This window comes from Equus przewalskii, chromosome 15, assembly GCF_037783145.1.
Source record: "Equus przewalskii isolate Varuska chromosome 15, EquPr2, whole genome shotgun sequence".
Taxonomy (NCBI): Eukaryota; Metazoa; Chordata; class Mammalia; order Perissodactyla; family Equidae; genus Equus; species Equus przewalskii.
In genome coordinates, this window is record NC_091845.1 from 47,376,740 (window position 1) to 47,448,828 (window position 72,089).

The following is a 72,089-nucleotide window of genomic DNA, read 5'->3' on the forward strand; positions in this document are numbered from 1 at the left end:
CCCGATTCTCTCTCCAATCTGCTTGCATCCTTTTCTATCAAATAAACCACATTTTGCAGAGATCTTTGGAACATTGATAATGTCCTATGATACCCCTTCTGGTTCCGTACAGGAAAGGTACACCTGTACTCCTACAGGTTCACCTCCTTATAGGAAAAAACAGCATCCTGTATTTTCAAACAGATGGTTATAAAAACTTCAGTGTGGGCCTCACATAATGTGTGTTAATCAATATACAGCCTTTTCAGTAAACAATTTCAGAAACCAGGTGTGCTTTTCAGGTAATTCTTTTTTATCTTCTCTTTTGCATCATTATGGATTTATGACTCTCTGATTCCCTAATGCAACCTTGCTTTCTCTCAACATCTGGAATTCACATACTAATCCTGATTTCTTGTCCCTGCCCAGAAACATGGAATCAACTCTCCTCCAAGGGCATTTGTTCCTTCCGCTGGAGGAGAGTTTCAGAAGACACAGGCGCTAGTTCTGCAAATAAACTTGCTCCACATTTTGACTGGAATTTGGCAGGATGGCAGCAAAAGCATCCGGCAGCATAAATCACTGTAGGGACAGAACAGATAATGCCTCCTTTAAAAAGTGTCCATGGGTTCTTATTGACATTTCCAATTCGCCTCTATTTTAATAAGTTCTTCTTGCCTTACTCTAACAGAAGAGTTTATTAATCCATTTTTTTCCGTTTTTGAACAACTAATTTTTCTTGTCCATTAATGTTAATAACAAAAAGCTATATATTATCATATCAAACCACGGCTCTAAATTTCAGCATTGCCTCCCCAAAATTCAGAAGCCTCCATATCTTTTCTTCTTTCTGGACCCTCAGCTCAGCCATCCTGAAACCGGCTTCAGAGGGTGCAGGTCCCATTGATTCTTTGGTCAGCGTTGGCTTAGCACCAATATCCAAAAGGAAAGAAGCCCCAGCCTCTGTCTAGGGGAAAACCAAAGAATCTAAGAGTTCAGAACACTCACTGTGGTACATAGATATCTTGTTGGCTTAATAAAAAGTAATAATAAAGTACAGATTATAGACAAATACCATTTCTCAAAGTTTAAAAGAAATCTGTCAATTTTCTCCACTTGAGCTCCCCAGTTTGAATTCATTTTATTTTCCCTTTATATTTTTCCTTTCACTAGTGCCTTTGTATATTTATGGAGCAGAATTTTTAGTAAAAAATTGCAGTTTCACAGAAGCCCATAGGTACGTGCAGTGGTTTGTATCGACTCAGAAGAGTCGCCTGTCAACATCTCTTCCCACTTCTGCATTCAGCGACATCACGTTTATCGCTTGCACTCAGCTGTAGTGGAAGTATTTACACCATGGAAATTGGCAAACACCATAAATCAGGACTTTTCACCCAGATAGCCGGTTGTTAAGCATTTACAGAACAACTCTGGGTACACACATCAGTTTTCCCCAAACCAGTGAAAATGTCAGAATATAAAATCAATTAACTTCCAGAATTATCAAAGTAATATACCAAACATTATGGTTGGGAATTCACACTCAAGAAATTTACATAGAATAGCTTTTGGAGCTTTATATAACTTCTGCAATATTTACTGCATAGTGCTCCCCAGAAACAACCCTTAAAAGACAAAAAATACAATCGAATTATAGCACATTTTAGTAAGAATATCCAAGGCACATTAATTTATTTGTACATCAGTTTCAAGTAATTTCCATACATGTTTTTATCTATCCCCAGAGGGTTTTATTTCCACAACAGACGAACATAAAGAATTCAGGGATTTCTGTTTATTAACATTTCTGTGCTAATGTCCAATTTTTCATGTGAATTAATGCACTCGGTGCTCTCTCCTCCCCAGCTGCTCACTCTGTAGTAACTGTGTATCTCCTGGATGATATGGAGGATAGAGCCTAGCAAGCTCTGAGTGTGGGGTCTGGCTTTGCCAAAATCTAAAACGGGCTGAAGAAATATTAAGCTTCCTTATTGGGTCTGAGTGGGGCTGGCCCACTAATTTGTTCTTTCTAGTAGTCTGTCATGGCACCCCTGGTGTTATTCCCAGGAATGTAATGGCCTCGGATATCTCATTGTTGGAAACTGTTCATAGTAGAGGTCTTCATTTTGTTGTTCATTTAGCACCTGAATTGAGGCAGGAGAAATATTTCTACCTGAAAGCTCTGTGGAGTTCAATTCCCCTGCCTTTTTATTGCCACTTCCACAGAGAAGTGGCCTCCCCAAGTGAGGAAGCCAGGACACTCTGGCCTTGCCCTCCAGCTGCCCTGGGACAGTACTCGGCCTGATTTCTCTTTCTGGGGGTGTGGCATTCTGAGCTAAATCTCATCTGAGTCTACCACTCTTCCTCCCTACTCTCTGGCATTCCCTCTCATCCCAGCCCTACACCTTGAACAGATCTCTCTCTGGCATTGCCCCCATATTTTTGCTTGCCCCTTAAACTTGGCAGGGTCTGGCTGTGCTCACTCGAGGGCACAGGGTCATTCCTTGTTGGAGCATCTGCCTGTGCTTGGCCATGCCAGCTCCCAGCACCAGACTGTTCCAGATGCCCCCTCTCTCCCTCACTGAGTTCCCTCTACCTAACACCGCCCATTTTACATCCCTCCACATTCTACAACATTCTATTATCTTCTACTGTGTTTTCCTACCTATTAATAAGGAAGTTTGTGAGGGACGGGTGAATTCTAACTCTTCCCCCTTTTCTCCGTGTCAGAAAGCTGCAGAAGCCACAGTACAACCCAGATCCAAAATTGACTCAGAACCAGAGTTTTTGTTTTCTAAGACTTGTAACCTTGGAGAGACCCCAGGCTTATCATCAGCCTCCCACTTATCTCTCCAAAAACATTTGTGTCTGGCTAATAGTGTTGACCATTTCTATAGCACTTTTAATTTCTGTTATTTCTTCAAGCCAGGAATTATTTCAAATATTTTTGATTTCCAAGAGGACAGATATTTCTTGGATAGCCTTTTATTTTGTTGTCTTTTTAAATTCTATTGCAGTATTCAGAGAGTGTGAGATCTTACAGTTTCTGCTTATTGGGCAATTATACTTTTGTGGGTTATTAAAATCTACGCATAGGGCATCATATTGCATTTACCATCTACTATTTGCTTTTTGTATTCCTAATTTTTTCCCCCAAATGTATCTCCCTCATCTGGGTGTATCTGATTCATTTATTTTAACTGCTGTTTAGGATTTTGTTTATGAATGTGCATTTATTGATTCACTCGTTCTCCTATTGGTGGACATTTTGATTAATTTCTTTCTCTTTCTCTCTTTTTTTCAATGAGATACAGTGCTTCACTGAACATATGTATATGTATCTCCTTTTTCAATGAATGCCAGTTTTCTCTCAGGTGGGTGCCTGAAATCGTAATTGCTTGATCATAGGTTATACAATATCCTGCTTTGCACATATCCCTCAATTTCACCCCAAAGGTGTTGTAATAGTTTACAAATTTCTATCGGTAGCTTATGAGACTTTTCCCCATATCCTTGCCAACACTTGATAATTTTTAATTTTTGCCATGATGATGGTTGTACAACGATATCTTTTTTTGGCACATCCCTGAAGAAAGATATATGTCTTCAGACTGAAGAAACTTGAATCCTGAGCAAAATAAATAAAAATAAAACCATGCTTAGTGACATCACAGTGAAACTTCAAAACACCAAAGACAAAGAAAAATCTTAAAAGCAACTAAAGGGAAAATATAATTTACTTACAATGGAAGGACAAGTACACTGACAGCAGATTTTTCACTGGCAACTATAGAGGTCAGCAGACAATAGGATGATACCTTCAAAATGCTGTTGGGGGGAGAAAAATAGCTGTCAACCAGAAGTCTGTATTACTCTCCCAGTGGCTAGATCTGTGCAGCCTTGATTGGCCTCCCCCATCTTCTTCAGAAATAGACACTGCTCCTTGACCAAAGGGGTGGGTAGGTGTCTGAAGCTGGGAAAATCCTAGAACCTCATACCCTCTGGTCACATGAATGATCCAAAGAGTAGGCATATAAACAAAGAAATACAGAAAGAGCTGTGGACACAGCCCTGCCTTCTCCAAGCTTTGGAGATGCATCCTCTTTGTTTTGGTCACTTGCATCTGAGAGTCCTGAGAGGAAGCATTTTGAGGAAGAGAGAGAGAGAGGCAATTTAAGGGGTCCTAATCAGAGCTCATTTTTTAACTACCTGGAGGTATAAGTGGTAGGGGGCAGGTGAGATGTGTGGACTGGAAAGCTGTACCCAACCACTGTGCAAAATGGGAGACAGAGGCAACCAACAAAGCACTAGATAAAAGCATTGCCCACCAGGAGATGAACTTTGATAGGCCCCTCCTTTCAGCAACTTTCCAGCTCAGAAAATAGAGCAACTCCATTTGTGTACACTCCCACCACAATCACAGAAACCACGTGGATCTGAATGTCCTTGTGTAGTATGTCTATATTCAAACTAAAGACAACATAATCCATCTAAATCACAGAATTTCAGGACTGTAGGAGAAAGTTACCATATAACATTGTTCTAAATCAGTTACATCCCAATGGGGGTCTAAAATGTTCAGAAAACTGAGCTGCCTTAAGAAACAACATTATAAAGCTTTGTTGGGTGATATGTATACACTAATGCTTTCTCATTTCCCCAGCAATTTGAGTTTCACAAGTCGGAAGAGAGAGGAAGTTGGAATGACATGCCAACCAAACCTCCTTCCGTATGGGTAAAGAGCATCAAAGGTTTGCCCCTACCAGGAGCCCTGTACCTCCCACTGCTTATGGTTTTGAACAAGAGAAAGACTAGGAATGGAAGGGAGGGACCCACTTCTCCCACAGCACATGAAGCAGCAGAAGGAAAAAGCCACAAAAAGGGAAAGAATCATTCTCTCTCTCTTTCTTTGTCTCTGTCTATTTCTCTCTCTCTCTCTCTCTCTCTCTCTCACACACACACACACACACACGCTCACACACAAACACACATGTTTTGAACTCCAGAGATTCTTTTATTAGGACCCCAAGAGCTCACCGAAAGGAAACTTATACCAGAAGAAAAGGAAGGTATCGCAGGAGAAGGGGGTTCAAGTATTTGGCTGAGGACTCTTGGAGACTTGAGACAATGCAAGTAACAGCACATTAAAACTGCAGGTGAAAGCAAATTAAGGAAGTAGATTCACCAATGACATAACCATCCTAATTCAGGAGAGCATATCTGTAGGGCATGTGACATCTTGGCATCAGGCCATTTGGGGAAGAGAAGAAAACTGGGATGGGGAGATCTGGAGTCAGAATTCACCTACCTGTGAGTGAGCACCCCTCTCAGAGGCCATTCTTGGTCACCTAACAGTGGGAACCTGCATGAGTCAAAGTGCTTCTGGTTTGGTGAGAATCTCAGGTAGCACCTGGTAACAAGATCCGGAGAAGGCAGCGAAGACGATGTGAAGCCCAAGCAATAAAAATGTAGGAAGGTTGTAGGTAGCTCTGCCAGAAATCTAAAAACCAAGATCTTTTGCCAATTTAAGTTGTAGAAAAACAGATAAGTGAGGGAAAGAGAGGAAAGGAAGACAGGAGCTGAAAGACAAGGAAGGAGTGGCAATTGGAGGGGGCGCATGGGAGCCTGGAGTGGGGAGGAAGCTGTGGTTTCCTGTCTCTCGATGTTTCCGCCCTCCCATCCCTACCTGCTGAGATTGGTGAGCAAATCAGATAAGATTGCCAGTCTCAGAAAGAAGCTGTGGCTTAGAAAAAAGAATGGGCTTGAAGTTCTGAATAAATATGTTATGCAGCTGAAACACTTGATCTTGATCTTTGCATCGGAGGAGAAAAATCATAAGGAAGGAAATGGACAGGATCACTTTAAAAAGAAAGAGTTGGTTGGCAGACTAATACAGTAAGAAGACGAAAAATCAGGGAATTCAGATGGTACCAAAATCCACATTAACAAGAGTTAAGAAAACAGACATCGTTTACATTCCAAGCCCAATAACGAGGTGTCAGCAAGGCTGGACTGGAAGAAAAAAGTTGGAAAATGATTCTTTTTTTACTGCTTGCAACCAAAGCTCTAGTCGAAAATAAATGCAAAACCTTGCAGCTGGCAGTAGCGATCCTTAACGATCTCCATCAGCAGAAAACTATGATTCTATTAAAGGGTCTGACTCAGAAATTCTGCTTCCAGAAGCTTCTCTCTTCTAGAAGAGAAAGAACAGAAGCTGTCAGCTGCAGAAGGGGATATTACAGAGAATTTAAGAAATGGAGGGTGAATTATAGTGAAAACAGATTATGTAAAAATCTGTTGGATGACTATGCAGGGGGAGGAAAAAAAAAAGAGAACATCAGCCTTTTTCTTTTTGGTGCATCAGATTTCTTCCAATACAGAAGAGAGATGCTGCCTTCCTGAGACAGAAATTGCAGATAACAAACCCAAAAATTTGTGTACTTCAGAGATCTCAGAAATAAAACCAAATGCAGGGAGATTTACTAAGTAACTCCCATCAACAAGAGGTCCTGGAGGCCAGGCGGGCTCCCACAGGACCCTCCCCATGACTGAGGGACACTCTGCCCCCCAGTGTACCAAACACCTTTCTCCTGATATGCCTAGAAGTGAATTAATTAGCTGTGAATGGGCTTGCACCTAGGTAGAGGGACATATGAGGTGTCAGGAAAAACTTTGCTCTCTGGGCCAGCGTGGCGGCATGGTAGTAAAGTTCATGCCCTCCACTTCAGAGGCCCGGGGTTCTCCAGTTCAGATCCCGGGTACAGACCTCAGCATTGCTTATCAAGCCATGCTGTGGCAGGCGTCCCACACATAAAGTAGAGGAAGAAGGGCACAGATGTTAGCTCAGAGCCAGTCTTTCTCAGCAAAAAGAAGAGGATTGGAGGCGGGTGTTAGCTCAGAGTTAATCTTCCTCAAAGAAAAATTTAAAAAATTTTTTTAACTTTACCCTCTGATCTGTGTGCAAACATGATCTAATGGATGCAAAGTTGCCTGAATGTCTATTGGGTCCCACACTCTCTGAATGACAGACTACCCAACCCTCTTCGATGATGATATCACAACAGTGATAACTCCATGTCATCATTAATCAAATAGATTTGCCTGGAGGTCAACACAGGGCTGTGCATGGGCCACCACCTGAGCCAAGGGACTATTTTCAATATCTGATAAAACATCTGCATCTAATATTGGCCCAGTGTGGCTTCATTAATAAAGAATGGCCCAAAAAGCTCTCACTTTCTTCATGCAGCAAGGGCTGGTTTGGCTAATGCTGATGCAAATAACTTCCTATCTTTATCAAGAATATCTGTCATTAATTCACCACAGAAAAGACTTTCACCCTATCAGCCACCTTCTCAAACACGGACCCAGACGCTCTTCCCCGCCCTTTCTTCCTGGGGAGCTTACATCTTCTGCACAAAGGGACCTTTAGAAACTTAGACCCTCTTGCCACAAGAAAGTACCTTCTTTCTGGACTCTAATTACTTGAGATTATCTACCTCTCTCTCTACAAAATACTTACAGCCTTTTGGTTCTAGAGGGGCATCCACTAGCCTCTCCAGATACACCACAGGGTCCCACAGACTTCTGGCCTCAGATTATGAATGGACTCTCAGGACCGTTCATATGCTTCAAAATCCAATGAGAATGTTACTCTAGTAATGAGATTTACTACTTTTTTAGAACTTAGTTTTGTTGTTAAGAGATCTTTTTGAGCCAAATGATTCGAATCTGATAGATATTTGATTTGCTATGAAGTAAGGCCACCACTTAAGCTGTAACTTACCATGTTCTCCACTCTCCTCAAGCCTATTTTATGTATTATGAAAGTAGTTTATATAGTTAAGGTAGCATATGCAACAGAAATAGATTTGTAGTACCATGTTGAATGTAACACGTTTACGTAAATTCATTTAAAAGTAAAAGTATAGGTATAATTATTAGGACAATATGTTAATCTATGCTCTTTTGCTCATCTGTACTTTGGGTAAACCTATCCAGTTGATCAAAAGTCAAAACAATCAACTTGGTGGTAGGTGAATTGTTGCCTAAGAGGAAATAAGTAGTCACTGAAATACCAGTCAACTCAACCCAGCCCTATGATGTAATGCCAAAGAGTACATTCTTCAATTCAATAAATTATTTAGAGAATCACTAACATAAGTATTCTGTCAATATTTTCTTACAGTTATGAAAGTGAAGGTTGTCAGACTCTGTTATCCCAGTGGAATCCTTTATATATAAAAAATCAGAAGTCAGCATAGACCCTAAAACTGCCTTAGTCGATGTGGAGGTGTAACCAGGAGCCCTATTGGCTCCACCTCCTTCTGATCTCATAAGGTGCATCTCCAAGTACCTCAGGGCTCCACCAAGCTCAAATTGGAAACTTCTAGGCTGCAGTATGATGGCAATAAGGTCAAGGTCATGGTTCCAGTGGCCATGGGGGCCAGGACCAACCTCTCTCATTTACACATGTAAAACATCCTGTGGTATAGGATGGATGCATAGTTGATACTCAATAAAAAGAAGTTATTTTTATCTTTATCTGTATAAACCAACATTCCTGCAAGTATGTACCTGTGCTACAAATAACGGTGAGTATGCAAAATCTCTCCAAATTACAGCTGCACATCCTAAAGTTGGATCAACAGAATCATCTTTGTCCATTAAGAACACTTCATTTTATCAAAGCAGTGATAGTAAGTGCCTGAGACATGCGCAGAGGAGTCAGGCAAGAAGCCCTCCCAAGATCCTTCCAGGCTTGAGTTTCCACATTTCTCTGGTGTTAGAACAGCAGCCCAGACAGACATTGACAGCACAGCCCCATCTCGCTGAGATCTGTCAGAATTTTTGCATATTCCCGTGGTGAAAACTTCCTCATGATTCTTTATTCCTTGGGAAGATTAGACTCTGCCTTTCTTTCTCCAACTCATTCATCTTCCATCTGAGACCCTGTGGGTCTCAAGTTTAGATCTAGGATTTACAACTAAATATGAGGTTGTAGGCAATGACTTAGTGGAAAAATAGCACCTTGAATTGTAAATTAATTAATTAAATTCACCTGGAGAAAGGGTTTTTTTTTTACAAGATTTCCAAGACCTGGGATGAAGCGATTTCTTTATAATCCTCTTCACCATCCTTATATCTCTCACGCCCAACACCACCACTACCCATTGTGAACACATCACTTCACATCCTACTTCAAGAAAAAAATCAAAGCTACAGGCAGGAATTGCCTCAAGATCCTGCCACTGACCCTGCAAACCCACTGAAACCTATACTCTCCTTTTCTCCTTCCTTTTTTCCAATAAACAGGGACCGCTGCTCTGTGCCTGATCCCCTCACCTGTACCCTGGATTCCCACCCCCCACCTCCTAAGTTCTTGACTCCATCAATTGTCTTCTCCTCCTTCTTCATACGCCCATTCTGCTGCCTTCTTCCCAGCAGCAGTCACCATGCTCAAGTGTCTCCTGAGTTCATGGAATGTTCCAGCTATTGCCCTATCCTCTGCTTCCCTTCACGGTTAAGCTTACTTGAGGGAGTTGCATCTCCCTCCATGAATTCCTCTTCCTCACCTCCCATTTACTCCATGCAGAGTGTGCCCCACAAGGTCACCAACAGTTCCTTATTGTTAAATATGATAGACACCTTTGACTTCCCAAAAATATCTACACTTTTGAGAAATTCTTCCTATAAAAAAACAACAAACAAGCATCCATTCAGTCAACAAGTGTTTATTGATTTCTTACTAGTGCTAGGAGCTGAGAATGTAGCAGTAAACATGTGTTGGCAATCTTGGAGTTTAGATTAGAAGGGGAAGAGCCAAGCAATAAACAAGTAAATAAATGAACCAGGTAATTCCAGAGGGTGATAAGTGCTGTAAAGACAAACAAACTAGAGTGATGGGCTAAACAGTAACTATGGAAACCACACTGCGTTTCCAAGGGAAGCATCTCTGAGATGATATTTGAGCTAAAGACACCAATACAGAGCTCTTGGGCCAGAGCATCACAGGCAGGATGAACAAGAACAGACCCTGAGATGGGCCCAAGACCAGAGTAAATACAACAAGATCCTGTTTACATGTACAAAGGAGAGAACAGAAAGAAGGCAAGAAAGTGTAGTACAAAAAAAAAGAGGAAGATTGGCAGCAGATGTTAGCTCAGGGCGAATCTTCACCCCCCAAGAGAAAACGAAAAACAACAGCAAAAAAAACCTGGGATGGCTTTTGGAGTGGATCCTGCTGGATCCTAAAGAGAGATGGATCCACTCCAGTTCCTTTCCTTTCATCCCCCAACTCTGAGCTGAGTAGGAAAAGTAGCCCAAGAAGGGCTCATACAAGGCCACTGCTGGGCATACAGGGGAAACCTAAGTCAAGGGCAGGCCCCAGAAGGGAGTGTGTTAGAGTGTAGTCTCATGATCAGCTTCAGTGATCAGGGTCTCAGCGGGCATGGGACCAACATGGGACTTGGAGGGGCTCTCCAGTATTTGTGCCTGGGAGAGAAAATGAGAACCCAAAGACATCTTCCCAAAGCCAAGTTCCAAAACACACACACACCCCAATCCACAAGAGCACAAGATGATTTGAGGGTCTTCTACTTAAGCCAGAGGCAATCCCCCTCCATCATGTGTGTATGTGTAGGGCGTGGTGGAACCAGGGTGAAATAGGGGTGTTAGTTCCTGTGGCCCTGATCAAGAGCACATACTCAAGATCAAAGTTCTTCCCAAGAGTCTAAGGCTACAGATAGTGGGAGCAAAATAGAGAGACGAGAGGAAAAGTCAACCCCTAACCCTGCTTCCTTACAATTGGGATCAGACTCCTGCACTCCTGAATGGCCTCCTACACAGGCAGGAGTCTTAAGACTGCTTAATCTCCCCTCATGTGCGTCTCCTCCACTTAGTTCCCCTCACTCCCCAAGGCAAAGCTCCTTTCCTATTTTTCCTGATCCTACTACAGTGTCAGATGGAAATGTGGAGGAACCCAGCCAGAGAGAGCACAAAGGGACAAGGCCTCAGCCCTTCTCAGGAATTGGGGTGCAGCCCTGTCTCCAGGACCCCTTCAAGAGAGGGGCTGGGTGGAGGGCATCTGATTGAGGCCAGACAACTTGCCCAAAGCAACACAGTTTGCAAAACAATGAATTCTAGAGTAGGGACTATCCAAATGGAAAGCAAATGGCACAGGGGAAGAGAGGAACCCAGACAGAGGATTAATTACAAAGAAGAGGGTCAAGGATCAAAAAAGTCAGACTCCGCAACAGGATGCCAGGGACAGAGAGGAACAGAGGCTGGAGGACAACACATGGGCTGGCACTTGAGCCATCCTGATCCAAAGACCCTGGCAGCCTGTGCACGTCCTGGGGGAGAAAGGACTGCAGGTGAGACCAAAGAGCTGTGCACCGAGTTCTGGAGCCTGAGGGGCACTGCTGGGACCCACTGACTGGAGCAAAACACACAGAGATGCCCCTCTCACCTCCAGGCAGGCTGCCCAGCAGGCCCCCCACTCCGTGGGGACCATGGGCATTGGCAGCTGCCACCTCCGCAGGTGTCTGCCCCTGGGTCATATTCGAAGCTGGATGACTCGCCCAAGGGCATGTTGGTCGAGAAGCAGTGAGCCCAGGAGCTGAGGCCATCCATTCACTTGATATTCCTTACTGGTCACTTCTTCTTCGGAGTTGGCTTGGTTTTCCTTTTCAATCTGGTTTATAAAAAGAAACATAAAAATCCACAACACTGTTAAGTGATAGACTTTTTCTCCATGCTCGGTTAATATAACTATGAATTTGTAAACTACCTTTGAAGTTATTATTATTCTAGGAAATCCAGCCTTAGAATCCCTCTCTTTAATTTCTCAATTCTGGTTGTATCTGGGCAAAATAAAATGATAATTTATTTTCCTGGCCTGAGCCTAGGAAAGATATTCATAAAAAGTCCTTCTATTTTTATGTACAATAATTATTGCTTTTATATTTAATCATTGCAGATAATTTTGAAACACAGAAAAACACAAAGGAAGTCAAAGTACCACCCCACTCTTAGAAAACAACTAGTTTTACTATCCATAGACTTAAAGACATGAACATACACACATATACACACAGGGTATATGCACTCACTCTACAAAATTGTGACCATATTGACATGTTCCTATTTTGATGGGGAACAGACGGTATTCAAGAAAGAGATAAACGATACCCAGTAAAGATATTATGAACACGTGGCCCCAGACAAGCATTGCCTGCAAGCTTATTCTCCAACTGAGAGATTATATTCTATCAACTGCAGCCTCTTTAGACAGCAGAATCTATGTGATCACCTTCAAAATGAGACCATGTCAAATAGTTTCAGAACACCATCAAAGTTCTTAATTTAAAATACAAACAAGAAAAAAAAAGAAGACCAAGATGTGTATATCAGAAATGTGCCATGCTTTTACACTAAAGACTAAATTTATGGGAATCACAGCTTTTCTGATAATTTGAGAAGTTTTTAAAATAAGAAATAAAATACATATTCAAGTATTAACAATAGCATCTTCCCAAACCCCAAATTATATATCGAGCTAACAGTGCTAACCCTCTTCAGACAGGATGGAGGATACCAGGAAAAATAAATGAAGAAATACTTTATTGAAACTTGTAGAGTGAATTGTAGCCTGGAAGTTTGGAACACATCCCTTGAGATTTGGGGAGGAAATCTTTACATCTTCTGGATCACCTCTATGACTCCAGACATGTGGCAGCCTGAATGGATTAGAACTCCTCATGGATCCTGCTGAATACAAAATCCTGGGTGCTGATACTAGCACGGAAGCCCACAGATCCCAGGCATCACCCTGTGCAGATACCACTGCAACAAGCCACTGCGGCATCTTAAATCATATAAACACTTAATTAACTAATTAGCATTTCAATGGCAATGGCAGCCACATTGATGCCACTGGGGCATCAAACTGTGCAGCAACAGCTCCTGAACTCCAGTTCAACCAGTGGAAGCAAGTGAGTTGGGGAGAATCTGTGAGTTAGAATTCAATGACACAGTGTCTCCGTTAAGGAAGTTCTAATAATATCCACTTACCTAGTACTATAAGATGATAAACTAAGCACTTTACAATAACTAATGAGGTAAATAATATCCTCATTCTACAGATGGGGAAATGTGGTTTTGAGAGAATAAGTAACTTGGATGGGCAGCAAAGCTCAGACCCAAACCTGATGCCAGAGTCCTTAACCTTCCCACTGTGGCAGACTGACTGCTAGGCGTATTTATAGATCTCATTCAGACGATAACATCAGCTAAGCCCTGAGTCAGGCCCTGGAGACACGAGTTTAAGATAGAGCCCCTGCTCGTGACTCATGCATACGCCAGCAAGAGAGGTGGACACGGGTGTCAGAAATGTAGCAGGTGAGGTACCAGTCAAGCCCATGGAGGGGGTGGCCATCTGCCAGCAAGAAACGTGAAGGCTCTTAAGTCAAAGAGCTATCCTAAATCTCCTTACCACTGACGTTAGTGATGATTCTGCAGACACAGGAGGGAGGTTCTTGGCCTGCACGAAATACTTGTCACATCATCCCCATTGACCAACTCAAAACAGGAAAATAAGTCACCATGACACAAAAATCAAACACGATATAAAATGACCTACTCATCTTGTAGCACAGCTTTGAAGGGTGAAAATTATAAAGACTGCCCACATAGCAGAGCAGAAGAAAGAAACACCTCGGACCCATGTAGCGTTAGGGAAGGAAGCGACATGAGTCTTTGGCTCACATGTGGGCAACCATCACATGAGTGCTCGTCAGCAGTAAATTCCCTCCAAGAAGAGCTTGGCCCTAACTGTGGATTGGAAATAAATCCACACGTAAATCCAATCCCCACAGCTTCGGTAACCATCTCCCATAAGCATCGAGGTGACATCAGTGCCTGGTGATCTTGGGCAATTACCATGATAACAATTCTAGGAGTAGTTATGACCTCTTTGATTCTTTAAATCCAAAGCACATCATGCTCATTCTCTAGATGGCAATAGAGTAAGTCAATGGATGAACGGGGGGAAAGATGACCCATGTCTTGAAATGAGGATTTGAAGAAAGAACAGATATAAACCAACAACCCAACCTGAGCGCCTTATCTGGTTGGGCTCAGGCCTCTGAGCTCTAACCTCTTTTAACAACCTCGAAAGCCAATTTGGCAAGGACTTAAGCTTATTAAAATATTTCTGTAAGAAGCAAATATTCTAAGTGAAATAGCACTTTAAACCATATGCCAAAACTAGGCATACAGATTGAAAAGTAAAAAATAAAACTCTCTCTATTCACAGGCAATACGACTGCCAACATAGAAAATCCCAGAGTCTACCATAAAAAAGCTAGCATAAGTGAGTTTAGCAAGATCACAGAATACATGATCAATATACAAAAATCAATTGCTTTGATATACTAGCAATGAACAATTGAAAATTGACATTGAAAAGAGTACTATTTTAATAACACCTAAAAAGTATGAAATACTTAGTTATAAAGCAAACAAAATATGTGCAAGATCTGCATGCTGGAAACTAGATAACAAAAAAGACCTAAATGATTGAAGAGATGTACCACATTGATAGACTCAATATTGTTATAGTTCTCCTCAAACTGATTATAAACTTAACACAGTCCCATTCAACATCCCATCAGGATGTATTGCAGAAATTGACGCACTGACACTAACATTTATATGGAAAAATAAAGGAATTAGAATAGCCAAAAACAATTTCAAAAATGAAAAACAATGTCGGGGAGAAGTCACATGAACTAATTTCAATACTTACTATAAAGCTACAGTAATCAAGTGTTATACTGGAGAAAGGAAAGACAAATAAATTAGCGGAACAGGACAGAAAGTCCAGAAATAAACTCACACATTATGGTCAACTGATTTTTCAATAAAATTGCAAAAGTGAGTCAGTGGAGAATATTTTCAACAAATGATGCTGGAACAGGTAAATACGCATATGCAGAAAACTTTAACCTCAATCCATACCTCACACTACTTAGAAAAAATTAACTCAAAATGGGTAATAATGTAAAGGTAAAACCTACAATTTAAAATTCCTAGAAGAAAACATAGAAGGAAATTTTTGTGACCTTGGATTACATACAATACAAAAAGCATGATCTTTGAAAGCAATTGGAAGAAAAGGAAGGACTCACAAAGGAGACTGAGAAAGTTCATGCAGAGAATTAGGAAAGAGGAAGCTCCTGGAAGCCAAGAGAATAGAGAATTTAATGACTGAGTGAGGGAGTGGTCAACCAGATCGACAGACAGGACCTGATGTCAAGACTGGATTCAGCATTCATTAGGCAAAGCAACACGAAGGCCATAGGTAAGCTGTTAGAGCAGATGCTGTGTGTGCTTTTCCTATGGCCCCTCACCCTTACCACTTCTGTGCACACTGGGCCAACATCCAGATGCGTTTCTTTGCCCGTGGGCTTTTTTCTGCTGCCACAGCCCACTTTGCCATCACTTGGCAGGCCAGAAGTATGAAGGAATTAATGCCCCCACCTTCAAAGCAGCATTGGTTGACCACTGACTGACAGGAACTGGTGTATAAGTGTCCCATCTCCTTTACCCCGTGGGTGGGACAACTCTGAGATGCATGTCCTACACTGGCTCATGGGGTTCCTCAACAGGATTAAGCCCCAGGGGCCACAGTGCAGGCTGGATGGATAATACACTTTTTGTGGGCTGCTTCCCTTCCCATCTCACTTCCTCCATTTCTCCAGCGTTCCCTTCCCCTCCCAAATAAACTGCTTGCCCTTTCATCGTTGCTTCTGGAGGAACCTGCACAGGAGGAATTCCAGCGAGGTGCTATGCGAAGAATCAGAGCACGGTCAGTTGAAGAGTGAATGGGATTTGGAGAAGTAAAGGTGACGAGTTCACACTATTCTTAAATTTCGCCTGAGAAGGGAAGAAAAGAGATAGGACAGGGCCGGAGGTGAACACACAGTCACCAGGAGACAGCCGAACATGTTTAAAAGCTATTGAGCTTTCTCTTTAGAGAATGTCTACTTAGACAACAGAAAAAGACAGTTTCTTTTTATACAGTAGAAAAATGTTGAAGCTGTTAGAGAGGTAAATAAACAGTGGAGCAAGACCCTGGAGGAGCAGGAGTGGAGGGAGGAAGAGCATGGTGTGAGCAGCGGGGGAAGGGACAGGTCAGGAAAAACGACTTCATCCTGGAGGCTGAGGTCAAGGATTCAGAGACAGACACACATCCTGACAAGCATGTCAGGGTGGGTGGAAGCAGGCTGGTCTGGAGAGGACCTGGGGCGCATCCATTTGTGGTCACCAACTGTTAAGGCTAGAAGGCTTTTCCTAGCCATGCTCAGTCTCCACGACTGGGCTCAGCAGCTGGGAAGCTGCGGCAGTGCTGGTGCGTCAGCAGCTTGATCTAGGATTGGGATGTGTGGGGATGAGCATAGCAGGAGGATGGGCGACAACAGGATTAAGGCTATTAGAGAGAGAGTGGTCACTGTGTGGTCTAGACTGAGGACATGTGGCCAGGGCAGAGCTGTCAGACTGAGAGAACACACACAGCTCATAGAACTAGAGGCCTCTTGGGCTCACCCAGGCCTCTGCATAAGCGACTGCTCTGCATAGGCACTGCACTATAGAGACCACGATGTGTAAAGGCCTGCTCCCAGTGGGAAGGAATTTATGACTTAGGTAGAGCAAGATTCAAGAGTTCTGTTGCAAAAGCAATAATGCAATCTGAGAGGCAGGCAGGGCAGGAGCCTCATCTAAGAGCAAAGTGCTTGGGTCCTTTTCCCAACTGCTGTTACCTGGAAAATGATAGATGAATTCCTGATTTTGTTTGTCTGTTGAGACCAAAGATAGATTGCCAGAGAATAACCACTGGCGTGAAATCAAGCATAACATGTGCCTGGATGGAATTTTTCCACAGACACGTAAGAAAGAAGTTCTTTCTAAGACATGACTACAAAGTCAGTGTTTGTTGCGTGGGGAGGTAGAGGGAGCGCTCAGAAAAGGGACTGGAAGGGCTAGTTTACCCCCTCATGGGTCAGCACTCTTCTGAAGTAAATTGTAGCTTGTCAGGTATATAATTGCATTGTTCTTTGGCAGTCCTGATAATTCCAAACAAACCCAAAACAATATACCACTATGGATCTTCCACAGCTACAAGGGAAAGTGGGGTGGTTTCTACTCTGTGACCAATGTATCCAGCATGTAGTCATTCAGTTGGTGTGCTTGTCCTAAACTTTAGAAGCAATGCCCTGCCATGCCTAGCCCAGGATGGTGGGTGGTCAATAAAACACCAAAGCTGGCTTGCTTCAGTTTGAAACTCAAAGTTAGAGTATTCTCTGTCCTCAAAAGGCCAAATTCTGTGGAGAACCAGAAGCCATGTAGAACCTTTCCCCTCTAACAATCAGTTCTCTTTCCTGGGCTTTGATTTTATTATCTGCTGAAGTGAGAGAAGGGAATCAATAAGGGGCTGGAGAAGCAGAGGGATCCACGAGGTGGGACCATGAATGTGGGCTGAGGGTGGAGGCAGCCGAGCTCAGAGGTGCTCCTGGAGGGAACAGCAGCATCACCATGGGATGGGCCCCCATAAATACCATCTGAGCAGCTGGACCAGGAATGTGCATCATTTCCCTTGATTGCCCAGAGCTTGTGCAGTGCTGTGCATGCGGTCTTGATGAACAGGCTTGAAAACACACGCAGAAGTAAATTGGTGCTCCAGGCTTCTGCGGTGCAGGGCTCGATTTGGTACAACAAGATGTTCTGTGAAAGAATGAGTCAAAGACACACAGCACTGCCCAAATATGTGTGACTGACCCCAAACCAGTCACTCATAGCCACAGTGGTTTCAGAAGACCACAGATCCGCAGCTCCCAAAAGTGGAGCACTGAGAAATCAAAAGCAGCTCAGCCCAGGAAAAATGTGTTAACCCTAAAGGCAAGGATGACCTATGGAATCCTAAATTCTTGAAGAATTGAGAGAATAGTATAAACTAAGAGGGAGATGCCAGGGTTTTCTCCCATCAAATATGAGAATACTCCATGTTCAATCAGGATGCAGGGAATCACACCATTTGGATCGTAAGACGTAAATATTCTCGGGATTATTGAGAAGATCCATCCAAGTGAGTGACTAAGGACCCAAAAGACCTTTGTCAAAATTATTTGACCTCTAAAGGTCAGGCCTCAGGAATGGCACCATTTCAGAAAGCAAGCCTACTTCAGAAAACCTTTTCGGATCCTTTCTTCATGTGCCATTTAGTAGCTCTACTTAAGAGTGAAATTTTTCCCATAATCTTCCTCTCACCCCTTTGATTGAGGATAGTCAATCAGTATCAAAAGAGAGAATAGATAGTATGGCTAAGCAATGGCTCTGAGGCATTCCCTTAGGATCTTTGGGAATCTGAGAAGGAAAAGTGTGTATCTCAGAAGGGCTCAGATGGTGCATCCGCAAAGTCGTGGGACATTATTAACAGAGCCTGTCAGGTCCCCTGGTCTCAGGTAAAGGACAATGGCTAAGGAGGCAGTGACAGCCTATTGGAGGCACCTCCTCTGATACCCACTGAGAAGAGTTAACTGAGGGAGTCAACATATGCCAACACTAGGATGTCTCTTGAGTTTAAGCGAAAAAAACCAGCAAGGCTGGGTCCAGACAAATTTGTGGCTCAAGCGAAGTCTGCTTTCATTGTCTTCCATCTCCTTTCCATGTCCTGCTTGAACTCTAGCCACCCAAACAGCCATCACGCAACTCACTGTAGATGGTGGCCTGAAGTCACCACCACAGATGACACGTCTCATGTACAGTTAAGTCCCTCTGCTCTGCACATTTCCTACCACTTCCATATCAAAGTTTACAGAAGTCCTGTGCTAGGCCCCTTTCACTCAGGCCCCTTGGAAGGGCCTACATTAATGACTAGGTCACCTGGCGTACAACTTCCTATTACGGTTTTAGCAACTGGTAGCCTGTTACTTCCTTCACAAATCAACCTTACCTGATCTTGCACTCTTAAATACTTCCACTTTTAGTACCATAAATGTGGCACATTTCTTTACTACAAATCACAGATAATGTAGATCATTTATTTTTGGATGATGTAGGTCAACGTTTCTCAAAGTGTGGTCTGTATACCACCTGTCACTATGCTGGGGGACAGGAGTTGCTTCCTGAAAATGCAGATCCCCAGGCCTCACCAGTGATCCAAGCAATTAGGTTCTCTGGCAGCATCTTTAACAAGCTCCCCAGTTGATTCTTCTGCTAATTAAATCTGCAAATATCATATGACATGCATACGCAGCATTGTGCTATGCAGGTGCTGCATATCAGAGTAGATATGAGAACCTCAAACACAATTAATGCCCACTATTAACTTATAAAACAGGGTCATTTCTAAATATTAAAAGGACTAAAAAGTTGACCTGCCATGTGTGTGGGCAGGGAGTATATGGAAACCTCTGTACCTTCTGCTCAATTTTGCTGTGGACCTAGAACTGCTCTAAAAATTGAAGTTTATTTTTAAAAAAACAAATTGACTTGCCTAAGATGGAGCAGATGGACATGTGCCTCCTTGGCTCACTTTTTCTGTCTATATGGATCATCCTCCTTTTAGCCTCTGCCATCCTAGCCTAACCTCCTCTCTGAAGCCCCAAACTCCTGAGAAAGAGCCCAGCTCCAGGCTCCCATAGCCCAATGTACATACTGATTATGACAATATTAGAGCGTTGACACCCTACACTGTGACCAACCATTCTCTTTTCTGATCCTGGTGAAGCACAAACCATCTGGTTTCTTCACTGCCATATTCCCACCCTCTAGTGTGGTATATGGAACTCTATAGGTATGTGATCAAGTTTGCTGAATGACTGACTGAGCAAATGAATGAATGATCTTGCCACTGAAATTAACATTAGGTGAAGTGTGTTGGAAGGATGGACGGACAAACTGGCTAAACCTCTCCTTTTACACACACAAAGATATTCCTTAGAGTCATCGTTCCTCGTCTCCCTGAGGCACAGGAATTGAGGGCCTCATTTCTTCAATCTATTACTATAGTCAATGCTCTGATAAATTAATCACTTCCAGTCCTAGTAGACAAAGGACTCAGTGATACTGCCATCTGAAGTATTATACCAACAGCGGCTATGAGGAAAACAGAAGCCACACTAGATATTTCAAACAAGGGGATTTAATGCAGGGAATTGATTACACAGGCTTGGTAAGGCTGAAAGAGGGCCATTGAAATAACCCAGATGTTAGTAAACACAGGAAGCAGCTACTAACCTTAGGGCTGGGGGAACGAAAGGGAAGAGATGGTGTTACCAGAACCTAGAAGCTTTGTTGGGGGACCCCCCACGGCTGGTGCCTGGCCCTCTCTGGGGGCTGCTGCGCGGCTGCTGCTTGGGCTTCTGAGGGGGGCGCTGCTTGGCTGGTGGTGGTCGGGCCTCTGGGCGGGGGCGTGGCTGACGCTCAGACCTCGGAGGGGACCGTGGCTTGGCTGGTGCTCTGACCACCGCGGGGGGTGCCGCTGGCTGTTTCTTGGGCTTCTTAGGGGACGTTGCACGGCGGCTGGGGCTGAGAGGGCCAAAAGAAGCTGGAGGCTGGAGCCATGGCTCTCCTCTGCTGCTTAAGGGATGCTGACAGGTGCTGGAAACAGGAAGGCAGGCCCTGCTCCCCCTCCCACCTTCCAATCTCCCTCCAGTACCTTCCAATGCCACAACCTACTGGGGAGCTGTCTGTCAGGGGATCGGGAGAAGAGCAGTTTGCAGAGCCCCAGCCCCAGCATCACAGAGTAAAGCAGGAAGGGGGGCCTCGGAGCTGAGAGACAAGAGGCCAACATCCAGCTGAGGTGCTGGGTGGGCAGTGCAGACCACTTACCTGGTCTTTTGGCAGGCACAGCAGATCCAGTCCTCTTCCTTCTTCTGGTAGAAGCAGCCACTTCGACAGATGCTGTATTTCCGATCCACGATCTCACGTTTGGAGTTGAGGAAGGTGAATGGTGGGCAGCAACGTATGACGAAGTGCTCGGAAAACTTCTGGTTCTTGGAGAGTCTGGGACCCTCCTTACCCGTTTTCTGACTCATCTCACTGGAAATCATCCATGAAACAGCACATGAGATGAGGGAGCTGTGTGCTCCAAGAACCCACTCCCTGCTGCTCCCATAGTCCAGGTTAGCATTCAAGGTAGTCCTAAATCCTGAAGCTAGAAGATAAATTTCCTGCCCAACTCTATTGAAAGGACCTAAATTAAGGGCTTATTAATTTTTATTTGTGTATTTTTAATCATGTTTTCTTAAAATTAGCTCTTTTTTCTCTTATGTTTTAGTGACCCATTTAGAACAGGAAAAATATTACAAAACCAAACATATCCCTGGTAAAATAATATTCTAGATTTAGGAAAGGGCTTGTCTCTAAAAAACAAAAGAATAGACTTTATTAAAACCATATCACTGTTAATATCATAAATACTACACAATGGTGAAAAAGAACAACCTACTGATACACACATCACCATGTTTGAATCTCACAAACATAATGTTCAACAAACGAAGCCAGACACAAAGGAACACAAGCTGTATGATTCAGTTTGTACAATGTTCAAAAATAGGCAAAATTAATCTACTCTAGGCTGCGGGAAATCACAACATAGTTGTACATGGAGAAGATGAGCTCTGACTGAGAAGGGGCATGAGAGAGCCTGTTGGGGGCTGAGAATGTTCTGGATCTTGACCTGAGAGGTGATTACACAGGTGCGTGCATATGTAAAAATTTAGTGAACTGTACACTTAGTTTTTGTGCGCTTTACTGTTTACTTCAGTTAAAAAGAAAGAGGAGGAGGAGGAGAATGGACTAAAGAGAATTTGAGTCTTGAAAAATTTCCAGAAGGGGGTTTAAAACTAAATTATTCCAATATCCTTGCTGTGAACGTGACAAGTGCAGAAATAGCCCTAACCTAATACTCTCAGACACTGGTGCACATGGGGACATAAATGACCATTAATCAACAAGAGTCAACAAATATATATGGGTGGTGGGCGTGTCCTGGACGCTGAGAAGGTCCCTGCTCTCAACAGGCTCAAGGTCAAGTTGGAGACACAGACGTGCAGTGTGTGTCACAAAACAGTGTGATGTTGACCAATAGAAGCATGCACCAAGTTCAAGGAAAGCGTGGAGAAGGGGTGGATTCTTTGACGACAGAACTTATGATCTTATTTTTTAAGGATGAATACATTAAAAACAACTAAGTTACTCTCAGGGGATATTTGAAAACTTTTTTCTGATGTGACTGTCTTCTGCTACAGACAGAAATGTGGGCTGAGGAGTACGTTGAGTGGAGTTAACGAAAAATACATATTTTTTTCACCTCAGTTTGTGGTAGTCCGAATTATGTGCTGCACCCGTTATGCACGCTGCAAGTGTTCTTTCCCAGTATTTCACCTGCTTTTATCATGCAAAAATAATTAATTTTTATGTGATTAAGTTTCTTAGTTCTCATTCAGAGTTTTACATTTTGGTTGAGAAGGTCTTCCCCACTCCATCTGCTTTTAGACATACTCAAGTGCTGTACATCTCATTGTAAAAGAAAATCCTCTCTGGATCACACTTCCACATCTATTTTCCTCCCTATGGCTCTTCTCTCTATGGGGAAAGTTCTTGTAAAATTATCAATGCTTCTTTTCTCCATTTCTCCATCCCCTCCCCCTCAACACACTCCAACCTGGCTTCTGTTCCTTTTCTCCCAAAGAAAAACAGTCTTCCATTGCTCCCCAAAGATCTGCATGCTGCTAACCCAATTGTCTTCCTACTTGATCCCTCTCTCCGTCTAAATTTTTCCCTTTCCTGTCATACGACATTCTCCTAGATTCTCTCCTCCATCTCTATCCCTTCCTTCTCAGCTTTTCTTATAGGGTCATTTGCTTTATCCAACACTTTTAGGGTTAGAGCTCCTCAAGGTACAATAAATACTAAATGGTTATTGGGGTTACTTTCACCCATTCAATTCAGCATATCTTATACACTTAGGTTGTACCAGGCACAGTGCTCAGCTGCTGTAGTAGTCGCAAGCTGAATCATGCTTAGTCCAGTCCTTAGGAAACTTATGCACTAGCTGGGGAGACAATCAAGGATGCATATAGTGTATAAATAGCCACAAAACCCATTTATTGAACCCAAATATGAACAAGTCCCTGAGGGAGTTGAAGGGATGGATCAGATAAACATCTTGCTGACAGCTCACAGTATGGATGGAGAAATGTTACACAGATGTCAGTAAGCACAGTACTAGAAATGCTCTGGAACATGAGAACGTGCTGGTAAAACAGCACAGAAAATCCACAAGAAAGGAGGCAATATGTTGGGCTGGGGAAGCAGGGGAAACTTCATGGGTAGAAACATTTCATCTGGCCCTAAGATTTGGACAGTCAGAAGTAAGGAATTGTTGATACCTAAGCAAAGATACAGAGAGGTGAATTACAGTCCCCCTGAGAGCCCGCCCTGTCTGCAGTGCAGTGTGGAAGAACAGATAGTGCTCATCATACAGGTGCTGAGGGAGGACAGGAGTTACCAGTCACTGTGAAGGATCTAGTCCTGGTGACTGGAGGCATGGTCATGACATCAGCAGATCAAAAGACTAAATAGATGAGAGGGAGGGAGATCATCTCATTGGTCTAGAATGCCGTGAGTTTAAGGTGCTCAGGGCATCCATGTGGACATGGGCACCCAAAACTCAGGAGCTAGAGCTGTCATCTTGAGAGTTCTTCACTTCGTGGAAGAAGCACAACCTTGGGAATGGATGCAATGAGTACGAACTGAATGAAGAGCCAGACGAGGGAGTGCTCCCAGGAGGAATAGTGGGCCTACCTTCAAGCTTCAGGTAGAGGGGCCAGGGAAGAAGGAGCAGCAGGGGCAGTCAGAGAGGCAGGAGGAGAAGCAGCCTCTTAGAAGAGAAATTTCCAAATTTGCAGGAGGAGATGGTCAGCAGTATCCAAAGAAACCCTTGGTGCAAACAGATATTTTTAGACCAATGAGAAACTAAATCTGATTTTTAGGGTCTGATTCATTATAGGACCTTAAAGATCTGCCAAACCCCTACCCAAGTCCTACATATGTGGTAAAGTTCAGCTCAAGTTTCTCCTCGCAGGGGAAATAATGAAATAAAACACTCCAGGATCAACCCGCAGGAGTCATTTCTTTAGGCCCCCAACACCTGGAGACTATGTTACTCAACTTTTCACAGACAACCCAGACATCCCCAGTGCCTCCAGCCTTCTGAGGTCATCTTTTCCCAAATGGCTCAGGCACTCGCCACAAATAAAAGAAAATCTATCACTCACCTCAGATTTTTAAGAATGACTAGCATGGGGTAAAAGGGAGATTTTAAGCCTCTTATGACTGAATTCCTGCTCTGACTGAATTCTCAATTCCCATCCACCTGCTGTGATGCGTGGGCCCACTCTATGCCCATCCAGACCCGCCCCCCATCCCGTCCCCCACCCAGCCATCTCTTCCTCCGGCACGTCAGGGGAAAGTTCTCAAATTCTTATGCTATGACAACTTTTTTCACTCTCTGCGTTCCCCCACAATGTCCAGCAGGGGACAGCCCCACCTCATGTAATCCATCATGTGTGGTCCTGAAGGAAAAAAATTCTCTTCCCTGGAAACTCGACATTATTCTAGGGCAACCAGCTGAAAATTCATCGAGCTTTAAAACAACATTTTCCCCTTCCTCTTAGTAAAATGTTTATAGTCTGTGGAAAGGCTCTGGCCGCTAACCATTTCCCCTGGTAGCGTTCAGTTGGTTATAGTCACTGCCTCTCCAACTCTTTGCCCCACATCATGCTCCAGTTTAGGAATTCGAAGCTCCAAATTCTTAACAAGAGCAATATACCCACGAGTCATCTTTTCCCAACACTTCAGGCTTACTAGTAAATTAGTTATAGCTACAGGCAGATGACCAACAGCAGAGGAAAGAATTCACATTTACTAAGCACCTAGTGTAAGGTGGTTGCTTTATATACTTTACCTAGTTTTTATAATATGATATTATCATCAACAAATTAAAGATGAGAGAGACTGAGAAACATGACCAAGTTCATAAAGCCAGTAAGAGGCAGACAGGGGATTTGAATCCATGTCTCTATAACTACAACATCCTGCACCCTTTGAGCAGGTCCAACACTATCTGTGGCTCCTGTGCTCAGCCCTCCTCTCTGAGGAGCAGGAGTCCAGGCCCTGGGTCCAGACATCGGGGGACTGGAGATGGGCCCAGGAATGGGATAAGGCTGCATAGATGCATGGGTCTATGTCCTAGGGTGAAAAAGATGGAAAGTTGGGGAAACAGTGTACTGAAGAAGGAAAGGTAGAGAAAGGAATTTGGAGACATGACACAGTGTGGTGGCCAGGACTTCTCAGCAGAGCAAGAAGGCACATAGTGGGATTCTAGAATGTAAACTCGGAGAGGGTCCTGAGGGGAGTGTGACCCCCAGGTGCTTCCTCCACTCCCACCTCCAACTCATTAGTTCGTTTTAAAATCTGTATTCACTGCTGAAAATTAGAAAACTTGGATTAATTAAAATAATAAAAATCCCAAAATTTTTATCCCATAACCACTTATAAAATATTTGAACATTTTTTATTTGAGAATATTTACATGTAAATATATAGTCAATAAAAAGTAAGACCGTACTTCACATATTGTTCAAATTTATACACTTGGACAATCATTCATTTTTTTAACTTTTATGGCTATAGACATGTTATATCTCTTATGGCTTTTATAATCAATGATAAATTTATAGTTACAGCTCCTTTGGTACTTTATATTACATATCTGCACCCTCTCTCATTTTTCTTGATTAATCTTGCCAGAATTTATCTACTTTGTTATTCTTTTCAAAAACAAGCTTTTGGTTTTCTTGCTTGTACTTGCTCTTTGTTTTCTAGTTCATTAATTTCATATTATGCATTTATTATTTCCTTAATTTTCTTGAGGTTTATGTTCTTGTTCTTTTTCTCTTTTCTTGAGTCAAGTGCTTCTCCATGTGCATTTATGGCTATAGTTTTTCCGTTAGGTACAACTTTAGCTAAGTAACAAAAGCATTAACATAAGTTTTTCATTTCACTTGATTCTAAATATGGATGAGTTCTTTGATCAATTATTTTTTAAAATCCATTGTAAAATTTCCAAGTCTTTAGAGTTATTTTTGTTACATTGACTTCCAATTCTAATGCATTCTAGTCAGAGACCGTGGTCTATGTGATAATGATTCTGATATTTGTTGAGATTTGCTTTATGGCATGGTTCATAGCCAATATTTCCATATGTTCCATGGGTGCTTGGAAAGATTATGTATTTCTGGAAACAATTTGGAATTATCTAGTGAAGACAAAAATGTGCACAAACTGCAATCTAGCAACCTATTCTTGGGCACGGCAGCCATCTTGGATCATGGCTCAATCTTGTAGATGAAGCCACGTGGTGGAGCACAAAGCCTGGAGGAGCCTGAATCCTTGATGACTGTGGAGCTGCTGTTCCAGGTCTGGACTCTTGAACCAAGAGCACCTTTTACATGAGAGGCAATCTCATGGAAAAAAGCTTCCACCTTATTTAAACCATTATTATTTCAGTTACAAGCAATCAAATACAATTCGAAATTAATATACTCAGTTTCCTCATCTAAATGAAGGTGTTTTATTCAGTTTGGGCTACTATAAAAAAATACCATAAACTGGGTGACTTATAAACAACAGAAACTTTTTCTCATAGTTCTGGAGGCATGGAAGGCCAAGATCAAGGTGCCAGCAGATTCGATGTTTGGTGAGGGCACACTTCCTGGTTCACAGAAGTCATTCCTCTTCCTGTGTCCTCAAATGACAGAAGGTACATGAGAGTTCTCTGTAGCCTCTTTTTAAGAGCACTAATCCCATTCATGAGGGCTCCACTCTCATGACCTAATCACCTCCCAAAGGTCAGCCTCCTAATACTATCACATAGAAGATTAGATTTCAACATATGAATTTTGGAGGACACAAACATTCAGTCCATAACGGAGGGGAATAGTGAATAATAATACTTAACTCAGAGGACTTTTGAAAGTATTAAGTAAAATAAAGTAGGTAAAGAACTTGGCACTGTACCTAATGCAAATAACTTGCCTAATAAATTCCAATTCCCCTTCACTGACTAAGAATTCATTCAAGTGGCTTGTCTAACTTTACTGCATTCTTCGGACATATTCTCTGTGTGTCTCACTGTGTATCTCTGATGACACTTAACTCAAGCATTAATTACATTTTTATTTACTTTAGTGGGTAAAAACAAATCACTATAAACAACTACATGATTTTTTCACAAAAGATACCACCTAATTGCAGAGCAAAGATGATTATGAACTGTCTGGCGGGATGAAGAGAAAAATAACTGAATTTGAAACTGTAATAGAATCATCTCCAGACTTTCCAGATGTTCTCATACACTCTTAACTAGAGAGGAGGGAAAGTGAGGCAGGTTTTTAAAGAAGGAGGAAAAGGAAGCAAAGGAGAAGAAGCAAAGGGAGGAGAACAAGAACCTCCCCCCACTATTTAGCAGGCACCAACCATGTTACAGATGTTTCATATCTATTATTTCCAATTCCCAAAATAACCCTTCGAGGTTGTCCCTACTGTCCCCATTTTAGAGATGAGGAAATTGAGGCCTGAAGAAGTTAAGCAAACTCTCCAAGATCATTTAATAATAATAAAAGAGCAAACTCATAATGGTCAATACAACTAGTCGACTAGGCGCCATCCACTCTCCCCTTCTTCCATAACAAAGCTTGATTTTGTTTGGCACCATGATATGCCCAGTTCAGTACATACAACTCCCCATGTGGCCATGTTCTAGCCAATGAGCACTAGGCAAAAGTACTGGAAGGGTGACTTTTCTTCAATAATAAGGCTGTTATTCAAGAAAAGAACCTCCCTTAGTGAGTGCATCCAGCCCAATTCAGCTGCCCCCAGGCCCCAAGAGCTGGGATTATTTCAAGCCTTTGGACTTTGTCCCATAGGGCATCTTCCCACCCAACAATTGAACAATTGATGATTAAACTCCTGCCTCCACCGCCTTGAGGCTCAGCCCAAAGCCAAGTTACCTCTTCGGGAGAATTTCCAGAGCCTTCTCTCTCCCAAGGAGAAATGATCACTCCTCCCTCTTCTGTGCCCTGACCTTGTGTGCTGTTCATAATTCTAGGAGAGTTTCTGCAACCTTTAGTGTTACACTTACTGCTTCACTGCCTTCTAAGATTTTTCTGGCCTCAGAGCCTTGTTGAATGGCTGATTCAGAACAGGCATTCAGTAGATGCTTGATTATAATGAGAGAGAGAACAAAGAGTGTCTCTCACAACCGCTGCAGGGGCCCTCAGCCTGTCGCTGCCTGTCCCCAGATGTTCCCTAGCAGTCCCATGTTCCCTCAGGGACCTTTGCTTTGGCTCAGGCAACAGAGCCTGTTCAATGAAAAGGGCAACACAAGAAGAGACCTTTCTAACTGATCTTGAAAGTTATAAAGCTGGCCTTTTTAGGAAAAAAAAAGACTTCATGAACGCATTATGCCTTTTCCTAACTCATGTAAATTAACTAGCAAGCTTTAATCAATACACACATTTGATTACACATTCTGGAGATGGCACTAGCATCTCTATATAACCACCAGTGTCACGGGTATCTTTAAACACAGGTCACTATTCCCTAAGGAGATTGCAGGTGGAAATTAGAGACCTGAATACAAAATGGATTTTCTTCCTTCCAGCCATCTTTTCTTCCTTTCTACCATCCTTTTTAAAAGGCAGTTGGGATGTGGGGTAATTATTTAATAGAAACGGCATGTGGCCCTTAGTCCTGGGCAGGCCTCTGGAAAGGAAAGACAACACAAGTAGTAAGTAGACAGGCTGCAGCCCGTGCACTCCTTCGCATCTACCTGGGACCACAGGAAGCCAAATGTGGAAATGGGTGGACACTCTGCAAAGCGAAGGGAGGGTGCAGGCCAATATTTGGGAAACAGAATAGTTCTTCAATTCTTGTCAGTCAGTTCCCTCAGAGTCATGAGCAAGGCCTTGCCCTTGTCTTATTGTAAAGAACTCAACATGGGAAGGACGAGAGGCAAGTCTTCACCCTGACTATCCAGGCCCTGAACTCTATGTGAGAACGCTATTCTGGCCTCAGATATCAAAACTCCAAGGGAAGACAACGACCAGTCTCAAGACTTCTTAATAAGCCACATGGATTAAGGAATGGGGTGTTTAATACATACTTGGGGAAAAAGAAATTTAAGTTGACAAGCAAAGCAACAAGTTTCAAATTTATTCAAACCCAACTCAGTTGTACCAAAAAAAAAGTACAACTTTTTCATTTCTGTATAATTGTATAATTGATACAATATACAATTTCTTTCCCTTTCTGGGAGAGAAAGGGGAAGGGACAAAGTAACCAAATCTCCGAATTTATACTGCCTGGATCACTTCTGGCGTAAACTGTCTCTTCCTAATAAGCAGTCAGTTAAAGTTCAGTTCCCTAACAGAACTATTCCTTACCTCCCTCTATTCCATCTCCAGGTGAGCATAATATGGAAAATCTGAGAGTCCTCACGGCAATGAGGGAAGGGATGGCTGGTCTGGGTGTTGTCCTCCGCTGCTGGACTCAGCCATAAGATGCCTCATCTGCTCTCACCGGGCCCTTTGGCATGAATGACACATGTTACTGCAGACCACTTGATCCCACCGAAGCCACTGGTCTTTAGGGTCCCTACTCAGAAGCCTCCTACTCTGATCTAGCTGTCCTCTCACCTCCTCCACATCCACTCTAGGTAACCTCTGGTTCCCATGCATGCCATGCACTACATGTGGGGAATCAAGAGCCCTACCTTGAGGCCATTGGCCTAGACAGCTCCCCAACCAAAACTGTGCACCCAACCCTGGGCCACATTGGATGTGGCTGAGGGCTGGCCTCTCCCAGGGGCTTGCAGCCTGTCTCCACTCTTCCTATTGAAGTGTGTCACAAACATCCACCACCCCTCATACCTACACCCACAATTTCAAACCTATCCGAATGTTTCTACCACACCATACCACGTCCCCACCATGATTTTATGGTTTCATCCAGAGGAAAGAGAGAACATGGATGTCTGCCTCCTTAGTTTTCCCTCTCTCTTTCCACTTCGAATGTACTCGTTGGACAAAGAGTTCCCCCATAAATTCACAAAGTGGAGAAGCTTGAATAAATAAGGACATGCTCTTCCTAGGGCTTTCCTTTCCTTTTCTCAACTCCTTCCTATACATGGCTATAATTTCTCATTAAAACCTGCCCTGCCACCCTCTCTGCCTTCATATGATTAGGAATAATTGTAAGGAAGAGATGGAAGTAACCAGAAATTGTAGTTTTCATAGATTTGTTTCAAGAACAAGATGAAATGTCTAGCATTTAAAATCCTGAATTATTTCAAAGCAGGGAGAAGTAACTTCAAGTGCTTAAAATACTTGTAAATCTTGAATGAATTTCTGTTAGATCTTGCCTCCATTTCACAATTTAATATTTACTCTCCAGAAATCAAAGTCCTCGAGAGCAATAAAATCTTTTAACCTATGAGAGGAGACAGAAATAAAATATATTTTCAGTAATAATGTAAGAATATGGATGAAAAATAGTAAATGAAATTTTAATTACTGGGAGGAACAGGGAGTGAGAATGTTAAAAATACCCAAACTTAATTTCTGCATATTCCCTAGAATTGGGGGATGGTCTTTCAAAACATTGCCAGAACAGAAAAAGTGAAGCATTCATTATTCTATACATTTCTTAAAATCAGGCTAGCTTATTAAAAGAGAGAAGATGGGTGAGGAAATTTTGGTGTTTTTGTGAAAATACAATTTAAACAGTACGGCTTTGATTTCTATTGAGTTATTAATATATTTATAATTGATTAACCATGGAAATATTAGGTAGCTATTTGAAGACCAGCTGAATATAAGGTAGCAGTTTTATTTTTTTATTTTTATAAAGAGATTTTATTTTTCCTTTTTCTCCCCAAAGCCCGCCGGTACATAGTTGTGTATTTTTAGTTTAGTTGCGTATTTTAGATCCTTCTAGTGGTGGCATGTGGGATGCTACCCCAGCATGGCTTGATGAGCGGCACCATGTCCGCGCCCAGGATCCAAACCAGCGAAACCCTAAGCTGCCATAGCAGAGCGCACGAACTTAACCACTCCGCCACCGGGCCAGCCCCAAGGCAGCTGTTTTAAAAGATGCTTATGAAGAGGTTGTACTGACATAAGAAAATTCTTCTGTAATATCAAATGAAAGCAGCAAGAAGCTAGATTATTTATTGTATGGCACCAACACCGGGGAGCCAGGCATCCCAGCTGAAGCCAGCTGAGAGTCAATGCCGCAGGCCACATCAAGAGAGCTCCTAGCTCCCTCAGGTACCCTCAGACACCTCCAGAGGTAGCACCCTGAGCAGGGGGCTGGGGCAGAGCCAGGGGGACCTCGCAGGGGGAGCGCCGCAAGCTCAGATCCTGTCTTGAATAGATGAGATACCGGCACTCTGGAGACTTCAAGCAATCTTAGGGCTTATCTTCAGGCTGGTGAAGGCCTTCTGAACTGTCAATGGGAGCTATTGGGACAGTTTGTGACCACAATGACCCCGCTGACAGAGAAGGCCAGGTGGTATCAGACTACTTGTATAAAAAATATACACAGAAAAAGACTGAAAGAAAATATAGCCAAATACAACACTAACACTTGGCCATTCATTTGAACACTTTTTCTGTGCCTCCTAAGTGCCAGTGGTGAACAAGACAAAGAAGGTTCCTCAACTCACAGAGTTTAGGGTCCAGTGAAGGGACTTTAACAGATCATCCCATGAACAATGCATAAAGGAGAGTGATTAGGCTCCCGGGTGCTAGAAGAGAATATAACAGTGAGATAAATTTAGATTGAGAGGCTAAGGAATGATTCTGAAGGAAGTAATATTTAATTTGAGATCTGAAGGATAAGTGGGAGCCTTCCATGCATAAGGGAGGAGAGAGTTCCAGAAAGAAGTCCTTGACGTGCTCAAAAACCAGAGAAGGGGGTGTGACTGGAGCATGATGAGGCTGGAGGGTGAGATGTGGGCAAAACAATGCAGGGCCTTGAAGGTGACCTAAAGATAGAAAGAACAGGAAGGCAGTGAAGATCTTGACTAGAAGAGATAAGACTTCCTATTTATGTTTCATGAAGATCACTCAGGCATCATTTTTTTAAAGATTGGCACCTGAGCTAATATCTGTTGCCAATCTTCTTTTTTTCTTTCTTCTTCTCCCCAAAGTCCCCCGGTATATAGTTGCATATTTCAGTTGTGAGTGCCTCTGGTTGTGCTCATTCAGGCTTCTTGCAGTGTAGATTGGAGTGAAGCAGGAGTGGAGGCAAGGACACCAGTGAGAGAACACAGGGCCTTCACTAGGGCAGTGGTGGTGGAGGGGATTCTGGAAGCAAAATTAATAGGACTTAAGGATAGAATGGATAAAGGATTCACTGGAAAGGATAAAGCAAGGATGACTGCCAGATTCATGGATTAAGCAAATACACAATGGAGCGATTTACTGAGGTGGAGAAGGCTGGGGGACAGGGGAGTAAGGGTACATACAGTTTTGGACATTCATTTATTCACTAAATATCAATTGAGCACCAACCGTGTGCCAGACATGCTAAATCTGAGATGCTTGTGAGGATCTAGTCCTGATGATGCCACACAGTAGACTGCTCTGTACTGGAAGCATTAGCATATGGCTCAAAATTGCAAAGGATCAGAGTATAGGGTGAGCAATAGAGGAAGCAATTTCTCCCAGAGAAATTAGGTTAGGTGATGGATCATTTTATTAGGAAGAGAATAAGTTTAGAGACGGGGCAAGGGAAGAATCGAGAGTTCAGTCTTAGGCATGTTCAGTTTAAGAAACTTGTGGAGCCTCCAAGCAACTGTGAAAGGACGTGATTGGCCACAAGGGTCAGGAGATAGCAAGAGAGAGAAAGAGGGTGATAAATAAATCTTAGTGTATTTGACAGGGAGATGAGATTTGCTGCCAAGGGAATGCAGAACACCCAGGAGAGAGGGAATATGGAAAAGAATAACTGGAAAAATTTATTCACAGTAGCAACAAGAATCCCAAGATACCTAGAAAAAAAGAGAAAATTAAAATGTGTAAATTAAAATGCGTAAATCTTCATGGGGAAAAATTTCAAAACTTCAGTGAAAGTATAAAAGAACATGTGAATAAATAAAAAGAAAAATGGTTCATAGATAGAACAGATTTATATCACAAAGATGCAATCTTTTCCAAAACTAATTCATAAATTATATGTCTTTCTTACTAAAATCACCAAAAGTCTTTTGGAACATGACAATCTGATCTGAGGAAAGAGCAAAGGACCAAGAATCACCAAGAAAATTTTTTAAAGAATGACAAGACTTTTCCTACCACATATCAAAACATATTACTAAGAGATAGTAATTAAAATAGTTGGCACGGGCCCAGAAATAGACAAGTAGACCACAGAGAAAGAAAACAGAACCCAAAAACAAACCCAAGAGAACTTGATGTATGATAGAGATGTTCTTACAAACCAGTAGAGATAAGGCAGATTTGTCAACAAATAGTGTTGATATAATTAACTTTCCAGGTGATATAATTGACTACATCAAATTAACAACTACTGGACATCAAAAGACAGCATAAACGTGGCCACAAGATAACCAACACTAGGAAAATACAACACATATAACATACAAAGAATCACTATCCGGAATCTTTAAAGAACTCCTACAAATCAATATGAAAAAGAAAACCCAATAGAAAATTGGACAAATGATTTGAAGAGGTAATTTACAGAAGAGAAAGCAGTAGATGACCCGTAGGTATATAAAAATGCATCCAAACTCATCAATTATCAGAAAGATACAGATCAAAACAGTAATTAGATATCATTCCACAAGCATCATACTGGTTAAAGTGAAATAGCCAAACATCAAATGAAGCAAGGAGGTAGGCAAACAGGACCGCTCACACACAGCGGGTGGACATGCGACTCAGAAGAGCCACTTGGGAGGGCAAATCAACAGTCTGTAGTAAAAATGACAGTGTGTGTGTAAAGGCCCAGGAATTCCACTCCTCAGTGTACTTCTTATAGAAATCACAGTGCACGTGCACAGAGAGGCACATACAACAGTGCTGACTGCAGCTTCACTTGAAAAATCAACGAAAAACACAAAACATAAACCAAAGTTCGTTAGAGAAACAGAGAAAGTGCGATAAATTCATGCAATGGAATTCTGTGCAGCCATTTAAAAGAATTAACTAGATCTCTATATGTGGACGTGAACCCTCTCTCAAAAAACCACACTTTTGAATTTTAAAAAGTTGAAGAAATGATGAACAGATAGAATAGAGACTCTGTGTAGGTACATCTTTGACAGTATCTATCTTATCACTAGGAACTCTGTTATGCATTTGTTATTTTGCTTGTTTTTGTCTCCCTCATGAAAATAGAGGCTTCATGAGAGCAGGCACTTTCTTTCCAGTTTATCCTCAGTGCCTTCTAGCGCTGAAGACATCGCAGAGAAAACCTTCAACAAATGAGTTATTGCCGTGTTTTTGTTTGCAGATACATATGTTTGCGTGTGTCATTTTTGCCATGATTTTTATGCAAAAGAGTAATGTGGACGCCTTATTTTTCTCACTTGACGATATATCTTTCCGAGGAGAACACAGAGAGTGTCCTCGTTACTTTTCATCTGTCTGAGACTCCAGTGGAAGGTGGCATCGTGGTTTACTTATCTAGTCTCCTATAAGTGAAAAGTTTGGTTGTTTCCCATCTGTTATCATTACAAACGAATAGTGAATAAAGTTGTGCACCCATCATTTCACAGGTGCAAATATCTGAGAGATAAATCTCTAAAAGTGGGCTCACTGGGTCAAAGAAGTTATTCATTTGTAATTTTGTAGATTTTGATAGATTTTTCAAACTTGCTCTTCCTGGGGTTTATACAAATTATCATTCTACAAGCAATTTATGATAATGCTCATTTTCTCATCACCTCAACAATAAAGTGGGTCATTAAGTCCTCAGGTTTTTGCCAATCTGATAGGTAAAATGTTTCATAATACAAAGTAAAGATGGTCAATCCAATAATGGTTTAGATTTGGAAAGTCTGGAAGAATTATTTACCATATTAACAAATTAAGGGAAAAAATATGATCAGTAATAGATGCTAGGAAAGCATTCAATAAAATGCAATACCTATTCATGATAAATACTCTTAGCATAATGGGAAGGGAAGGGAATGTTCTTGACATTATCAAAAGCCAGCTACCAAAATATACATAGTAACAGCTTACTGCTGGTGAAATCTTAGAAACATTTTCCTCCCAATCAGACACCCAAAAAGATGCTATCATTACTACTTTTCAACAGTGCACTTGAAATCCTAACCAATACAAAAAACAAGATAAAACAAAAAACTATGAGGCTCTACAAGATCATAGAACTAAAAAGAAAGTCCAACAAGATTTCTGGACCCAATATCAATACATCAGAATCAAAATTACTTTTATAGATCAGGAAGATCCAATTAGAAAACGTAAAATAAAAGAAGCCATTCACTGACCACAAAACGATAGGACACCTACGGGTAAAAATATATACGATGAAAGAAACGCAAGGCCTTCATAAAGAAATTTGCAAAGCCTTTCTGACGGCAGCAAAAGGAATAGTCAATATCATAAGTTTGCTGAATATCTCCTAATAAATCTATAAATGTAATGCAATTCCAATAAATATTAGATTTTCATGTATTGACAAGATGATCCAATAGTTCTTATGGAAGTATAAAGGCCCAAGACGGTTTTGAATAAGAATACAGTCTTGCCCTACGAGGTTCAACGCTCATCATAAACAACTAATTAAAACAATGGCATATTGGCTTGGAAATAGACCAATAAATCAAAGGGACAGAATAGAAAGCCCAGAAACAGACCCACATATGTACAGTAGCATAGTTCATAACAGAGATAGCATTGTTTTAATGGATGAAGTACTCAAAAGAGAGACAAAATGAAAGTAGACCAAAGACCCCAATGAGAATAACAGCAAACCTATGTGAGTAGATACAAGCCGGCCATTCTTCAAGGGCTTTATGCATTTAACTCGTTTAATCCTCGCAATAGCCCCGTTTTGTAAGCGAGAAAGCTGAAATACAGAGAAGTCAGATAACCCACCCTAGGACACAGAGCTAGTGAATGAGGGCCCCAAAATCCCAACCAAGGTGGGCTAGTCTGTATTCCTGACACCTGTGGCTTCCATCACGGCAGACGTCGAAGAGAAGGGAAGCAAACCAAAGGGCTTAATTTTACAGAATAAAAGATACCACGAGGATGCAGGTTAAAAGACCTGTGTCAATATAGAAGAAAATACACGAACATATAAAAGTATAAAATTTTAATAATCGGAATGTTTAAAAAAAACTATAAATTTTTAAAAAATAGGAAAATAGAAAAAGAATAATCTTTAAAAGCCAGTAATCATATACAAATATGCTTAACTCCGCAGGACTCAAGGAAGGGGAAATGACAGCAAGAAAATATTAATTCACGCCCATTTGATTGGCCCAAAAAAGAAAAGAATTTATGTTGCTAAGGCAGCCAATCAGAATGCCGGGGAGGGGCGCAGGGGCAGAACCATTCAGCAAGTTGGCCTCTGGAGCTCAGCTGTCCCAGGCTGAGAGCCCCAGGCTGTCAAAAGGATGCCCACGACTTCCTGCAAGTGAGGAATGCACACCGGTGCTTTGTCAACGAACTGTTTCTGAATAAAAACTGGGAGTTCAAATGTTCCACTCCAGGCCGGGGCTTCTTTCACCTAGCGATACCACGTCCTTCCGAAGGCTGCTCAGCCCCAACTCCGCTGCTATGAAAAACGTTATCACTGCAGAGCAAACTCATTCCACATTCACCACCTCCCTTAGAAACCTTTAATAGCTTCTAAAATCTTGCTAATTCTCTCTCAGGCCAAAAGCTAATGCTTTCCTCTGACTGTAGATTTACACCGTAAAAGACGGTGGCTTGTGTGTTGTTCAGTCCACAGCAGCAAAAACCTAAGGAGGAAATCAACTTCGGTTGTAACTACTACATGCTGTCTCTAAGGATATCTTTATCCATTTGTCTCCTTAGCAACCAAAATGTTTACAAATTAACACAGTGAATGTTGAACAGTAGAGTGTTGTTGGGAAACTAGTTCCGGGCAATGGAAAACTTCACACCGAGATTTATTTTGAATCAGGGTGCTTTTCCACAGAGAGCAGCATCTTTCCAAAATCCTGATTTGCGGACCTGCCGAGGCCATCAAAAAGTAACAGCATAAGAGGGTGCTGATTGTCTTGGAGCTGACAGCCTATATGGGGAGATGAAAAAGCCCTCGCTGTTTTCCTTGGTTCCAGGCAACAAGGATAAACTCAAGCGGTCCAAGAACCACATTGCCCACATAACTATTTCACAGACTTGTGCAAAGGCCCTTTGCGACTGAACAAACTCTACCCAACTCCAGCTATTCTAGGGGAGGGAACAAGTGTCACCCAAGGTCGGTATCCTTAGCACACAGGCCATATATTTAGCAAATGTTTTAGGAGTAAAAACCTTGCTTATTATAGTGGAGCCAGCTAAACATGTAAGAAATACAGTAATTTTCAGAATGTAATTTTAATAACATGACATTCTTCATTTCCTTACGTGTAAAATTACACAATACATAGTTTTCTCTTCTGGACACATGAACTTACACAAGAATTGTATGTGGATGAATAATTCCATAGTTTTCTACAGATGGGAGCAAGAGGGTCCAGGAAAAGGAACCAAAGGCCTGAGTTTGTCGCCTGTTTATCCATTCCCCTTCTCAAAAACTTCAGAGGCTCTCTTCAGCTACAGAACAACGCCCTTGCTTCTTAGTTTACACGGCACACAAGACTCCTCAGAATTTGGTCCCCGTCCACCTTTCCCCTCTATCTCCCACCACTACCCCTCACTGCTATAGGTCAGAAACATCCTATGATCAAAAGATGAGCTTTTGAACATACTGTTCTCTTTTCCTGGAATGCCTTTCCCCCATCATGTTTGTATGGTGAACTCCTATTCATCCTAAACAACCCAGCTAAGGTCTCACCTTGTCCCCTTCTCTGGACTATCTCTGTAATTTATACATACTTCTATTGGGGGACATATGACACTCCGTGAAAAGAGTGTGGCTGTATGTCTGTGATCTCAGCTTGAACTCCTTGAGGAAAGGGTTCTGTCTGAATTTGAAGAGCTCTGCTGTGCGCTCCATTCAACGAATGAGTGTTAACTATGACTGAACTGAAAAGTGTCTTTAAAATCCCCAGGTGCTTCTGCTCCCTGGGGTGTTATGTAGGACTCAGGCTGCTTGTGTTAGATTCCCAGCAGGGCTATTTTAAGAATTAAGGTTTTAACATAAAGTGGTCTCTCCATAGAAAGTATTATTTTTTTCAAGTTATGCTAAGTTTTCTTATTTGTCTTTCTTAATCTGGTTGTGATGTAAGAAATAAGGATTGTGTCTTTCTCCTCTATGAAAATGGTGGGATTTTCAATGTATACGTATGTAGATTAAACACATCCTCTCTTGTGTAATTCTTCCTGAATTACGAAGAAGGCAATCAATCTTCCAGGTTTGCGTTGTCTTATAGAAAAACCTAAATGTTAATTTGGCCTATGGTCATAGCAGGGGGCTAAAGGAGAGTACCTAGATTACCTGATGGGGCTGACTTATTGCTCTTCCGACAGCTAGAGGAAGGTGAGAGCTGCTAAGCTGCCTTGGGTTCCCCAAAGGTGTGAATCTTGGGGAGACAAAGAGACCAGGCTACCAAGCTGAAATAAGCACTGGATTGTTGACCACCCTTTTTCCTGAATTTTGTGTCTAAGACCACCCTCTGAGTCACCCAATAGCAGTTACACTGGTAGACTCCCTCAACTGGATGAAATGCCACTTATCTTTGTTCCATTTTGCAATTCATATGGCTCCATTTTTATATTTGCCATTTCACATTGAAATCATTCATCTGTTCAAAAAAAGAACAGGAGAAATAGTAAAGGGTGACTTCAAGGCATATAGTTTGAGCAACTAAGTAGGTGGTGGAAGCATCTACTGGAGGAAAAGCTTTGGGGGAAGAGGCAGAATCATGAGTTTGGTTTTAGATGCATTTGAGGTGAGGTGTTAGAGGTGCATCTAGATGGAGGGGTCAACTGGAAACTTCAGAGGAGAAGTCTGGGCAGGAGATAGAATTTGAAATTTGTTGGAGTATAGGTGGCAATTGAAGCCATGGGGATGGGCAGGATTGCCTTGGTGGCAGAATGTAGAATGAGAAGAGGGTATGACTTTGCCTTGGGCACTCCCACATTTACATGTTAGGTGGAGGAGGAGTGAAGGGCCAAGAATATAGTAGAAGAGTTGGAGAGGTAGGAGGGAAACTAGGAGTATTCAGTATCATGTATCAGTATCATGGAAGTATTCAGTATCATGGAAGCCAAAGGAAAGGAGTGTTTCAAAACAGGGAGTGGTCAACTTTGAGGAATGACTCTTTGAGGTGGTATGATATGAGGAGATAAAGGTATATTAGATTAAGTGATATGGAAATAATCGATGACTTTAACAAGAATTCTGTCCAAGGAATGGTTGAAACAGGAATCAGATTGGAGGGTTTGCGGAGGAAATAGGGGTTGAGGATTTGGAGAAAGAAACTATAAGCAACTCAGGCCAGAAGTTTGAGAACGAAGGGGAGGAGAGTGGTGGTAGCTAGAGAATCATGTAGTTTCCAGCGGTTTTGGTTTTTGTTTTTGAGAGGGGGTTAGATTGATTGACTCATTTTTTGTTGTGATGGAAGCATGCATACATGCTGATGGGAAGAGTCTAGTAGAGAGGAAGAGATTGAAATAAAATCATGAAGAAAGGAAATAATTAGTATTCTTGAGGAGAACCTGAGGAGATGGAAAGCAGAGCACATGCAGAAGGGCTGGCCTTTGTCGGAAGAGGAAATTCCCATCTAATAGCTTTCATTTTTCCAGTGAAATGGGAGATAAGGTTATCAGCTGAAAATGAGAGAGTTGAAGATTTGAAAAGAATAGAATGGATTCAAAAGAGATTTTGCAGAAATTTGGAGACCAAGCTGCCAAGTAGTTTTGACTGCCTGCTTGAGGTCATTGCCCATTAATTTTTAGTAATACCAATCTCCCCCATTGTGTTTTTCTCCAGTTGTTCTCAGCAGCCTGGGTGCAGATATGGAGAAGCAGATAGTTTGAACCAGGGTTGAGGTTTGCCAGAGAATTTACAAGAGAATAATTGAAATGATGGATCCTAGAATCTATCCATAATAGGGAAAAAATAGGAGGTAGAAAATGGTGATGATGAATGGATAGGTGAATGGATTCATAAACGGATAGAGAGATGGAGGGGCAAGTCAACTACAAGTACATAATGGGAGAACAGCTGTAGTGGGATACTTAACAAAGAAAGTTGCACGAAAGGAAGGTTGTGAATGAGATCCTAGATGTTTGCACTATTTGAGTCAGAGATGGAGTAGTTTCAAGTGTTGACAAGTTTCACAGCATGACACTAGATGGATGAAGCAGAATGCGTAGTATATGGGTTTGCCAAAGGTGGACAAATGGGGTGCAGGTCATATTCCCTCTGATGCAGAGAATTTTTCTTTTCAAATTTCTGCTCCAAAAACCTAGAAAACTGTGAAACACCTGGAATAGTTTTTAAAATTATTTAACTTTTATTGAAAGTTTGATTGGTCAGTCTTCTGCTGATTCTGCATTCTACTTTGACTTTCATTGGTGTAGTGAATAGTTCATTCACGTGGCCATTAAAGTCATCTAAGTTGATGGATGGAGTTGGAATGGAGAGGGAATAGGAGCCTGGTAACAAAATCATCATTGAAGGAGAGGAGTGACTGGGATGTCAGGTGAAGACGGACACAAGGAATGGAGCACAAGTTTCGAAACGTAGAGGAATAACTACAGAGGGAAGAAGTAGTGGCCTGAAAGTGTCACCGGGCGGGACGCTGACCTTACTCTCAAATCTCGAGCTACTTGGAGTGTAAAATGGCCCCCATTTGACATGCTGACAGGTGAAGACTTGTGAAGACTGGCTGGATTCAGTTAAGACAAAGAGATGGAAAGAATCTCCTGAGTAGAATTTCAGGATGAAAGGGAAGGAAATTTCTTTTTCATGAAATGGCTGTTCCACTGTGCATAGGACATGGGTTAGCCAAAGGTGGACAAATGGTGGCTTACATCATAGCCCCTCTGGTGCAGAGAAATTTTTTTTTTCAAATTTCTACTCCCCAAACTTAGAATACTCGGAAACACCTGGAACAGTTTTTAAAAGAGTTTAACCCTTATTGAAAGGTTGATTGCTCAGTCTTTTGCTGATTCTGCATTCTACTTTGACATTCTAAATACAAGTAATCGTTATACTATAATTTAGATGCAGATCCAAAAGAGTATAAGAGATTCATTTGTACCTGTATTTTCATCCGCACACATCTGGTGATTAGATCCCTGTTAGGAGCTTGTCTTGGTATCATTTGCTTCTTTTTTTCCTAAAAGTAAAGCAGTAGAATGTGTTCTGGTTAATTTACTGGTTTGGTTAATTCAAGTGTTTTGTACACAGAAGTGCACTCTCACAGTCCTAGGAAGGATCAGGATGCTTGATTTAGATGCTGTCTGTCTGTTGGAGGCTAAGAGGAGGATATAATCACAAAATCACATGCAGATTTTTTAAAGCCATTTTATCATTATAGAGGAAAAATGCTATACATCCAGTTAATTCACTGTCATTAAGTAAAAGATCTTTAGTAATTTCTCCTAGTAAATCTGATCTCTACAAACCTGACTTTTGCTTATAACACCAATGAATGAAATTCCTGAAATGAATGAAATTTCAGAATCTGGCTCTAAAAATGCAAGTCTTCACAATTAAGTCAAGCATCTCAAGAAAGGAGTTGAAGGAATGTCTTCCTCCCTTACAGCTCTAAAACAGAGCTGTGGTTTTTGCACTGCAAACTCGATGAAGGAATCCAATTTGATAAGGCATTAAACGGAGAACTTCTTCAAAATATCAATCTTGTTTTCCCATACACTATGGAGATTTACATGGCTATTCATAACCATTTATCCCATTCTTTCTTAATACATATCGGATCTCAGAAGTCTTACTTGAACAAAGGGGTCATATAAGGTTATGAAGATTCTAGATACAAAAATAACCTCCAAAAGAAACCTGTAATTCCAATTGGTTGTCTTACTTGATAATTTGTTTTTGTAGTAATAATGATGCAATTGACAACTCTATAACTTACTGTGTAAATCTTTGTAAGATTTCTCTGTCAAATCAGATGAGCATGTTCCTCTTCTACCTGCTTGACAGAATAAGTGAAATCCTATGATTCTACAAGCTCTCTTATTTAAAAAAAAATTGATCAGTCCTGGTGTAGTAGCAAGTATTGAACTTACAACTCCCACTGAAAACCACAAAAGCTGAAGAGAATATACAAAGTTATTGTTTGCAGGCAGTGGATGGCAAGCATTGCAGGGCTGTGATCCTTGAGAGAAAAAATTAGAAAGAGATAAACTCCACGTTTATCCTGGTTTTCTCCCTGAAGATATTTTTCAAACTGCTCTACATGGAAAAAGAGCTCAAGCAGAGAGGGGAAGAAACAGAGATCAGAGTTAGGGGTTACTAAGACCACAGGGATCTGGAAGGGGGTGGAGAGGAGAGTAACAAAAGAGTAGAGTACTACTGAGAAGATACGTACGATTTCTCTCAGATACTTGACCAATTCGAAAGTTGTACAATTTCAGGCTGAGACTGTAGGAAGCCCAAGAAAGAACAGTTGCTAAGAGGCTGATAACTAAGCAGAAATATCAGAGCTCATACATTACTGGGGAAACACGGTGAGACATTGCTGAACACCCCAGGCTTTCACCTTGAGGCCTCTGAAAGATCTCACACTAGGGTAGAGACCACAACTAGGAGTAAGGGTAAAAATGAAATAGGTCTGACCTAACAAGGCCTAAAACCAAGCCTTGACAGGATCAAGGTTATCCTCCAATAATTTAACATAACCCAGAATCTCTACAATCTATTATCTACAATGCTCAGCATACAATAAAAATTAACCGACACTTGAAGAAATAGGAAAAGGGGACTGAAATCAAGAGAAAAATGGTCAATAGAAGCAGATTCAGATATGATCATTACTGATAGTTAAAGAAAGTAGGAGGAAAGATGAACAAAACGGGTGACAAGATGAGGCATTTCAAGAAGAAAAAGGAAATGTTTTTAAAAGTCAAGCAAAAAAGTCAATCAAGATGTAGGAAAGGAGAGGAAACCCAAGATAAAATGCTGACTGTGACAAATTAATTGAACTAGATTACACACAATCTATAATTTAATCACATAACCACATGAAAGGGATGAGAAAGAAAGGAGGTGACCTAAGTAACTTTGGAAAATAGTGTTTTAACTGGATACTATAAGGCTAAAGACAAAAATAACTATACACAAATGGTATGCTTTTGCTGATAAATTTGTTTCTCAGAGAAGTATACATTAGCAACTCTAAAACTGCTTCATATGTATACCAGGATTGAGTAAATAAGTAAATATATTGTAGATAATGAGACTCATGTTTCTTTCTATCAGAGAATGAGGTTACAAATAAGGAAAAGAGGAATGCTAGAATGAACCTGGTGGCACTGGACTGCAGTCAGAGATACAGAGATAAATATAGGTGTGAGTATATATACATTAGTATACATACATACATTTCCTAGCTCTGTTCACTTATAGGGCTTAGAAGAAGTGACACTCCAGTAGCAAAGAATATACCTGGTACCCAGATCTTGGTTTCTAAATATCTTTGTCCAATAAAAGGAGCCATGGCTCATTGAAAAGGTGGTTGATTTCAGGCTAAGGTAGAGAAAATACAAGTTGATCTTGGAGCAAACTGTAGTGGCAGAAAGTAAGAAAGTTCTCATAAAGAATGAGGACGTGTGAAAAGGGCACAGGAGCCAACCTAAAAGAGCTCCCAATGGACAAAGCCATTTGAGTGAGAGGATAAATAACAAGAGTATTGGATTATAAGCGAAAGAATAAAATAAAAATCATTGGATTCAACCTGATATAAATAAATAACCGAACAAATAAAGAAATGGGGTAGAAGAGACACTCTTTCTTAAAGAATAATTCCAATTAATAAATATAGAGACAATGAGGGAAATCGAAAATCACCATTAGAACACCACAGTAGTAATTTCTGCAAGCAGCATTCACTAACGGATGCTATAATTAGCAGGTGAAAGTTTAAGGAAAAACAGTATTTGCATAGTCTCAAAATAACCCCCCAATAAATATCTATTAATTAAAAAGAAAAAAACAGTAATTTTATAATGGAGAAATCTGGCAGATACCACCTTAATCAAGTGCTCAATGCTTACATTAATGATAAACCCCCTGTGGTGGGCAAAATGACCCTCCCAATCAATTTCTAAATCCTAATTGCTGAAATCTATGAGTATGTAATGTTACATAGCAAAAGGAACTTTGCAGATGTAATTAAGGTTTAGAGCTTGAAACAGGGAGATGACCCTGGATTGTTTGGGTGGGCCCAATCTAATCACATGAGCCCATAAAAGCCCAGAACTTTCTCCACCTGGAATCAGAGAAATGCAACAGAAGAAAGTCAGAGAGATTCAAAGCATGAGAAGAGCTCAACCCACCATTGTTGACTTGAAGGTAGAGGAGGCCAGTGACCTTAGTCCTACAACCATAAGGAAATAAATTCTGCCAACAACCAGTGTGAGCTTGGATGTAGATTCTCCCCCAGAGCTTCTAGATAAGAGCCTAGCCAACCAACATCTCATTTTCAGCCTTGTGAGACTCCGAGCAGAGTACCTAGCCTCCTGGACATCTGATTTACAGAACTGTGAGATGATAAATGGGAATGGTTTTAAGATGCTAAGTTTGTGGTAATTTGTTACACAGCAATATAAAGCTAATATACCCACCGCTGTGGATCACTGAAAATCCATTCCTCTATCTTCATAATTAATTTTCGGACTCCCATAAGAAATAGATACACATTCCATGAGCTTGTCTGTATCAGAAGTCCTAGCTCTTAAATGCTATTGCTCCAGAGTCTAAGTGCTGCTCTCCTTTCCCTAGCCCCATTCACTCTAAAAGTGGACATTGACTGTGTATAAACTATATCTTCTTATTTTCTATAGTCTTGATGCTCTGGCATCTGGGGCCTTGCTAATCCTGAAGAGATTGCCCCTCCTAAAGCTATCTAATTCCCAGAGATAGCAAAGGATTCCCCTGTGAACGTGCCTTTCATATGCAAACCAACCAATCCAGAACCTAAACTAGCTAACTACCTTCTTTATCAACCTCTCACAGATTGGGTTGATATTCCTCTGTCCTAATCACGTCAGGGCCAGCTACCAAACTACTCAGAACAGACCCTACACCCCTGAGCCCACTGAAGTTATTCGAACTAGCCCATCCTAAACCTACCTACCCTGCTTACCCTTCCTTGCCCATTCCTCCCCACAAAGAACACAATAAAGGCTCTTGTCTATGCTTTCCCCTCACTACTTCTGACTCCTGACCGACCCTGGTGCTTCTCCATGCAGCCCTGCATGGCCTGGCATTCTCCCTTCTCTTGGGAACTGTGAGTAACACACTATCTTTTCAATGACAATCATCTCCTGATCTCCTGGCCTCACTACATCTAAAAACAAAATCCCAGGTACATTTTAAAACTGACCCCTTAACCACTCAGAGCACAGGTAACATCAGGCTTTTACCTAATGCTTTAGGGGTAACAGAAGCAACAGAAGCCAGAGTGGCCTGCACAGCCAATAGAAGAGATCACTCTTGGAGCCCACATGATGGAACCTAATCCTTGGGGCCCAGTCCAGCACAGTAGACTTCCAGGTTGTGAAAGCAACTCAACTCCCATCCACAAGACTCTCCTGTCCTTCCAAGCCTTCCATGTCCTGGCCCCGAATTCTGTGGGCTGAGTGAGAGAAGGAGGCCCTCATTTTCCATCCAAGATGGCTCATCTCATGGGAACACATCACACATTCCTTTAAGTGGTAAACACTTTCTCAAGCTCCAGGGTGACTTCTATGGCCCGGATAAGGCAATCATAATAGCTAATGCTATATTTTCCCCAAAGTTGAGTCCCCAACATTAAATAGCACCATGTGCAGAACCCAAACTTCTAACCTAATTCCATATTTAGGAAAGAAAACATTTATCTATTTCATCCAGGGAACAGTCCTGTTAAAGCCATAGCACATTCACATTTCTACAAAGATCGTATAACAAGTTAATCAGCTGCCCCGCATTCAGATTTATAGTGACTTCAGAGTTTTCTCCAAGGGGAAAAAAAAAAAGGATGCTTTATATCTGCATGTCTAAAGAACCCATTTCAGTAGTTCTCCCAAAACAAAGAAAGTCTCCTGGGAAGTCAAAGTCTCCACTTCTAGAACAATAAAACTTCCAGCCACCTCCAAACAGAAGTGTTCCCACTTAGAAACAAACAAAATGCAAGTTCTTTCTTTACCAGGCAACTGTCAACACGCTAAAGGTGGCCAGGGAGCCCGGAGAGACTATTCAGGACAGCTCTTTATTGAACTATATCTGCCTTCAGCAGATGGTTTTGCTTAGAAAGAAGTTATTACGTTTATGAAATGAATGAATGAATAGAGCAGTGGACATGAATCCAACACACACAAAGAATCTACATGAAATATCACCCTACAGACCTACCAAGTTCATGGACATGTCATTATAGTTACCACTTAGCATTAAAGGGCAGCACTTAGACTCTTTTGGTGAATACTTGAGAATTATCTGTAAATTATCTGTAAATCTGCTCTGGATTTTTGACTTTTTGTATTTTCTTGTAAGATTTTAGGTATTCATTTTAAATCCTAGTTACCATCAGATAAACAAGACTGTAAATTAAAAGTTTGTACAATCAGCTTCAAGTATGATCTTGGATATCTATGACCTAAAATGCAAGCATCTTCCTTCCAAAACTGGATCATCTGGATCTAGTCATGAGAAAACATCAGACCAAACCCAAATTGAGGGACCTCTGGCAAAATAACGGCCTTATACTCTCCAAAATTGTTAAGCTCATGGAAGAGAATGACTGTCTTATGCACTGCTTCAGATTGAAGGAGACCAAAGAGAAGTGACAGCTAAAGGTGATACATGATCCTGGATTGACTCCTGGGACAATTGATGAAATCTAGATGTCTGTAGATTAAATAATAGTATTTTCTCCATGCTAATTTTCTGATTTTGATCATGTCTGTAATTGAATCTCAAATGCTCAGAAAAAAACAATATGTTTATGTGTACACAGAGAAAGAAAGAACGATAAAGCAAATGTGGTGAAACGTCAAAATCCGAGTAATCTGGGTACACCTGGAATTTTTGTACTGTTTGCAATTTTTCTGTAAATCTGAAACAACTTTTAAAATCCACCCACCAGGGCATTCTCCTGCTATTCTAAATAAACATAAAGTGATATAGTTGCGCAGCTGACAGCAGTCTGTTTTCTGCCTCCCTGTTTTATTCACAAAGCATTAGAAATTCTTCCCCACATTTTCTTCCTAGAACGCTAGCCAAGTTCATGACCTTATTCCCCTGACACATAATCTTTTCTTTTTTCCTATCAACCACAAAACCAGAAAAACTATGATTTCTGACATCCTGTATAAGACAAAGCATAATGTCCTTCCATTTAAGATTGCTGGTCTGCAGGGGACAAAATTCCTACAAGATTGTGGCTTTGTTGTTCCATTAGTATCCCCCACACATAAACCCAGCTGTATGAAGAAAGAAGTTGCCCTAGATAAGAAGAAAACTCATTTTCAAATCATGACAAATAATAAAAAGAGAAATAGAAAACGAAGAGGTCAGTGGCGTTCTTGATCTGGCTCCAGGAACATGGGGCTTTAAACCTGAGAGAATCTGAATTAGGGTTCAGAGCTTTTCCCCAGGCTCAGACAATTCCCAAACATTAGCCAGAACATTCCGGGAGGGCCGTCTGCCCACATCAGAATAAGCTTGGTGTCTTCTCTTCTTGTCTTCTCCTTCCTTTTATGTCTTCCCAATCTTCCCAATCTTGACTGCTATTACATACAGCAAGTTTCCCCTGGGATATAATGAAATGGCCTGTACAAAAATGTGCACTTGCCACTTGAAGATGAAGTACAACATGAAGTAAGATGAAAACCAATGGAAGCCTCTTACCTTCAAGTAGCAGGTGTTGTATGAAACAAGTTCCAAGTCTGTACCAGGTCCCTGGAGGGGTTGAGGCTACCTCAATGCATGGAGAATATATAGGGAGAGATTATATATCCGGGTTTTTCATTACACAAGGTGTTTTTGATGAGTTCTTAGCCAAGATCCACTTAAAAACAAAAGCTACACAAAGACTACAAAAAGGCCACACAAAGTTTAAACAAAAGGCTAAAGAAAGACCAAACAAAAGCCAAAGAAAGTTTAAACAAAGAGTGAAACAAAGACAAAACAAAAGCCAAACAAAGACAAAAACAAAGACTGAAACAAAGGGCAAAAGAAAATCTAAACAAAGCTAAACTAAGCTACAACCATATCTCACACACACACCCCCCCATCTCCACACTATATCCCCACACACACTCACACATTCCAGTCTCACACCTCCCCATCCCACTGAATCAGCGTCCCATGCCAAACCCCTCACCAAGGGGGTCCGCTCCACACCAACTCAACCCCACATCAAACCACACGCCAAGTCCAACCACACCACACACCAGCTCAACTCACCAAAACACAGACCCTTTTGCCAATGCGCCACCCCACTGTAGCAACCATCCCACCCCACCACACTATACCTCACCCCACATGCCACAAGCCAAACCCACCAGCCATGAACAGAGGTGGAGTTATACCGACAAATGCCTATCTTTAGGCTCCTGTGTCCATACTCTGTGCAGATTAAATAGCCATCCACACTCTCCTCCCTAACACACACATGTACATACACACGCAACCCCAGGGCTAATGTTTTCACATGCATGCCCTTACACATTTAATGGAACAAGAGTACCTCAGGCCAATTACAACTGAGATTGGATTTCGAAGATTCTATGAGAGTTACCCTTTGCGTTTAAATTTATGAAAACTTTTAAAAACCATCTCTTACAGTGGATGATTTCTGTAAATGATGGATCTCGTTCAATTAACATGGTAATATTGGTTTCAGTCTTAGACACGCTTTCTTATCATTTTCCTAAGATTTGGAGGTCACACTATTGAATCCTATAACTCTGTGCCTCTGTTCAATTTCATGGGTTTTGTAACCCTGTGATTCCGCTAAATTTCATTTTTTGTGTGTAGAACTACACACAAATGATTTGAAAGATGAAAGAACAATTCTGAATGTAATCCAACCAACAGCAGCCTTGCCTCTTGAATTCCCAGAGCTCCCCGCATGACGTGGTGGTATAAATGCCAACATCGTCATCAAGTTTCCTTTTAGGCTCTTGTCTCAGTGTGTGCAAAAAAGAATCATCCAGGGAACCTTGAAGAAGCAATCCAACGAGACTGTAAACATCCAATATAAATCTCATTGTACACTAACTTCATGGCTAATTAAACATTCTTTCTCTAAGTAACGAGTTGTAAACATATGCTGATTGATTCTCTCCTACTGTCAGGCCAGCTCTTTGTTTCTCTTGCAGTGGATGTCTTTATTAAAGGACTCCTCAAACCTGTACAACAAAGGTCCTTAATGGCAAATTTTTGTGAAGTCCTGTCTTTGATCTTCTACTCCATAATATATGGAATGATATACAATTTATGCAATCAAAGTATGGAGGTCCCACTGAACACTCATTGTGCTACCTTTTTATTCCTATTTAAATTCTGGTGTTTGCCGTTTTTGCAGTGGCGTTCTCAGTCCCAGAAAGACAGCTTCCGAGGCCATATTTGAGTCAGTGTCACTTCTTTGAATATCAGCTTTGTGTTCCACAGAAGGCAAGACCTCCCAGGACTACAAGTGGACTCATGGCCAAAATTAAGTAACTTGCTAACACTACAGAGGATTTCTCCACAGAATCTTTGGCTGCAACTGACAATCCCCACATTTTATGGGCTGAATTGTGTCCCCTCCAAATTCATATGTTGCAGATCTAACCCCTAGTACCTCAGAATGTGACATTGTTTGGAGATGGGATCTTTACAGAGGTAATCAAGTTAAAATGAGTTCATTAGGGTGGGCCACTGATGTCCTTATAAAAAAGGGGTAAACTTGCACACAGAAACGTGCATAGAGGGGAGACAATGTGAAGACACGGGGAGAAGACAGTCACCTACAAGCCAAGGAGAGAGGTCTGGAACAGATCCTTCTCTCCAGCCCTCAGAGGGAACCAACCGTGCCAACACCTCAGTCTCATACTTCTAGTCTTGAGAACTGTGAGACAACAAATTTCTGTTGTGTGAGCCACCCAGTGGTACCACATTATGGCGGCCCTAACAAACTAATACACCACCACACCAATAAGTACCATTTTAATTCATTTTAATATTTATCAAAATAGTACTTACACAAAGTTATAATGGCATTAAAAGGCTTAGGTTGAAAGACAATAGCCCCTTTTGCCACCTCACAGCATTCCACAATCCCACTCACTAGAGTTAACCATGTTTCACTGTTTTCCCAGCTATTTTTTCTTTATTTCCATATTGCTAAATAATTCACACAAACAGCCATTTATATACTTCTTTATTGTAGGCTATTGACTTCTTGTTGAGGGTTTAGTTTTCTTGTCATCTACTCCTTCCTGTCCCTTTTTCCTCACCTGCTGAATATACTGGTATCAATCAGTATTTATATGATTATAAATATGTAAATATTATTCTTACAGAAACTTGTGATCAATGATTGTTTCCTTTGTTTGTATAACTTTGTTTTTCCTAGGGTTAATAATCGCCCTGTTTTTGCTTTCATTTATTTATTTTAATTTGCCTGGTTTTTTATTCACTTATCACTCATTTTTTCCAAATATTCCAACAGATCTGTCAAATATCTAGCAATAACTTTTTCAAGCATTCCAATACATCGAATAATCGTCGACTTCTATTGTCCTCTGTAATCACCTGTTCTCTTGCTCTGGTTTTAGACTGGTTGCTCTGTAAGCCTGGTGCAGGACTAGAACGTCCCTTCATTGCTTTGCTATGATGAGTCACCTGTGTCTTGGATCCCATGTCATTCTCATTTTCCGTGTGTTGCCTCATTTTCTGAAGCATACTTTCTAGTACTTTCCTTAAAAAGGGTACATATTAAGTGAATTTTTTTTGAGTTCTTGCATACCTGAAAACTGCTTTATTCTACCCTCACATTTGATTGCCTGTTTGGCTGGGTATAGAATTCTAGATTGAAAATTGTTTTCCCTCAGAATTATAGATGCACTGTTTTTCTGTATTTTTTCTTCCAATGCTGTTGTTCAGAAATTCTAGATCTTTCGGATTCTCATTCCTTGTGATTATTTTTTTAATCTCTGGAAATGTTCAAGATCTCATTTTAACCCCAATTGTCCGGAAACTTCCCCATGCTATGCTTCACTGTGAGTTTTGTTTTCACCCCCACTTGGTGGACCATTTTCATGTAAAAATTTATAAAATTCTATTCTGTAATTTTTCTTTTTAATTTACTATAAATTTTTCTTATTAATTTATTCCCCTCCATTCTCTTTCTTCTTTTTGAAATTTTTATTAGCTGGCTATTAAAAACTAATGACAGAAAACTAAACTGATCCTCTAAATTGTTCCTCATTTTTCTGTTTCCTAGTTTCCAAATCTTTGACTTTTTATTTTACCTTTCATAAATTTTCCTTATTTTATTCATTATATACTTTCTATTGAATTTCATATTTTACTTGGGTGATCATACTTATAAATTCTAAGGCCACATTCTTGTTTGTTGACTTTCTTTTTTTCAAAGCACATAATATTTTCTCTAAACTCTAGGAAAATAGTAATTATACTACAATGGGGGGATGTTTGCTTATTCTTTTGTTTTATTTATTTGCTTCTCTGTCAGTTTTGTTCTTTGCACTGAGTTGGCTTGTTTACTCCAAGTTCCTTCATCCTGGTTTGTTTTCACCTCTCCCCTTCTTGTTGAAAGTGTTCCCCTTTATCTGGCGATCTTTCACTTTCCTTTGCTGTATAATAGTTGGGCATTCAAGAGGTGACTGGATGCCCCAAGTATGAGCACAGGGCTTGTTAAGGAGTGGTGTAATGGGCAGCCATGCTACCCTTTACATGAGCAGACCTCAAAATCTAAGTGGCTGGAAGATTTTCCCCTTGGGTCATTCAGTTTCTTCAGGGAAGAGCAATCCGTTCTCCAGCCTGGCAGGAGTAGGAAGATAGCGGAGTGTGAATATCTTACAACTGATATGCTGTGATCAAGGTAGGCAAGGGACCCACATGAGTATCTGGATGTGTCCCTTTCCTATACCCTGCCCATCACCCCTGTTCTCCACAGTTTCTGAGTCTGGAAATTTCTCCATAATAAACTTCCAGTGACCAGAGCAAGTTGGTGCCATGAACCTGGGAACCCATTCAGAATGTGCAGCTTGCCCAGACCTCAGCCCTGCTTTCTATGATACCTGGTCCTCCAGGTGTGGGGACTTGGTGTTTTGACATGTACCCTTGGCATGCCTTCCTCTGGCATCGCCCCTGCAAGCACTTAAATTGGGACTTCCTGCACTCTGCCAAGTCAGTTACCATCCTCCCTCCACTTTCTATCTTCCAAAATTGTTATAATCTCTTGTCTTTGGTGTCTCCTTTTCTTTGGGGCTTAAAATCTTTTTTAACATTCTCTACTGCCCCTGTGAAGTAAAATATTTTTAAATTCTGTACCTCTTTAAAATATTGTACTACTGTAATTTTAGTGATATTTTGGAAGGGAGAGTAGATAAAATAAGCATGTGTAGTTAACCTGCCATTATAAACCAAAAACTCAGTAACTGTTTTTGTTGAGATATAGTTCACATACCACAAAATTCACAATTTTAAAGTGTAAAATTTAGAGATTTTTTAGTATGTTCACAAGGTTGTGGAGCCATCACCATTATCTAATTCTATAGCATTTTCATCACTCTAAAAGGAAATCCATGCTCATTAGCAATGAAGCATTATACTATTTTATATCAGCACATAGAGTCAAGCATAAAAGAACTAGAGGGTATGGCAAACATTTTGTTAGGGGGATTACTGAAAGTCAGTGTAAATGAGTGAATCATTCACAGAAGAAAATTACCTTAGGAAAGTAACTATGAGCTAAGGGCATCTCCGTATTTCACCTGAAAACTTAAATGTATGCAAAATCACATCCACAATTAGACAATTGTTGTTCACCTAACAAAATTATGTATCAAAGTAAGTGTCATAAAAGGTTTTTTTTTAATTAAAAAGATAAAAGGCAGGCCAGAGATCTTCAGATTCATGACAGTAATCCTATTTTTCCTACAGAGATATGAAAAAACTGAGTTTTATAAATAGCTATAAGAATGTTTAATTGTTGCCAGGTAAATAATAATGAATTGCTTGATCAAATCTGAAAGAAACATACAGAAATTTTTCTTCATTTGCCCTTCAGTCCTCACTTGCAGAGCAAACCTGCCTCTTCCAAGTCTTTGACCCTGATGTTACAGTTTTTAGCTACACAGTCCCCAAGTTTCAACGGTAAACAGAGAAATACACCAACTGAGCTACCAGCCGCTCAGACAAAGCTTCTATGTGTTCCCAAGCTCCACAGCCAGCCCCTCTCTCCCTCTTTCTCTCTCTCTCTCTGTATGCTAGGACCCAGTCACAATTGTGTTCTGGCCAGTGGTGACCTCCGTAATAATGTACGTTATGTTCCCTAATTAAGAGCCTGGGTCTTATCCAACTTGCTGTGGTAAAACTCACTCCATAGGAGACATGCTTCTGCTGTTCAACTTTCCGAGCCCAATTTGTGGATTTTAATCCTTGTAATATTATTACTATTCAAGAAGGAAAGGGTGGACACAAGGCAACAAAATGCAAGGATGTTAGCAAAAGGAGAGACTCAGGATAAGAATGTATTAGTGTGGTGTGTTGAAGAAAACCAGAACTGAACAATAATTAAAGTGTTAAAAACAGATTTTATTCAGGAACTATTGCAATAGGAGAAAAGAGACCTCAGGATAAAACTGGGCTCAATTCCCAATGCAATATTAACAAGTGGGGATTTACAGCCAAAGAGCAGCTTAGGGGAGTCAATGGATGAAAATTACTAAGAGGAAATATCAGTGGTAAGGGAGGATTTCTCGCTAAACCAACTTGACAGGATTCTTGCCAAAGTCACGCCAGGGTGACCAGACATCACCTGAGGGATGGTGGGGGGCAGGGAATTTGACCAGATATCAAAGGTGGGGGATTCTTGCTAAAGTGACTTAGTAAGGTTCCTGTTAAAATTGGATGGTGCAAAGACAGACACTGAAGTCCCAGGGTCAAGCCTAGCTGAGAAGCAGGTTCAGAGGAGTGTGACTAAAGTGGGTCAAGGAGGGTCTTCATCAGATGTCAGCATGTTGCAGTGGGGGAGCCCTGACTCAGATTACTGATATCAGTAATCCCGAGACAAGAAACATGCACAAAGAAGCAGGAAATAATCTTTGAAAAAAGAGAACTATCTTTGTTTTAATTCTATGCTTACCAAGCAGCCAAGCGTCTATCCTTTTGTTATCTGGGGGTTTGTTAAGAAGTGCCTTGAGAAAATCACAGATCCCAGGTAATCTGTTGCCATTTGAGTTCGTAGATTGGAATTAATTATCAGGCTCTGTTTTTTAAAAAAAATTGCCTATAACACTGGCAGAGTTTTCAGTTTTAAAACTCTGTTTGAAAAAATAATTGCCTGGCCCATGGTAAGATCTCTATAATAGAAGCTCCCTTCTCTAATTTTTTGCTCCTTGACAAACTAAAAATCTGGTTTCTGATCTTGTTAATCTGAAGTCCACAATAAGGTATAGACAGCACACATGTGACTAAACTGAGGACAACCTATTTTTTTTCTTTTTTTCTTTGTGAGGAAGATGGGCCCTGAGCTAACATCTGTTGCCAATCTTCTTTTTGCTTGAGAAAGATTGTTGCTGAGCTAACAGGCAATCTTCCTCTATTTTTTATATGTGGGACTCCACCACAGCATGGCTTGTTGAGTGGTGCATAAGTTCACACCCAGGATCTGAACCCATGAACCCAGGCCACCAAAGCAGAACATGTGAACTTAACCACTACATCATTGCTTAACCAGTACACCACCAGGCCAGCCCCAGGACAGTTGTCTTGGTGAGGAAGATTGGCCCTGAGCTGACACATGTTGCAATCTTCCTCTATTTTTCTGTTTTGTTTGCGGGATGCTGCCTCAGCATGGCTTGATGAGCAGTGCAAATGTCTGTGCCCAGGATCCGAACATGCGAACCCTGGGCCGCTGAAGCTGAGAGCATGAACTTAACCACTCAGCCACAGGGCCACCCTGGGACAGCCTATTTTTAACAAAATCTTTACTGCAGTTTTTACCCAGGGTTCCCACTGGCCCCCTTCCTTTTCCTCTAAGCTTATCTCCTCAGCTAGTGTGGCCTGACTTGAGACAGATCCGCCTCCTGTTCCACCGAGAGATAGAACCAGTCTCAGCCCTGCTTTCTCATGGCTCTCGGGGAGGAAAACCCTCTCATCCCCTCACAACCACCTGAGTCATCTGTGCTCTCTCAGGTTCTCCCCTCCCAGCAGCACCTGCCACATTGACGGACGCCATCAGGTAGATTTCTCAGAGGGCTAAGGGTCCAACACGACTCCTGCAAGATTTCTTTTTAAAGAATTTTTTTTTTTTAAAGATTTTATTTTTTCCTTTTTCTCCCCAAAGCCCCCCGGTACATAGTTGTATATTCTTCGTTGTGGGTTCCTCTAGTTGTGGCATGTGGGACGCTGCCTCAGCGTGGTCTGACGAGCAGTGCCATGTCCGCACCCAGGATTCGAACCAACGAAACACTGGGCCGCCTGCTGCGGAGCGCGCGAACTTAACCACTCGGCCACGGGGCCAGCCCCTTAAAGAAATCTTTTAAAGAAATCTGCCAATTAAAAGTAGTCCCAGAGTTCAGTGCCTGGTGAGGAAGCAGCCAGTGGATTTTCACTCCCGGCGATCTTTGCCAGGTCTCCCCTCATTCCCAGACAGGGTCATACGGACAGTTACGTACAAAGGGCTCTGTGAGGAGAAACGTCAGATCACTCCTCACAGATAGTGTGCAGGAAGCATCTCAAGAGCCCTTACCTTCACCATCACGTGAGGGGAGGCAAAACCTGGAAGCATGACAAACCACATCTTGAACTCATTTCCTAATAAGGAGAGTTTCACATGACATTTGAAGCAAAAAGAAGAGCAGTGTTTTCCCACTTTATAGAAAGACATGCCAGAACGAGCTTCTGTCCTTAGTCAAACCAATATATTAAATATTTGTTATAAGCAGCTGCCGCTGAAGCGGGACATGCAAACTTAACTGCTGCACCACCAGGCCGGCCTCTCTCCTTCCCTTTCCTCCCTCTTCCTGCCAAAAACATGGGATGTTTCAAATGGAGTCACAATGGCCATCTTACAACCGTGAGAATGAAAACTAAGGTGGGCAGAGCACAGATAGGAGGACCCTGAAACGCTGACAGCGCCTGGAGCCTCCGAAAAGTCTCTGGTTTGCCTCGCTCTAGAGGCCACTTTATAAGAGTGAAAAATATGGCCCCGTCTTAATTAAGCTGCTCATTTTAGGCCTCTGTAACTAGCAGCCAAGCAATTTCTAAGTGATACGAGCTGGTCTCCCTGAGGAATGGAAGAGAGGCGACGTGGTTAGAACTGACTCATTTGTAATAGATAATAATGTCATAAAATTTGAATACATCAATTATTAAATCAAACGAGTCTCACCCAAAACTCTGTGATCTACCTCTGTGCACAGAGTAAATGATGAAAATGCTCGCGATCACAAGTATGTTAAATATATTTCTGAAGTGATTTTCATCTATAATATATTAGCACATATTATATATCAGTGTAGAGATATATAATAGTGATCTGCTGTGCATACATAGAATTTCTTTTCTTATCATGCGATAAAGAATATATTAGTGCGTTAGTTTCCTATTGCTGATGTAACAAAGTGCCAAAAATTTAGTGGCTTAAAACAACACAGATTCACTATCTGATCATTCTGGAGGAAGACTGTCTCACTGGGCTAAAATGAAGATAGCAGCGGGGCCCTATGCCTTCCGGAAACTCTAGGGGAAAATACATTTTCTTCCCTTTTCCAGCTTGCATTCCTTGAGAAGACAGCCTACATTACTTGTGTAAGGACAAATACAAGTTAAAAATAAATATTTTTTAAAAGAGGCTTAGTTCTCCCTGCTGAAAATACAAGACCTCTCGTCCTTCTGCTGTACTTCAGAAAATTTGAAAGTTCTTTCTCTGTCCCCTTGAAATGTATATAAATCTTTCTAAAAGCCAACTAAGGCTCTTGCCAGCTTTACGACCTGGGAATGTCTTTCTCAGGGACCCGGGAGCCATCTCTCTGAAATGACATCAAGGAAGACACCCCTCGCTCTCTGTTTCTGGGGGAGGGCAGGAGCCCAGCTTCAGTGGGCCCCTCACTCCAGATGGTAAAACTACCTCCCGCCGTAAAGATATGAGAGGTTTATTTTTCCGTAAAGATATGAGAAGTTTATTTTTCCTTTGGATAAAGCCGATTAGCTAACACAAATGGTCACCCCAATTACCAGCTGAATTTAGGGTGAACTACATGTGACAAGGTCTACAAACAAAGCGCATTTAGATATCTTTGGCTGCTCTGTGACAACGTAATTTTCTTTCTTCTGAAATGTTTGAGGAGGGGGAGTACTCTGAAGCAGCACCCCTGAAAAGAATCAAATGTCCTTTTTCTGCTTAAAGTCAGGTCATTCAAGTGTCTGTCGTAGGAGGCGCTGTCAAGTCCTCTTACTTGAGAACTAGTTATCATTTATTTGCAAATGTGTGTAATGCCGTGATCTCTTCTGGTGGTGTATGAGACACGCGTGAAAGGAGCTGTCACCTAGACATGCTTAAATCTGAAGGATGACCCCAGTAACCCATCTCTCTTTTCTCTACTCTTTCCAGAAGCAGCAGCTTAACTAACCAACTTACTAACTAGCTAAGGGGCAGCCCTCTTTCAAGAACAGCACTCAGGTCACTTGCTAAAATTAGAGTGTGCTGGGACATGAGGACCTAGGGACAGTCAATTCCTACTTGTCTCAGATGGTGATAGAAGTACTCCAAGCTGCTGCCTCTGCTGGTGACTTGAGTACAAGCCAGATGCACAGTGACAAGTGCCATGGCATGTGAAATACACAAAGCTGTACTGTTGGTTGGCGGGTGGGTGCGGTATGTAGGAAATTAGGGGTAAGGAAAGGGAAGCTGAGAAATCATACACAGAATACAAAGAGTAGTCTGATGGCTTTTGCTAAAGAGGTTTTATAATTTCTTTGTATGATATAAATCTGCAACTATTTAATCATTTGGCAATGATTTTGGCATTAAAAGCTTTTGGTGGCAAACAGCTCAAATAAATGAAAGCCAAAGTTTAATAGAAAACTAAGTGTTGAATCTCTGTTTCTCCAGAAAGTTGGTGGTGAATGTGTAACTTCCACAAAACGTGTGTAAGCATTTACCTTCCACCGTGGGCGCTGCGGTGATGTCACTGGTCCTCACACATCTCCCCAAAAGATGGAAATCTGCTGAGAAAGCATCAAGGCCCACTTCAAAGCTAAATGGGTATTTTAAGAGGACTGCCTCCTAAAACGGCCCTTCAACATGTGCAGCTCCAGAACGTGCCTTGACACACCGCTTCATGAAAGGGACTTTTTGTTTAAATCAAATGACTGTCCTTTTAATTTTGCTCATTTCTCATTCGAAGTTTGGTGTTAATCATCAGATTTTAGAAATGTTTGAGCCTTTGAAAAACTACTTTGTCAATCAAACTAAGTGTCCCTACTCACTTTTATAAATGAATTATTTTAAATTTTGGTTGTGTTTTTGTTCAAAATCAGTTGGAACTCTTTAATCAACATATTCAATGAATGGAGCATCAAAAAAACAGTTTTTGAAGTTTTAGCAAATCACAATTATCATTAAACCTGAGGAACTCGTTAATTCCCCACCCTGCCGCATCACCCCTCAGGTGAGGTACTGTGTGTGTTCCACGATGCCTCCCAGAGTCCCCAGTGGGAGGCGCCCAGTTGCCCACCGCACTTGCCTACTCAAAGATGCACCCATCCGGATCTCCCTTCCCTACCTTCCCCACTCCCTGCATGTGCTTCCTGGGATCCCTCCCCAGTAAATTGCTTGTACTAGAACCCTTGTTCCCCGGTCTGCTCCTGGGGGAACCCAATCTAAGGACACACCAGAGGATAGTCTTCCTGTGAGCCTTGCCCTTTGTTCCTCCATATAATGAGGGTGACTCATCGTAACCTGGAGGACGGTGTCTGCCTTGTATGGGAAGTCAGATTCCCTGTCTGGATCAGCCGAGACCTAAGTCATCCTGAACTTTTGGCATGATTTAGCCAAGTTTTTGCTTCTGTCTGGTGCTAAAACAGATGCCACCACAGTACTCCTCATTCCTGCGATCAACTTCTGCTCTAACAAGTCCGTTAACAGTTACTGAAACTCAGGACACCTCCGTAGGAAGGTGTTACCCTGTCACTCAGTTTTAGTCTATTAGCTTCGAGAAATATTCTATTTTTAAAAATAATATGAGCACATTATGCATATAGTATATACTAAACTGCATAAATGTGTAAGATTCTCTTTGATTACTAAAGGAAAACAACTTTATACTTGAACATTGAACACTACAAATAAATGCATATGCAATTCCATTGATACACAGAAAGCAGCTAAGTCCTCACATGTGAGGCTATAGACTTGGTCTGTGGAACCAGTGATTGGAAGAAATAAACGCTGAAAAGCAGGGCATCCAGGCATGCAAATAAGGAACTTGTCCCATCTCTCAGCATCTGCAGTGTCTTTGTTAATCTCACAAAGTGTGATTTTGCACTCTAATTACAAATGCCACCAGGCTCTGTACAGATTTGAGCAGAGCAGATCACAAACGTCGTCATTTTATAACATGGGATTCGAATCTCTTCACAAATTATTAACATTTTGAATATTATTTAATTGCAGTAGTTACTTTAAAAAAACAAACACAAGGCCAAAAACCAAGATCCAACAAATACTTTGGTTGAAAACAGCATCTTTATTTCAGGAAACCCACTGTGGAGGCTGTGTTTTATGGTTAGTATTTTCATTTAAATATTTGATATTGGTTAACTCAATTTTATTTTTTCTCAGTAAATTTCCACGAGTTGCCATGTTCAACATGATAACTTGTTTGTTTTTATTATGAAAAATTTTAAATATACACAAAATTAGGAGGGGAAATGCTCTTTTTTTTTTTTACCTAGTTTCAGTAAACATCAACATTTTCCTTTCTTGTTTTATTAATCCCTCATTTTCACTTACCCTCTACTCGACTCACATACATTTTTTTTGGTGGGGGCAGGGGGCGGGTCAGAAGTTTGAAAATCAAATCTCAGCCGTCATATTATTTCACCCACAAATCTACACTATTTACTGTATGTAGCTCTAACAAATCATGACTTATTAAGTGACCATACCTAAGAATTTAACAATAATTCCATAGTTAACATGGTAATTAGTAATTATTGTTGGTATTCAGTAATTCAAATTGGGATTACAGGAAAGAACTCAGTAGTTTATTTGCTAGCACAGAAATACAAATTGTCACAGGATTTTGCTCCTGTTTCAAATTCACTTTTTAATTTTTTTCTGCATATTCAGTGAATTTTAGAAAAACATGGAGCTGCTCCTCTATTTAGAAGTGCTTGAGGCGTTATATAAAGATAAAGTTTCTCCTATCCCTGATTTTTTTTTATTATTATTTTTTGCTCAAGGAAGATTGTCGCTGAGCTAACATCTGTGCCAATCTTCCTCTATTTTGTATGTGGGATGCTACCACAGCATGGCTTGATGAATGCTGTGTAGGACCACCCACAGGATCCAAACCAGCAAACCCCAGTGGCCAGAGCTGAGCACGCAAACTTAACAGCTACGCCACGGGGCTGGCCCCTATCCCTGATTTTAAATAAAATCTTTATGCTCTGTTTTTTGAATTCCCAAACAGTATTTGGACTCTGCACACAGTTTTGAAAATATGTTCTTGCTTTACTTATTGAGGTGGAGAGTAAGACGATCCCAGGGGTAGTTGAGGCTTCAGGAATAAAACGATGCATTACTCACATGTATTATGGAGTAAAATCTCATATTTTTAAACAAAAACAAGAGCTTTTAAAGAAATACCATTCTTCCTTATGTGCACTGCTTTCCCAGACCCTATGAGATTTGAATTGTCTTATGTCTTCCTCCTCCGCTAAAGGGGAGGGCCTTCTTTGCTGGAGAAGCTTGCAAAGAACATTGAGTTATTAAAGATTGGCACCTGAGCTAGCATCTGTTTCCAGCCTTCTTTTTCTTCCCCTTCTTCTCCCCAAAGCCCCCCAGTACATCGTTGTATATTCTAGCTGTAGGTCTTTCTGCTTGTGCTATGTGGGACACCACCTCAGCGTGGCCTGATGAGTGATACCACTGAACCCACTAAACCCTGGGCCCCTGAAGCAGAGCATACGAACATAACCACTCAGCCACAGGGCCAGCATGAACGGTGACTTAAAGGATAGATAAAACACAACCCATGGTATTGAGGGATAGCTTTACTAGCCAATGCATTTCAATGTGTTTTCAGATGAAAAACCTGCCTATGGTTATACAATGCATATTCCAGCATGCAAAACTCAGGCAAAATCCTAACTAGTGCATTTAGTCACGCCAGAACTGAAGTCTTTATTATGTTGACCAAAATAAGTAATTACAAAATCCAACAGTCCAGAAATTAGCAGACTGTTGAAAATACACCCACCTGCATTCAATAAGCTTAAAAAGTACTTTTATGAATTTCTTTTTGATGCAATGAGTCCCAACTTTCAAATATTTCAGAACTTACCATTTCTGCTTGCTGTTCACAATAGCTGATCGGTATGAATTTGCGCTTCTCCACAAGACAGATCTATAGACAGAAGGTCTCTGACGCACACTGTCAGAGAGGTCGTGCAGGGTGCAGTAAACAGAGATTCATGCTGAGAAACGCTTAGGGCTATGTTGCATGTTATGGTTTTCAAGGTGAGCATTCAACCCCTGCTTCCACTTTTTTCCCTGCAAATTATAATGCTTTTCTTTATAAATATTTTATGGTATTTAAGACTTATTCTTGACTTTTTTAGTGATCTGATTTCCTTTTACTTCAAGCCCATAGGGACTTTGTGGAATATGACAGAAGTCTTCTGTAATATTTGTTTTTCTAGAATTTTGAAGATGGAAAAGACACTTCAAGTATTCAGTGCTTCAGACATATTCCCCTGGCTTGAGATTTTAAAGAATTGAGATGTTGAAGGTATTTTTTACTCTTTGTATTACAAGTGTAACTTATTGATTATAATATCTTTATCTTCAATTCAGCCAGTTCTAGTTTTTTTGTGAATATTGGAGAAAACTGTGGTTGCAAAGTGCTCTTTAGCTGTGGAAAACATAGTTTTTAACATGGATTTATGCAACCTTATACAGCCATTCAAATTAGTTTTCATCCTCTGAGAATATACTAACTTAAGAATAAAGAGTTCCAGATGTTGAGTCTAGAAAGTAAGCCAGGAGCAATCTAGGATTCAAATTTTTTTCCACAGATATTCCATAAAATAAATAATTTGAGCATAAATAATTGAGAGCTGGCAGCACACATAAACAGCTGTGATTATGAATTTTTCAGGAACATCTTTAAAGCAAACACTATTATATATTTTTTCTTTTTATTAGAGTTATCAGCATGTGCTATTTCATTGTTCCTAAAACATATTTTTGAATAATAAAATAAAAATATGTTCTCCCTGTCTCCCAAGAAAATTGTGAAAGCTGTCATATGCAAAAACAAAGCAACAAGTTGCAGAAGGAAAGAGAATGGTGCCTATGAAGTCCTGGAAGGGAGAGAGATAAGGTTCCTCACAGTGAGCTGTATGACTTGGAGGGTAGAGTTTTTAGAAGAAGATAGTGAAATGGGCCTGGAGACCTGAGGCAGCGAAAAATTACAGCATTTTCTACTGGTTATATGGAGAGTTTAGTCCCTAAAGTAAGCAAAGGTGGTTTGTTATTTGAAATTACTAAATTCTGGCCATTATTGTCCAAGTAACCACCAAAAAAATTGGATCATCATGGTTTCCAAGTGCACAATTTTGGGGTAAATAAATGATTGAACCAATAATTGTGTACTATGTAATTCATAAGCTGTAGGCCTTACATTTTTGCAATCACCGCATTACTCATCCCCTCTTTATAGTTATTGTCTGCAGGAGCCCAGACGACATTAGCAGGCAATGGGGAACATGCACAGTCCAAGGATAAATGAAGGACCAGCGCTGACCTGATGTGTTCTCACCTGAGAGAGCTTCCGGGCAGGTGGGCTCAGCTGAGCAGGGTAGGAAGCAAGAGTGGTCAGACCTTGACAACCTCTGCTCTACCCCTGCAGCCTGACGCCATATGAAGCAACTTCTTAGAGACCTCTTCCCATCATCTATCAGCTACTGTCTGAGGCTACAGCCTGGGGAGAGATGAGTCAGGCTCCATCAGCCTGAGCCATGCCTGGGGGTGTGATGCACAGAAGGAGCTTTGTACTTCTGTTCAGGGGTGCAGGTACCAGTCTCCATCCTGCCACCAAGCAGCTGAGTGACCCCAGAAGGCATCTTCACTTCTTTGTTTGTCCATTCTCATGCTTAGTTTTATTGGATCACTTGGAAAACGTTGATGCCTGGTCCACCACAGACTACTTGGGAGAAAAAGTGACTCACAGATCACTTAAAGAAATCCCTTATTTGTAAATAAAGTAAAACTCTCAGAGGCCTATTGCTTATTTTAAATTCTGTCAAAATACACAACATTTATAAATACAGCCTTACCGCTGTCTGGAATTGAACCTGACCAGGGCTTGCTTTCTCCCTTCCTTTTCTTTCCTTCTTCCTCCCTCCCCTCCTCCTTCCCGCCCTCCCTTCCTGTCTCTCTCTCTTTCTCTTTCTTCCTTCCTTCCTCTTGGTGTCCTTGCTGATTAAAGGATAATTTTAAAAATACAATAAGTCAGTAAAGTAATCCTGCTTTTATGTTTTTAAAGTTTAAAAAAAACTGGCTAGAAAGGTGATTTTAATATTCTACAGCTTTGATCACTGGAAGGCAGGACAAAGTAAGCTTTCTAAAACTGCCATTTTTGACAATAAGTGTGGAATTGGAATTTGTCTTCTGTGTAGAGCTTTTCTGGTTCTGAAAGGGATCCCTTTAGTGAGCCTTATTTGACATGCAGGAGTGACTCATTTGAGAAGTTATTATACATAAAAATAAATGTATGCAGAGTGGCACAGTGGTTAAGTTTGTGCCTCTGCTTCAGCAGCCCAGGGTTCACCGGTTCAGATCCCAGGTGCGGACCTAGTACCGCTTGTCAAGCCATGCTGTGGCAGGCGTCCCACGTATAAAATAGAGGGAGATGGGCACAGATGCTAGCTCATGGCTATTTTTCCTCAAAACAAATAAATAAATAAGTAAACAAATAAATAAATGGAAGCCCCATTCCCAGCCCTGCACAGAGATACATATCCAAATCAAAGACTCAGAGTAGAAGCAGGATATGCTGCAGGTGGATGAAACTTCCATGGGGTGGAGAGGGAGGAGAGATGAGGGTGTTCCCTAAACAGCAACCAAATATGTCATTCCATACTATCTAATTCTTTTTTTTTTGGCGGAAGATTAGCTCTGAGCTAACATCTGCCGCCAATCTTCCTCTTTTTGCTGAAGAAGACTGGCCGTGAGTTAACATCCATGCCCATCTTCCTCTTCTTTATATGTGGGATGCCTACCACAGCATGGCTTGCCAAGCGGTGCCATGTGCGCACCCAGGATCAGAACCAGCCAACCGTGGGCCGCTGAAGTGAAACGTGCCCACTTAACGGCTGTGCCACCGGGCTGGCCCCCCTATCTAATTCTTCAATTCTCTGACACCAACTGGGTGTCTAACAATTCAGTTTTTTTTTTTTTTTTTTTTTTTTTTTTTAAAGATTTTATTTTTTCCTTTTTCTCCCCAAAGCCCCCCGGTACATAGTTGTATATTCTTCGTTGTGGGTCCTTCTAGTTGTGGCATGTGGGACGCCGCCTCAGCGTGGTTTGATGAGCAGTGCCATGTCCGCGCCCAGGATTCGAACCAACGAAACACTGGGCCGCCTGCAGCGGAGCGCGCGAACTTAACCACTCGGCCACGGGGCCAGCCCCTAACAATTCAGTTTTGACACCAACTACCCAGAGTTAGCGCAGATCTCACAAGTAAGGATCCAGTCCCACAAGTCTGTCCCCACTTCAGATACCAGCCACAAATGGGGTCCCCAGCTACCCTCATTTCTGCCCAATCAACCACCAATTCAGGGGCTTCCATTACCCTCCCCCCGAGGTTTAAGAATTTGCAAGAATGACTCACAAAACTCAGGATGTGCTTTACTTATGATTGCTGATTTATTATAAAAGATATAACTCAGGAGCAGTCAAGTGAAAGAAAAGCATAGGGGAGAGATGGGGTAGAGGACTTGCCCAGAGCTTCCGGGACTGCCATACTCCTGGCACATTGACGTACTCACCAACCCAGAAGCCCTATAAATGCTGTTGTTTACAAGTTTCTTATCAAGATTTCATTAAATAGGCAGGACTAATTAAATCATTGACCATTGGTGACTAAACTTAATCTCTGGCCCCTCTTGCCTTCCTGGAGGTCAGAGGGACCAGCTGCCATCCTGAAATTATCTAGGTGCCCCTATCTTGAGTCATCTTACTAGCATACAAGAGACACTCTTCTTAACACTCAGGAAATTCAAGGGTTTTAGGAGCTCTGTACCAGAAAGTGGGGACAAAGACCAAATATATTTTTTATTATGCCACAGAAGAGTAAGAAAATTTTACTGTTAACCTCATTTACCCACTTAAATGTAGCTAGAAGCATCTTCCTGGTCCACTTCTAGACATATCAGACTTCTAGAAATATCTAACGGAGAAGAGAGAAAGAAAACCAACGTAAGACTTCACAGTGGAAGGCCCACCTCTCACTCAGAGTGGACTTCAAAAGCCAAAAAAATCCTGCCCATGACCCTCACAGAATAGAATCCTACACAGGCACTTCAGAAGTTTCTCCAGCTTGACGCCTAGATCTATTATGAACACTCTGTATTTAACAATCCAACTTTGATAAGACCTGCATTAAGAAATGCATTTGGCATCTTGAATTTGTTCATTCGTGCTGTAAATAACTGAAACGCAATTTCGCCAAACTCTGCTCAACCACATTAGTAGTGATTTTCTGGTGTTTTCTATTTTATGATATTGTCCACAATGGTATTGTTTCATTATAAAGATGCCAGCTGGAATGTTTAATTTAAACAAAGATTAAGAGATCACTCGTTGTAGTTTGAACACCACTTTCTTACACTAACAGGAAAGTGGAGAAATCCCAAGGCGTCTCTATGATCCAGATCACGTAGTTTTGCTTCAAGTTTTTAAGTCCCGTTTCTTTATGTGGATAAAGTGCTAACCCTCCTTGGTGAAATCTGAAAGGCCTTTCCTTCTGTTTTAATGATTACTTTTCAAGATGTGAGCAGTCTCTCAACTCCCTGATGCTGGGATAGAGAAGATGGGACAGGTCACGGAGAAGGGGGAAGTATTTGGGACAATTCTGTGGCTTCTGGGAGGCTAAAAAGGGAAAGACCACAAGAAGGAGGGGCAAACGATCATGGACAGTCTTGTTTTCACCCCAAGACCTTACCCCTTTTGCTCTGTACCTCCAGCCCTCTGGTCAATACTGCATCAAGCGCCCCTTCCAGTCGCAGCTATAACTTGACCTGGTGGCAGTGGATCCTGAAGGGCTCTTGGCTTAAGTCCCCTCAGACCAGCCTTCCCTTGTTCCAGTCAGTGCCTTTGGTAAATCCTGACACACACCATGCCAAATAGGACCTGATTTTCTCTGACCAAAATTCATAGGTAAAAAATCTGCCCTACCAGAAGTCCAGATAAACTATGAAGCTTTAATAATTAGGAGAATGTAGCCCCGGCTTAGAGACAGAGCCATAGAACGGCGGGAGAACAGAGAGGCTGGAATCAGACCCTGCATGGATGGATGGACTAGATTTCTGAAAGGCAGCAGCCCTGAGCAGTGACGGTGTTTTCAAGAGAAAGTGCTAGGGATTGAGGCTGTATTTTCATAGGATTTTATATATGACTGTGACACCGTTTGACATTATCTGATAAAATTAAAGTTTAAAACCCACAGGGGAGAAATTTCTGTGCACCAGGACTTATCAAAAATGTTCAAAACAGGGGCCGGCTCCGTGGCCGAGTGGTTAAGTTCGCGCGCTCCGCTGCGGCGGCCCAGGGTTCGGATCCTGGGCGCGGACATGGCACCGCTCGTCAGGCCACTTTGAGGTGGCGTCCCACATCCCGCAACTAGAAGGACCTGCAACTAAGATATACAACTGTGTACAGGGCGGGTTTGGGGAGATAAAGCAGAAAAAAAAAAAAGATTGGCAACAGTTGTTAGGCCAGGTGCCAATCCTTAAAAAAAAAAAAAAAAGGAAGATTGGCAATAGTTGTTAGCCCAGGTGCCAATCTTTAAAAAAAAAAAAAAAGTGTTCAAAACAGCCCTGTTGGTAACGGCCAGAACATGGAAACAACCCAAATGGCCATTGCAGTTACCATGGTCTGAGTGTTTGTGTCCCCCACCAAATTCGTATGTTGGAATCCTAACCCCCAAACCTCATGGTATTAGGAGATGGGGCCTTCGGGAGGTGATTAGATCATGAGGGTAGAGGCCTCATAAATGGGATTTGTGCTGTTATAAATGAGACCCCACAAAGCTCCCTAGCCCCTTTGATCCACGACCCAGAAGAGGGCCCTCACCTGACCATGCTGGCACTCTGATCTCTGACTTCCAGCCTCCAGAACTGTGAGCAATACATTTTAGTCTGTGGTATTCTGTTATAGCAGACCAAACAAAGACAGCAGCCCACTGAAGTCATGGATGACTCTACAGGAGCGTGGCAACCAGGAATGAAAAGCACAAAAATAGCATCGAGGGAAAGAAGTAGATCACACAAGAAGATATGCTATGATGCCATTTATAAGAGGCTCAAAAACAAACAGGCCAACTAAAAAATGGGCAAAGGATTGGAATAGACAGTTCTCTGAAAGAAGATATATAAATGGCCAATAAGCACATAGTTATCAGGGAAATGCACATCAAAACCACAATTAAAAAGGCAAATAATAAGTATTGGCGGGGCTGTGGAGAAATTGGAACCCTCATACACTGCTAGTGGGAATGTAACATGGTGCTGCCGATTTAGAAAACAGTCTGGGTTCCTCAAGGTTTTCAACAGTTACGGCATGATCCAGCAATTCCACTCCTAGGCAGATATGCAAGAGAAATGAAAACATATATCCACACAAACACTTGTACACGAATGTTCATAGCAGCATTATTCATGACTGCCAAAAAATAGAAACAACCCAAATGTCCATAAACTGATGAACAGATTCTAAAAATGTGGTATATCCATACAGTGGAATATTATTCATCAATAAGGAGAAATAAAGTACTGATACGTGCTACATTATGGATGAACCTTGAAAACATTATGCTACCCGAAAGAAACCAGTCACCACGGACGGTATGTTGTATGATTCCATTTATATGAAATGTCCAGAACAGAAATCTCTCTAGAGACCAAAAGCGGATTAGGAGTTGCCTAGTGCTGGAGGTGGGGTTGGTGGAAATAGGGAATACCTGCTGATGGGTGTGGGGTTCTTTTGTGGATGAGGAAAGTGTTCTAAATTGATTGTGGAGATAGTTGCACAACTCCTTGAGTATATTAAAAATCACTGAAATTGTACACTCTGGCTAAATTGCATGGTATGTGAATTATATCTCAACAAAGTTGATTTTCAAAAACCAAACATGAAAACTAAATAATTTATGAATCAAAGGGGCATATTTAGGGGTAAAATAATAAAGTCAATCAAGGCATCACAACAGCAGCTGCTCTGTGACCTCAGGAGGAAGGAAATACCAGAGAACAGCTCACACGGTGTTCTTTTAGGAAACCATCTATCTATCTATCCATCCATCCATCCATCCATCCATCTATCCCCTAACTCACCGATAGAGTGATGGAAGATGCATCTATTTTCTCAATTTTCTCTCTTATAGGCAGGTCTAGAGTTTGGTTGCAGCAGGAAAGAGGCCTCTACACGCACTACTGTGGGCAAATGAGATCACTAAAGAAATAACTCCAGCCTTCCCAGAAGACAGGCCCACTACATACCTCCTGCTTCCTTCTGCTGTGAAGCACAGAGACAGGCCCAGGGCGCAGTGTGGGAGGGCAGAGGCGGCCTCTCCTGGTCCCAGGGCTGTCTGGCACACTGGACAGACATCTGCACCTCCGCCCACTTCAGCACTGGCTCAGGAAGCTCCCTTCCCTCGCACAGACAGCTGGCCTGGCAGGAGCTGGAGCCGAGCGCCCCATCCTTCTCAGAAATCTTTGCCACCACTCCTCAGTGCCATTGGACCAGCTTCTCAGCCTCCAGTCCCTAGGGCTGGGCCTTCCTCACCACATTTAAAAACAGTTGTCCTTTGAGACCCCTCTGAGTGGTCACTCACCTCTCCCCCTCAAACCCTCCAGCTTCCCACCTGCCTCGCAGCAGCATGCAGGGCTCTCTGCAGGGTTCAGGGTTCTTATCCTGCTCCCTGGACCTGATTGTGACATTTGACCTTTTCCAGAACTTCCTTTACTTCACGTTCTACCCTGATACACTGGTGACAAAAGCATACACATTTACTTCCCAGCCAGGGCCAGAAGGAGTCGCTCTTGGGTGGGATGGGAACAAGCTAGCAAGCCACACAGAAGACAGGGGCTTGGGGGAGGGGGAGAAGCCTAAAGAAGCAAAGTGGGGGGAGGGGGCACAGGGCAGATACAGGAGGTGGAGAGAGGTGACCAGCAACTGGCCTGCTGTCGCTACCCCAAGAGAAACCTTCCCATTCCGTGGGGCCCAGCAGGCTTGGAAGGGCTTTGGTTTGAAGCCCTCCTCCCCACCAAAACCTCAGGGCTCCAGCTCCCCTCCAGCGCAGCAGTGCCCTTGTCTGAGGTCAGAGCCCTTCCCCGTGGCCTCCGGCATCAGGGCAAGGGGCAGGAGAGGAAGTCAGTACCCATCAATCTGGTTCAGACTCCACCCTTCCTACCTTGCATGTGGGGCTCCAGGCTTTATAAGTACCCCTACCTCCCACCCCATAGGGCTAAACACCTCCTCTGTGCCTCCCCCACCCACTCTACCTCTCAGACTAGCACTGTGGAATGGATCCGATGAAGGAGGAGAACAGAAAGTCTCAGCTTTCCGGGGCACTGTGGCAGTGGGTGGTGGGAGGGGGGAGCCTCTTCCCTGTGAAAACCTTTTTGAGGCCTAAGAAAGCATCCTGGGGCCTGTTGGCCAATGTGCCCTCTCTCCAGGAGCCATGTGGGCAGCACCATGAGCTTGGTCTTGAGAAGGACCCAGAAACAGAAAGAGAAGGCAGCAGCATCTCTTTCTCCTCCACTCCCACCAGAGGTCCCCACCTGGGGTTCCTCCTACGTCCACATCTGGGATCCTCTCCCCCTCAACTAATTCGAGGCCCTCTCCCTTTTTTTCTGATAAACACACTGGACCCACCAGGGCAGCCACAGCAACCAACACACAAACACAACACACACTGCCTCCCAAGGCCTGTAGGTGAGCAGATGGCAACGAGAGGACAGAAGATGCCTCTTCCACAGGGCGGGCATCCATTCTCAAGCCTGGGCTTTCTGCTTTCTTCATTTGGGAGGGCAGCTGGAGAACTGGGCAAAGGAAAGAATGAGCGGGGATGCAGGCCAGTTTGTGGAAGGACAGGAGGGAGGTTCTAGGACATTTTATAGTGGAGAAAATCCCTCCTCTTCTTTTTTTCCCTTTAGTATAGAGAGTACAAAACTCAGCCTTCTGCAATGGTCATTGGGGGTTTCAGTGTGGACAGAGGGTCTGTAATCAAAGAGACCCACATCCCACTGCAGGGATTGGACTGGAGGGATGGTACTGTTGCCAACTTTCTGATTCAGTTTAATTCCAGAAAGTAGAAACAGACCTTAAGGAAGCTGATCCATATCGCTAGTAAATCATTGACAGAAAGAAAACTTAAATGAATTTTAAAAGCACAATATTCATATCTCTTTAACAGCCAAATAGATTCAAACAGAGCAGAAAGGCTCAAAGCTCCCCGCTCCCTGTGGGCCCTCCCTCAGCCTGCCTGAGAGCCTGACAATCAGGGCCTGGGGGCTGGGCAGGTGACCTGGAGAGGGGGTTACCTGGGCGGGGTGGGGCAGTGCATTCTTACAGAACCCAGGACATAGGAGGAAAAGCTGGCCACGCCCCCTGAAGGGTGGTCTACTCCTTGAGTCTTCCCTCTCCTTCCCACCCATGTACCAGGTCCATCTGATGGGTTGACTTAGAGATCCTCCACTCTCCCAGGAAGCAGCGGCCTGGAGCAGAAGCCTGCCCAAATAGCAGTTTCCAGCTGACACTTAGTACGCTCTCTGCTTAGGGCTCCCAGAAACAGTAGGGTTTGGGGGAGGCTGGGGCAAGGCAGTGGAGAGTTCACATGTGCAGGTGGGACCATATG

General features: G+C 41.9%; 1 protein-coding gene across 11 annotated transcripts; it reads right to left on the reverse strand.

Moving 5' to 3' along the window:
• Nucleotides 1-1,654: 1,654 nt before the first annotated feature.
• Nucleotides 1,655-48,780, reverse strand: MOBP (myelin associated oligodendrocyte basic protein). 11 transcript variants are annotated; one of them, XM_070577191.1, is made up of 10 exons: nt 48,391-48,527; nt 41,576-41,653; nt 29,556-29,697; nt 28,744-28,875; nt 23,854-23,988; nt 20,872-21,081; nt 20,278-20,568; nt 11,450-11,674; nt 3,724-3,807; nt 1,655-3,607 (listed from the first exon to the last, which is right to left on the reverse strand). In XM_070577191.1, exons 6-7 carry the CDS (start codon nt 21,075-21,077, stop codon nt 20,313-20,315), a joined length of 462 nt encoding a protein of 153 aa, XP_070433292.1. In that variant the 5' UTR covers nt 21,078-21,081; nt 23,854-23,988; nt 28,744-28,875; nt 29,556-29,697; nt 41,576-41,653; nt 48,391-48,527; the 3' UTR covers nt 1,655-3,607; nt 3,724-3,807; nt 11,450-11,674; nt 20,278-20,312. The 11 variants fall into 11 exon arrangements, with proteins under 11 accessions (XP_070433292.1, XP_070433294.1, XP_070433290.1 ...); XM_070577193.1 differs by lacking the exon at nt 28,744-28,875 and adding an exon at nt 32,270-39,109 and having other exon boundaries at nt 20,317-20,568; XM_070577189.1 differs by lacking the exon at nt 28,744-28,875 and adding an exon at nt 32,270-39,109.
• Between the last annotated feature and the right edge of the window lie 23,309 nt (nt 48,781-72,089).

Coding starts and splice junctions, on each gene's coding strand:
- MOBP (XM_008514110.2), bottom strand. CDS start 21,077: ATGAGTCAGAAAACGGGTAAGGAGGGTCCCAGACTCTCCAAGAACCAG. Junction 20,569..20,871: donor TGTGCCTGCCAAAAGACCAG/GTAAGTGGTCTG, acceptor TGGCCCTCTCAG/CCCCAGCCGCCGTGCAACGT.